Source organism: Mytilus edulis, chromosome 10, assembly GCF_963676685.1.
Source record: "Mytilus edulis chromosome 10, xbMytEdul2.2, whole genome shotgun sequence".
NCBI classification, from domain to species: Eukaryota; Metazoa; Mollusca; class Bivalvia; order Mytilida; family Mytilidae; genus Mytilus; species Mytilus edulis.
The window spans coordinates 69,352,208-69,424,296 of NC_092353.1; the positions used below are offsets into that span (position 1 = coordinate 69,352,208).

Genomic DNA, 72,089 nt, shown 5'->3' on the forward strand with positions numbered 1-72,089 from the left:
TTTTAAGTCAACCTTGGTAGTAGGTTACTGGTATTCAACCATTGGTAGCATGGCTTATAAAGGCACTGGTTTGTAAATATATAATAAAACACTTTCAAATAATAACAGAGTCAAAATCAAGTCCTACTCAATTTAATACACATATAATAGAAATATTTCATACAAATATAATAATACCCAGAGAATAAAAACGATTCAGAGACCCCCCGTGGAACGTCGAGCGTCAAGCATAATGTTTCGGTTGTAAATTCCGTAGTAATAGTAGTAAAAATCTAGGTCAGAGGCCAGTCTATTATAAAACGGGGAAACCTACTCAATATTATCTGGTTATGATGTTTATCAGTTGTTGGCGGTAATTTCGTAGGTATAATTTATGGTATATAACAATCAAAGGTCCCTGGTATCGGGTTACAACGTTCTAACCAGAGCCCACAGAAGATGCCCTTTTTATACTAGCGCCCACAACCCACATCCCCATGGTAGCCGTGGGCAATTCTACGGCACTTCATTGGTTGGTTGCCCACGGGGTTATAGGTCGTGTGTCGTCTTCTTTTCCCACGGCAAGCACATGCGCAATCCAAGTAAATAAATGGCGGCCTCCAGTAAACGTAGGAGAAATACAGATCAATATAGGAAAAGGGGACGATGGAAGCTTAGCATTAACAAATGATATGCCCAGTTACAATATATAACCCTTATATAAATACACGATAAAGGTGAGAAAGCGTGACAATGATAACCCGGGGAGAAATAAGGATGGGAACATGTCGGGACCCCCCTTTGGACAAACAGTGAGACGAACTCTATATCCTATCATTCCCAATAAATATAACAATAAATACATACAATAATAATATAATAAGGACACGATCCCTGAAATAGAATAGTGTTCGTACATATAATCTCAGTCACACAATTATCCAGACTTAAACGGCAGCGACCGCGAACGAAGTAAAACAGAGAAAGTGCAGTCTGGATAATAAGAAAAGAATAATAATAGCTTTACATAAAGCTTTACATAAATATACTTGTCACCCTTAACCCTTACCCCTATTTTGTAACACTATGTTGTGATGTTACACTATTGTTTCAGTAAGGGTGAAGGTTGGTTCTATTAAAACGTTTATACCCGCTGCATTTGTTTGCACCTGTCCTAAATCAGGAATCTGATGTTCAGTGGTTGTCGTTTGTTGATGTGGTTCATAAGTGTTTCTCGTTTCTCGTTTTTTATATAGATGAGACCGTTGGTTTTCCCATTTTAATGGTTTAACACTAGTCAATTTTGGGGTCCTTTTAGCTTGCCGTTCGGTGTGAGTCAAGGCTCCGTGTTAAATACTGTACTTTGACCTATATAGGTTTACTTTTACAAATTGTGACTTGGATGGAGAGTTGTCTTATTGACACTCATACCACATCTTCTTATATCAGTATAGAAATTCAAGGAACATATAAACGGTATTTTATGAAATAGACATGATAGATTGTAAACTTATTGAACGAAATGATGAATAAGTTGAAGGCATCAAGAGTTAGTTCTATAATTTATCTTATTTTACTTCAAGATATCAGTCTACTGTTTTGGAAGAAGCTTAGTGTCCATTCTAGTATCTTTCATCATCTGAAAAAGAAGCGAATCTGAATAAAAAGTACGAATCATTTATTGTATACTAAATTTTCTCTCTCAATTCATTTTTTTTTTAGTTTTTTCAGTTCAAACACTCTGTTCCTATGTTATATTAAAAGTCAAGTCGAGTTCTATAATCTCAAAGTAATAAACCATTCATAGTATTTTTATGAGCTTCATGCATGTCAACGAATGTCCTTAGTTTTTGACTGACAAAGTTCGAAATGTATTATTGCATATATTCAAGTATAAGATAACTAGCCATTATACTCAGTGTGTTGTTCGCACATTTTTGTTCAATAATGAGGGTAAACTATTTTATATTTCTAATTTCAACATACATGTTGACTTAACTTGATTTACAAATGCACGAATGCAATTGTCTTTTGATAAGTAGGAAATAGTAACATATGCGATTTAAATTGAGTATACCAAGACTAATGTTCAAAATAAAAATAAATGCTTACAAGGTTGACAGCAATGTTGTCCATAAGTACAATCTCTTTTACTAGTTACAGGGTGTACTTGATATCCCATGCTGCATCTTCGAATAGAGGAATATCCTCCAACTTTGTTACAGGGGTGCGGATATGAGTTACCTTAAAGATTAGATTTGATATCTTATTTTAAAACAAAAAATGTTGTACACAATAAGTGCACGATGCACGTAATAGTTTTACTTTTGATAAAGTGTGTCCAATACAGGTAAGAGTACAAATGTGCAGAACTACAAATGTGTAACTGTACCAAATGTTACTACTGTAATTAGCTCATTGATATGACTTTATTTGATATCTTAAAATATATGATTATATGCCGAGTACATACTGAACTATATCTTGTATCTGTGGTATATGTAAGGAAATTATTATTTCGATTGGATATATATTGAAACCTGGCTAAATTGAAACCTGGCTAAATTGAATCCTGTATTAACCAAAAACCTGTATAAACAAAACATTTTCTTAAGCACCGTCATACCAAATTATGTGCGTTGTGAACCTGATAAAACCGAACATCGGCCAAAACCGTACCAAATCCTAAGTCCCGAAGAAGTTTGGTTTAAACAGGTTGCACTGTATACATGAATATGTGGAATAATGAACGATTGTGAAGATCTCAAAAATTCTTGTTAAAATTTATGATTCTTTTAACAGTAATAAAGTAAAAGAGGAACGAAAGATAGAAGAGGGACAGTCAAAATCATTGATCGAAAATAAACTGACAACGTCATGGCTAAAAATGAAAAAGATAAGCAGACAAATAATAGTACACATGACACAACATATATAATTAAGGACTTAGCAACACGAATCCCACCAAAAACTGAGGTGATCTCAGGTGCTAAGGACGAATAAGCAGATCCTGCTCCACATGTGGCACCCGTCGTGTTGCTCATGTTTTTACAAAAAAAGTCTAATTCGGTAGTCACATTCATGGAAAGGGAAGGGGATTATAGTTACGACGTAAGGAACATATGCGATATCATCTGTGAACCGGTTATTCAATAACGGTCAACCAACTCGTGATGGCGTCCGTAAAATTGACGAAGGGATGATTTTAAATTGGCCTTTCGGAACTCTTTGTTCCTTGTGAGCAGCAACAGGTAAATTTATATATATATATACGTTTGATAACAATCGGTCATAAAAACCAAAAACGATGTTTCTTAAAAGATAAAAAAGTAATTAATGTTGAGAGAAAAAAACGTTGAAGAAAGAAAACCATCAACAAACTCTTCTTTTACAATGAAATGCATATTTACATATACTGTAATGTATATTATTTAACATGCCTGTTGCAAGTATTGCTGCAAAAAGAAACAACGTTAAAATAATACAGTGTGCCTTCATTGTGATATATTTAAAAGATGACAAGCAAAATATTGTTTATATATATTTTGAAAAAAAAAATCAATATTCAGTATGAAAAGGTAGACTTGTTTTCTGCTTATTTTGCACTACAATGATTATTATTCATAAAATTGTAATATCGTCCAGACATGTTTAAGTACTTACGTTTTGAAAAGAAAAATAAAGGCAACAGTAGTATACCGCTGTTCAAAACATATTAAGGTTGCATTCCATAAACATGATTAATGAAGGATATACAAATTCTTAATGAAGCTTTAATAGTAAATTACGACACCAGACGTTGAAGGTGAAATCAAAACCTGTTAATGTAAATATTTGTTTAATTAAATGAAACCCTATTTACAGTTTATCTTAAATACTCATCCAGGTATTATAAAAAAAATCAATGCTAGAGTTATTTCCCTTATTTCGATTGACTTCCTGCAGCTAAATGTCATGTATACAATAGGTCAACTAAATAGATTCATTTCAATTGAACACACAATCCAAAAAAAGCAAGCAAGGATATGGTGGTTTAGAAATTTTAATCAACAAAAAAGTAAGAATGGGTGTAAAAATCCTTAAAAACATATGGTGAGGGTATCAATAACTTATATTGGATAAAACATTTTTTTGGGTTTTGAAAATAATATACTTTTATGTTTTTGTTAGTTCCTCTTTTTAGAAAGATAAGGATTTTGATGTTTTAGCTTAAAAAAAAAGCAACCAGTTAAGATAAATGTTAAGTTAAGCTGGGGTCACACATTCACGATTTTCACTGCCGTCCTTGACAAGACCATTCCCGATTAAATTTGTCAAAAGTCTGATCAAGATTAAACTTTAATTGAAATTTGTAAAAAAAAAAATTTAATCACGACAACAATCAGATATTGTTCAGGAAGCGTCGATATTCAACCGTTTCCAAGCGAATTTATCCCGATAATCCCGTTCTCAATCCGCTTTTAATCTGATTTATATCTTTCGCCTGATAAAATTCGACCGAGTCTGTCACGACTGCGTCTCGATTGTCCCGAATGTAATCCGACAGAGATCAGACAGTGACCAGACAGTGAACCGACGCTGACGGAAGTTATCCGTTCGAAAACAGTCGGCATACTCCGGATGATCAGGTACTGTAGGAAAGTAATCCTATCACGGTCCGCTCTATAGCATTGCAAACGGCTTTGTCTGGTCTCAGTCGCATTGTAATCTGTAATTGTCGGGACTCTGATACGGGTATCATTGACGAATTTCCTATTAATAACGGGACTGTTCCGGAACGGTTTCGGCAAAAACTGGATGCAATCTGGACTCAATCGACAGAAAAACAGCAATGAAAAATTTCTACAGATCATTCCCGTTCCACAGGACACCGTCAAAAATACACAGAACATTGTTAGGATTTTGATCCGATACAGCAGAATCTGTCATGACATAGGCACGATTGTAACCCGACTAGACAAAATCGGCTGAGTTTCCCCGAATGTTACGGGACCCACCTAACTGTCGGGGTGCTTCGCTGAACTATTCGGACCCCTCCCGATCCGTAGGGATTTGTTACGAACTTAAACGACTGCGTTCAGACAATGATAGGATATTCCAGATAATTGAGGATAGTAATCCGACCTTTTTCAAACGGGAGCAATAATCGGCAATGTGTGAACCCCGCATTATGATTTTAGGAGATTTTAATTCAAAGTCAGCCAATTTTGAAGAATTCATAAGTAATTATGATGACGATTATATTATTTATGTCCCTTTACGCAAGGAATTTGAACTTGATAAAATATAGCAGTACCAATATAAAGTGCTGTTCCGGAGGTAAATAAGTGCTAAATATATGTATTTCAAGTCAAATTCGAATATTGAATGATAGAACATTTGGAGATAACCAACTAGGTAAATTTATATTTTACCAATATAATAGTAAAATTGTTCTTGACTTCTCTGTTTGGTGTCCGAGGATTTATAGAAAATGTTTTGCATTTTCATATTGATGACCAATACTTAGATTGTCAGATTTTCAGTAAGACATTTGGCTTCAGTTCATGGTAATTGTTTAAAACAGAATTTGGATTATGTCCCTTTGAAATACAAATGGGAAATAATATCTTCTAAATCATTTTTAAATGCTATTAACATGATAAAGTTTGATAAGATAAAGGTTAAAATTAAAGATTTTAAAAATATCAGTCCCAAAGTGAAGTCGGAGCTGCATTACATTCGTTTCATCATATTTTTAAAATGTCAGCTAACAAATCATTGAGAGAGAAAACAAGTTCCAGACATAAAGGCAATACGTATAAGCCATGATAAGGGTCAGGTAGTCGCATAACGAATCAGACAATAAAAGTAAAATGCTAGCAATCATTAGGCAAATCAATTTTGTACTTTAGAACAAAGAAAGACTTTTTCTGAACTTGATTATAAAATTACAAAGAAAAACGAGACAAAAGCAGTGCATGCATAAAAAATGGTAAATCTTTTGGATTAGATTGCATTTCAAACAAAATGCACAAATGTAGTGAATCAAATTTGCTTTCATGTTATGTAAAACGGTTTAGAAGTATATTATGGGCTTGTTTTAGTCCAAAGCATTGGAAAACAGAGTATATACTATCACTATTTAAATCAGGTTAAAATTATGATCTTTCGAATAATAGAGGTACTACAACAGGGTATATACTATCATTATTTAAATCAGGTTAAAATTATGATCCTTCGGATTATAGAGGTTTTACAAATATAATTTATAATGGGTAATTGTTTTATTCCATTCTTACAGAAACGGTTTTCAAAAATAATCTAGATCGGTAGATCATGTGTTTATTTTGAGGACTCTAATTAGAAAGTGTATAGCAGATAATTACTTATTCACATGTTTTATAGATTTGGGAAAGCTTTTAGGTCTGTAGTGCATGAAGCCTTGTTGTTAAAAATTAAAAAAATGTTGCGATAGGGGTTATTTTTGTAATATCATTAACAACATGTATTATAATAATAATTTAAAAGTTAGATTACAAGATAAATTAACAGCTTCACTCTAAAGTTTATTTTTGAATTAGACAATCCCAATCTTTTCAAGATATTTGTCAATAATTTGCAGTGTATTTTTGATACTTACTGTACTAGCTGAAATAGGAAGTACTAAAACACTTGAGTTTTAAATGTATACCGATGATGTTATGCTTCTTTCTACTACTCAATCGGGATTGAGTAAATGTTTATATAAATTAGAAGAATATTGCGAAAGCTGTAACTTTTAACAAAGGTGGTAAGATGATTAAATGTTGGTTTCATTTTTATAGTGAACCAATTGAAAATAAAAAGAAATGAAATTATCTAAGTGTTATTGTTTCTGCTTCTAGGGGTTTTCTACAGCTTATATGATTTGTATCAAAAGAGGTAAATGCCTTCTTCAATTGCAAAAGTTCTCTCGTTGAAAACATATGACTCAGGAATATGCAAAAGTGTAATTTTCGAAACATCAAACAGACAGCCTCTTTGAAACATAGAAAACATTTAGTAAGTTTGATTGTGAGGACTTAAAGTTCTACAAATACATTATTGGGGTAAATAAAACTTCATGTAGTTACACTGCTATGGGAGAGCTAGATTGTACTCTTTTGCTGCCACCAGACGCGCGTTTCGTATACATAATTAATTTTAATAGCGGATTTTATATATTTTCTTTTCAAAAGTAACATGTACAAATATCAACTACTAAAACTAATATAAAACTAATGCCATAATTAAAATTTGGTTCCATGCCGGAGCACATTATCGCGGCTTTTTTGTGCATCAAAAAGTTAATTATTAGTAAATTAATATACAGATAAAGTATGCAGTTTATAATGGGTAAAACTCCAATCATCTTTGATTTGAAATAATGTACAATCGAACTGAATTGTAAGTCTAATTTCAAAACAAGAAATTATAATTTCAATAGGAACAAATCAATGCATTACGCTCAGTGTTGTATCCAAAAAACGATGACAATCTGCGTAAATAGTTATCTAAGGTACCAGGATTATAATTTAGTACGCAAGACGCATGTTTCATCTACATAAGACTCATCTGTGACGCTCATGTCAAAATATTAATAAAGCCAAACAAGTACAAAGTTGAAGAGCATTTAGGATCCAAAATTTCAAAACGTCTCAAATACGGCTAAGGTAATCTATGCCTGGGATAAGAAAATCCTTAGTTTTTTTCAAAAATTCAATGTTTTGTAAACAGGAAATTTATAAAAATGACCACATTTTTGATATTCATGTCAACACCGAAGTGTTGACTACTGGGCTGGTGATAGCCTCGGGGACGAAACGTCCACGAGTAGTGGCATCTTAGGTCACAATAACTGAATGTAGCTGGACATAGTTACAGAACAGATATTTCAAAAGATTCACAAGAAATTGGAACAATAAATGAATTCATCATAAACTTAAAGAAAATAATGGTATAATTGTACCCAATGAAAAAACTAATTTGAATATGTATATTTATTCATTAAATTTGAAGAATTGGCCGTGTGATATGACTTTTGTTATGAACTGCTTCGGGTTTATATCAACTACTTCCGCTTTACATCAACTGTTTCCGGTTATTATCGCATGCCATTTCTACGTCATTCTGCAAATTCCGAAAAATCACACCCAATGGTTCGTTTTAAGTGTAAAACATACCTAAGTTGGATAAAATAAAAAATAGGAATCAGGAAAATATATAATAAGAAAATGCCAAACAATTGATAAAACAAAATCATTTTTCAAGGTTTAAAAAAAAGTTCCTGTCTGTTTGTCTTCTGCTGAAGTATATGATAAAAAGAACTTTTAAACATGTCATTTTTCATATCAGACCACTTATCAGCCCATGGTCAAAATCAAAAGCTATTAAAACTAGACTGAAATTTATGCAAAAAAGTAATTTTAAGATGCTAAACGAAATACTTCACATATGATAAATAAAGTATTTGATATATGGTGCAGAAACATGACAAGGACACAGCATTATAAATAGACAGTATTAGTGCATTGATATGTCAAGTCACTATTATTGTCTTTATACTGCAGTCTTAAAAAAAACCATTTTCAATTGTTGTTTAATGTGTTAATTTTACCATTTGATTTAATTATTGGGAAACTTCCCTCTTTTATAAAAAGGCCTCATATCATGCAGGCGGAGAAACAATCAACACAATGAAATATTCATAAACTGTTGAAATTCGCAATCGATGGTGAACGAATTTGTTTGAAAATCAACTAAATTATCAACAATAAGCATAAAACATAATGATATAGTTTGCAGACCAAGTGAAATATGTTTTTTTTATATATAAATTGCAAAAGAAATAACGTTTAAGTCGTTGTATACATTGAAAACAAGAACAGGCTGAATAGGTCGTATGAATAATTAATTATAATGTCGGCAATTTCTATTTAAATATTCATGAGGAAAAGTGATATCATGTCAGTGACTGTATATGACATAGAAATATACGGTCAAACAAATAGAACGAGTGCAGTATAAATCGAACAAAAGCTTATAAACACATTAAATCATATTTCAAAGCTGATTTTCGAAATATGTATTATGTTTTTCCACAGCTTGCAAAGGGATAATACGTTACATTACATCGGTATATTACTCTTAAATGAATGTTATTCATATACATATATATTTAATATCTTAAACATACAATTGCGAAAAATTTAAAGAGATTAATCATTAATAGTTTATACATGCAAAAATAAATCAAAGCAAGTACTTTCCATGCTTTATAGTACTAATATGAATAATAAATAAATATATATAATGTTCATTTGAGTGTAATATACCGATGTTATGTAACATATAATTCCTTTGCAGACTGATGAAATACTTAATACATATTTCGACGATCAGCTTTGATATTTATTTAATATGTTTATCAATTGATGCAGTAAAAAACATATTTATTTAATATGTTTATCAATTGATGCAGTAACAACTAATTTACATTTGTTAACTGACATATTATTCCGTCCGCCGACTTATACAACCGTCTAGACTACACAAAGACTAATACCTGGACGAAAGAAGATGTGGTATGATTGACAATTAGACAACTTTCACAAGAGACCAAATGGCACAAACCACTATAGGTCATCGTAGGGCTTTCAACAGTAAGCAAAGCACATGCCGTATAGTCAGCTATAAAAGACTCCGAAAAGACAAATGTAAAACAATTCAAACGAAAAAAACTACCGACATAATTTATATACAAAATAATGAACGAAAATACGTAACACAGCAAAAGTAATACCTTTAAATTCTATCACTCTTTTAAAATTGGTGGGCTAATTTACAGAATAAAGGAAAGACATGTTAACAAAAGTGGTAAATTTTTTAATTAAATATATTTAATTTGTATGTGCATTTCGGTAAGTTATGTTTTTCCAGCTTTCAAGGTCACAATATTTGAACGTCAAAACCTGACAAAAGCATGAAAGCATGGGGTTTTAATTTCTTAATTTGAAATCGTTTTTCATTTTTGAAACACCAAATTTAAAATAGAGAGCATATTAAGTATCGGTATATCACTCATTTAATTACCAATTTTTGCTTAAGTTATGGTGAGAACAAAAAGTTAACCAGCAAATGTAAAGACCCAGAGGTAGTAATAATATTTACGGTACCAAAATACGCATTGTGAAAATCATTCGTCTCCCGAGTGAGGTTCGAGGCTGATGGCAGAAAGTCAAAATCTTACACAAACCTTAAAGAGCTAATACATTAAAACAGAACAACGGAAAATAAAAATCCGGACACGTTTTTTTGCATGATGAAAATACTTTCCTAGATTTGAGTAATATTAAAACAGTATTACAGCAAATTAAAAAACAATTATATTCATACATCAACCTTAAATAACTATCTTGCAAAATAATATTTCGTCTTCACATGTTTAGTGTCCGTTCTTCAAATCTAAAATGCTTTATCAGGAAGAAGTGAGAATAATTTTGCTTTTATTTGATTCTATTCATTCAATATTAAAGGATTGCTATTTATTTTGATTAAATCCAAGGTTTATAAATCAATATTGCAAGGTTCTGAGAATGATGAAGCCATTATCACGGTGGGTATGGTTGTCCTGCGAGAGAACGTACTGTGCTGGTGATTTGGTCCTGTCAGGTGCTGGTGGGTCCTGATTCTGTGCTGGTGGGTTTGTTTACATTGTATCAGAACGGCAATAAAACGACTGTTTTGTTGCTTAATTTTTCTCTGATGCGTCATAAGTACTATGCAAAGTATATTACAACAATATTATATTGCAAAAGTCGTACAAGTTCGTTAAACGGAATTGTCCTGACGCTGTGCTGGTGATCAGAAAAACGGTCCTGGTACTGTGCTCCAATGTCCTGGTTCTGTGCCTTTATATTTTAGTTAAAACAAGCATATATTCAAGATCATTGATGCTGCATTGTTATTGACTAATTAACTGTTGTCTGCTTTCTTGAAATTGACATTGTTGTGAATCTGTTTACTGTTATTATGAGAGAAAAAATACACCTATTTTTTTTAATTTTTTTTTTAAATTAACTGTAATTTTATTTATTGGCCTGTTGATGGAACCCTTCTTGCCCCTTTTAGGATAAAAAAATATGTTAACGATTTTCGGGATTACGATCATTTTGCAAGATTACCAAAATACGTTGTAATTTATACAATACTTATATAATGCAGATGATGTGGTATGTTTGTTGTCAATGGAAAAATTTCCATAAGAAACCAAAGAAAGTCTGTGTTAACAACCATACGTCATCGTACGACCTTCAACAATAACCGATAAAATAAAAATGTAAAAGGTTTTGCATCAAAATGGAGAGCAAAAATATCGAACAAAGGACTTACTGAGCGTTTGAATCATATGTCTTTAGCAGCTTTAAACACATTAGTTTGTGAACAATTGAGTGCTGACTATAAGAATGACAATAGTATTGCGGGTTTGCTGGTTTGGGTTTTTTTTTCGGGGGGGGGGGGGGGGGATGGGGGATAAGTTAATGCGAGGTTACAGTGAAAGTTTTAAGCTTGGAATAGTTTCCCGTAAGATTTAAAAGTTGTATTTTAAAAGAAAAATGTATCTTATAGCTATTAAGAATCACTTGCTGTATCTGTAAGATATTTTCAACATTTTTTTTTGTCTGAAGGGTTATCAGGTATTTTTTTTCGAAAACCTAGTATACAATAACAAAACTAAGATTTCTTAGCTTTTTCATTTCAAAATTCCAAAATAGCTTGTTAGCTAAACCGTGAGGTCATTGTTAGGTTAGGTAAAGTACCCTCCTTTTGAAGCAGCCTGGTCCTACAGACAGAAAGATGTGTCATTTGTCGAACTAGTCTACTCTTAAAGTAGGGTAGTTTACATAACTTACAATGACTTTTCTGTTCAGCAAGCAAGATAACCAAAGTAATCCCTTTGTCTACACACTCATTGAAATTGGCTGTAATATTGCAAAAGTTCAAGCGATTGGGGCAAACTTACCGAGTAAAAAAAATCAAAATGTCTATCTTCCTTGCACATTTTAGAAAATTCAGATCAGATAACGAAACTGGGTCCAGCAACATTTATAAGCAATTTAAGATTTTGACCCTCACAGTTTCCATTCACCACAAATATTCTCGTTACAACGAATCATTTAAATACAAAAATACGAGTTGCAGCCTTTGGTTATCTATTTTAAAATAATTGTATACGGATAAAGTTATGAAAGGCAGCAGGGTCACCTGGGTGAGGAGTCCATGTCATCTGAAATAAATGCTAAGCATATATCTAGATAGCGACAGATAACCATGACATTAAAAAACTCTCTTCTTTTCGATTTTTTTCGAACAAATTGACACATAAAATGAATTAAATAGTATTGTGGAATTTTTAACTTGTGTTCAATTCATTGGTTACACCTTTTACTAGAATAACAATCCTGTCAAGTATGAGCTGGGTAAAATATTTCAGAAAAGAAGATGGAAATGTGAAAGTTTCAGTGCGTCAGGTGCAACAGCATACGAACAGCTAACATGCCTCGTCAGGGTGGAAGCTAAAAAGTCCACGGAAAGGAGTAGGTCCGGTAAGGCCCCTTTTTGGCCCAAAAATATAACAGTTTTACAAACTTGTTAAAATGTAAACTTTTAGTTATTTATTGGACAGTTGAATGCTTCTGCTACATAAATATGGGCTGTTTTTGTCAATACAATGCACATATATCGGGTATTAGCACCATTAAGTCATGCTAAATTACTGGAATCTTCAAAATTCTATCATTTTAGTTAAATTTTAGACGGTTTCCGTGTAAAACGAAAGTGGCCGCATTCGTGTTCATCCTTAATATTGCAATGTAAGTTGTATTTTATGATAATACAAAACATATATAAAAGTTGTGGATGAACACGGATGCGGCCACTTTCATTTTTGACAAAAACCATCTGAAAAGTGACGTTTTTTGGCACATTTGAGAGATTTTTCATATTTGAGCTTCAATGGGATCGCTTTTAATGACTTAATCAGTTAAAATCTTTCACATAAACTAATTGAATCAAGTGAAATAGACACTTAAGTGTTTAAAAAGTGGTCAAAATCTTTCGTCAGATGAAACTGAAATTTGAGGCCAAAATGAGTCCTTACCGGACCTACTCCTTTGATTTAAAACCTTTATTCGTTCCAACAAAGTTAATGATATTTTGTTGAGGATTTAACCATCTACGACAACAAGATTTTTTTTTAGAATTTACAGCTCTTCTATAAATACATGCAAAGCAAACCTTGATTAAATTGCTTGCTATGATTGTTTGGATGGTTGTAAACGACAGGTAAGTAGTATGTTTACTATATACTAGAATTTGTTTGGACAATAAACATTAACTTCAATTCCTGTCAGTTTGTATTTGTCCTATCAAATCCCAGTATGTATTGAAACTCCGCCTACCTATTGTTTGAAAATATCCTTGTAGCAAACATAGCAAGCAAGTCAATCAAAGTTATTTTTGCATGCTTTTAAAGAAGAGTTTTACTATATAATGCAAAGAAGCGTTTAAGTCTTTCGCCAAAAAATACTATCAATTTTTTTTTGTCCTATGTAAACTTCCGTACCATTTCCTTCCATTCATGATCATTAAATTGAACTGTAAAATATTTCTTGGTACCTTCTTAATTCCTTTATAAGTCTTATGTAAACATAATTATGACAATAACTATTGTGAGCACAAGATTCACTGCACACTTTTAATTATAGTTCTGCTTAATCAAACATTAAAATGTGAACTTAAGTTTTGAGACTTTTTTAATCGACACGATTGGGATTTTTGCATATGAGAACATGGTTTATCTATTAGTTGAAAATGCGGCTTTGAACTAGCTTTCAGTACCTGTGAGCATTTGTTGTTCAATAATGTGTGTCTTTGTGTTATTATTTTTGTGATAAATTGTTGTGTTGCTACACCACTGTAACAATGAAGGAGGAAATGGGGGGGGGGGGGGGGGGGGGGTTGAGTAAGTGGGGAGGGGTATGCGGAGCGCTAACAAACATGTCTATGCAGCATGGGCTTTGATCATTGTTGAAGCATCAATGTAAGGGGCATTTAATATCTTAATAAAACTATTTTTATTTCAGATAGTATATATTGTTATCTGATATTGGACGAAAGAGGTTTCCCTGTTATGTAATTGTGTAATACAAGAAAACACATATTAAACAGCCAAATGGATGCACAAGAGCTAAAATAGGAGTCATAGATCCTATTGACAATAATTATCTGCCCAATTTTATTGATTTTGTAACATTTGTTTCAAATATGAGCAACTTCTTATCCAAAATCACCAGCACCGTATCAGGACCCACCAGCACAATGACAGGACCCACCAGCACAGTATCAGGACATGAATAAATTGAAAAAATGCTAAATTTTAATAAATTGCAATGTTTTTTCACAAAATAGTTTTGTCGTGTGGATTGCGGTATAGAAAGCGGACTCTATGAGCATTTTTGTTTTATTTTTTCAGTTCGAGATTTTCTGAAAATGAGCATTTTTGTGTTACGCTTACTGAAACAGTTTAGAGGGTCAACTTTTTAATGGTTTACATATGAACCCATAAGAAGCAAAATTGAAAAATCTCAACTGTTTTCTTCTATTTTTTATGAGTGAAAACGTCAAAAATCATCATTTTCGTCTTTGTTTACATTTTTTCATTGATCACCAGCACCCGTCAGGACCGAATCACCAGCACAGAACATTCTCTCGCAGGACAACCATACCCACCGTGATTATGGTTTTTGTGTCATACGGCTATAATCAAAAATTATATTTTTGAGAATAAAGTAGTTATTAATATATTTGGTCTATTTGATAGAAGTTGTCGAACATTGAAAAAACAACTAATTCCTGTTAGTAATTAAAATACATTTTTCGCTACATTGAAGATCTGTTGGTGACCCTCTGCTGTTGTTTTTTATTTGGTCGGGTTGGTGTCTCTTTGACACATTCCCCTTTTCCATTCTCAATTTTATTTATTGTCTGGTCTTGAAGAAGAATCTAAATTATAGATTGCAAAAACGACAAAAATCACAGCAACTTCTCTTGCAGAACGTTCATTATGATTCATTAGTTCATATTAGTCTGAGTACTGTTATCTACCCTATACGTTGAATTCGATTTTGGTTCGTCAAGTCTTTAATAGTTATCCCATAAGGACGCGGTGTGTCAGTGTAAGATCATCCCGATGGCCGGAGGCCAGAGGGTGATCTTACACTGACACACCAAGTCCGAATGGGATAACTATTTTACATCCCAGCTGTTTTAGATTAGACGCAAAACCATTTACAATTCATAAAATCTAGTTTAGAACGCCACACAACCATTATAATATATTTTATATATAACTATATGATGTATACCCTTTATGACCCCCTAACACGATGAGTAGATATCAAACAATGTCAACTCGCCCCACTGGCCAATCGGCCCACACTATATCGCCACTTTATGAAAAAATCGCCCCACTCTTGTAACAGACTTGCCCAACTTTGAAAAAGTGTAAAATCAAATCGAACAATCAGTCTGACAACTCATTTATTTAACGAAAAGGGTTTAAACCCCACTGAGTAAAGGTCTGCCAACTCGCCCCAGTTATAAAAATATCTTGTTTCCTTTAAGTATGTTAAATGTCTGATAGTTCGTATCCAGTCGACCTGGTGAAGTGGTATATGTCGTGGCTTGATATGCTAAAGGTCTTGAGTTCAAATCCCAGCATATACACTGGATTTTTTCTACGTGAATTTTGATAGATAGTCTTCTCTGTATAATTAATTATAAGTTTTATACTGGATTTGACATTCCCGCCAAAATGTTACAGAACAAAAGAAAGCATGCATAACAAAGAAACTTAAACTGGGGTGATCTGGTTGGGGTGATCCGGCTCAGATAACCCCTGTTAGAACAAAGGAGCTGGGATGTAATGGTAAATATGGCTTATGGAAGTCCTTATTAGTCTTATTGCTAATTTTTGACGGCTTGTCTAATAAAATAATAGTTTGTTGATAAACTGTAACAATTTGCAGAACTTCACAGGTTTTCATGACTATAGTAACTTAGGTTTTCTATATTCAAAATGATATATATGAAGGAAGTTAATCTATAAGGAGAAACTCTTTTTTCAATGACGCTATTCTAGCTGTATTTTTTTGGTTATAAAACCAGGATGTCTGAGACTGTAGGAATAATTGTAAATTGTATTCTATTTTCATTATATGATTCACGATAAACGAATGCTCACTTATATGAAGAATTACCTATTGAAGCTTAAGTAATGATTGTGCTATCCTTCATTAATCAAGTTTATAAAATGCAACGTGCATATGTTCTTAAAAATAAGTATGACTACATGACGTTTTAATCTTTTAAAGAACACGGTTATTGTTGTACTGCACTTGAACCAGAAGACTTATATAATAAATGTCGATTCTGTTTTCTTATAAAAAGAAGTTTTCTGCATTTCATCTATTAAATATATCACGATGAAGGCACACTGTATATTTTTAGCATTGTTTCTTTTTGCAGCAATACTTGCAACAGGTATGTTAAAGAATTATTTATAGTAACACTGTATACATTTTTCATCTCTATGTAGAAGAAGTAGTTAATGTTTTCCTTTCCTCGTAGTTTGAAATTTTTATCCTTTTATTTCTTTCTTTTTTTTTTTTATCTAGGAAGAAATATTTAAACATGACATGATTCCATGATAGTAATTATGTCGACTTTGTTTTTTTTTAAATTGAAACATTATTTGACGTTTTTATATATTTTTTGGAGCACTTTATATTATCGATTGGTGTTTTGAAAGTTTTGGCTAAACCGACCGTCATTGTTAATTTCTAGATGTAAGTCAAGATATGAGGTAGACTTAACTGAATCTGTTTTATTCTTTATATCTAGTTCGATGGGATAGATGCGTTTAACATCGTCAAATTTTTTTGAAATATTTAGTGAGAGAACATCATGTTTAGCGGAAAGAAAAGTTAAAGGATATTGCTAACTCCTGATATTTCTTCCTAGGAAGTTCCTATATGAAGTCTGCCTTATAAAAATAAAGAAAAAGTCGGTAGGAAGAGGGACACAATTGTTTTCCATAGGAATGCCGACAGTCTGTTAAAAAACACGCCCCCAAACGTAACAAATATGAAGTCAATCAAGAAATAGATAAAGTAAGACAATATTATTAACTCTTCTTTTCTATTGGTTCTGTACCTTAATTCCTCCCATTGGTGTCCTTGCAGAAAATGTACATAATTGGAAATATTAAAAGGAAGTGAACTTGAACACGTTCTTCTATGTGCTATTTTGCTTGACATTTTTGTTTTTAAAGCTTTTAGTTCTGCCAACTTATACGGGACTTTCCGTTTGAAATTTTCGTAGGAGTTTGGAATTGTTATTATTTTACATTTTGAACAAGGACACGTTTAATTGAAATGGAGACGTTTGAGGAATAGAAAGTTTTACATATTTACTAGTTAATGACCGATTGTTCGTATAAAGTGACAAACATTCTTTAAACGATTCAAACCTTATCTGTCCTGATATTGCAGTAGACTCCATTAAAGACTCATAAAGGAGACAATATGCAACAACGCATTCAAGAAATCAAGGCTTATACTAAGCAATATTTACTGTGAGCGTCGCTAATGAAGGTAAATCCGGAAAAGAGCTTCAGACGCAAGAAATGTATAACGTGTTGTTTTTATTTTCATATAAAAACCTATGCTAAGAAGTTAGATATCTTGATATTCTTTTTGTTAATGAAATATTGTGAATAAGACAAACTTAAAATTGATTTGTAAAGATCATTAAACTAGAATCAACTTGAGGTTAAGGTTAAATGTTAGGTGTATTTAAAAAGACCATACAAATAAGGCAGTCACATGGGGAAGGACGTTGTATTTCATTGGTGCTGTGGATGCATTAAAGTTAAAGACAGAATGTATGTTTAAATTCCTATATGAAAAATGCCAAAAAGATATAATTCAGTAAATATATGGCATTCAATCGTATTAAGTAGAAATAGAACATTTTACACATTTAAAAATGTGTAGTTCTGTACAGTTGAACTCTTGATTTTGTGTGACACACCTTTATTATTCTTAGTATTTTTAGGTGCATTGTGTTCTTATTGTGTACACTATTAACATTTTAAAACTAAGACATGAAATTTTTTAAGGTAGCTCATATCCCTGCCACACTATTAGAGGATATTGTACCAAGCGTAGATGTAGAATAGGATACTTTTACAATCCAGCGGATGATGTAAACAGTCATCCAGATTGTTCGTATACACAACATTGCTGTCAACCTTGTAAGTATTTCTAATTCTGAACGTCAGTCCTGGTGTTTATACTACATTTGATTTAGACCAGAATACTTCGTGCATTAGTTAATCAATTTTGGTCAACAAATATGTGTAACGAAAATATAAAGTAACAATTATTTAACTAACATGGGCATTCAGTTAGAATTGCTAGTTATATTATACTTAAAAATATGAAATTATATAATCAGAACTGGGCTGGTTAAAAGCGGAAATCTCTTCGTTCGAATGTATGATGCATATACAAATATTATAATAGGTTCATTAATTTGAAATTTAACAACTCGACTCGATCAACAGTATAACTCAGGAATCGAGTAGTTGAAAAGGAAAAACAACTGATATTTTTCAATATATCTTCCGATCATTGATTTACAAATATGTACAATATTCAGCGTGCAACTCTAATGCGCAGTTTTTTTATGCGTAAATGTAAGGGGAAGATCCTTCTTCTTCCGGGAAAATTGTGTTCACCTTCAGTTTTTTCCCCTTCCGTTTGTGATTATCACTGTTGTTCCACAAGAACTATAATAATAATGATTACAGGCAAATTATGCTATGCATATTCCCTTATGCTACGCATACTTCCCTTATGCTACACATACTTCCCTTATGCTACGCATACTTCCCTTATGCTACGCATACTTTCTTTATGCTACGCATACTTCTCTTATGCTACAAATACTTCCCTTATGCTACGCATACTTCCCTTATGCTACGCATACTTCCCTTATGCTACGCATACTTCCCTTATGCTACGCATACTCCCTTATGCTACACATACTTCCCTTATGCTACACATACTTCCCTTATGCCACACATACTTCCCTTATGCTACACATACTTCCCTTATGCTACACATACTTCCCTTCTTAAATGAGAATACCCTACGTGCTTGTTTCATCGAATAATATTCAGGTAAAAGGTTCATGTACATAGAAATACGTGTCTATAAGAAGAAAGGCCGAACATAAAAAAGCGAAATTTAGTATTTTTGTGATTTTACTTTTTACAGAACAAAACACCGCAAATTGATTGTAAATGTAAATGCGTGAGAGAGAACATTAATTATACAATGTATGATCATACGTTATATTCAAATCTGTTTCTTTTTCAGATGATGTCGGCTACTATCGTGGGCGCTAAGCCAAATCAGTTAACTGATATCGAGAATTAAATGAGAATAAAAAGAAAAATCGGAACGATTTCTTAATGTCTTCAAATAACTTTGAATCTGTTTCCAATCTATTAACAATATGTTTTTTTTTAAAGATATCACCCATATTTCCCTTAATCATAAATCTACCCTACTGGCTAAAAACATTGTTGTGACGTCAGTATATTGTTTTATCCGTTCTTTATTTCGGTGACAAGACTATCTTGACCTGTAAGAAACCATTATGTTACCTTTAGCTGTCTAATATTTTTCGCACTTGATGAGTTACATTTGCTTTCTTTGAACACCTTTTGTTTGACATGTTAAACAATTTGTTAAGTAAGATATAAGCCTCTACCAGTCCATTCTGTAAAAATTTGGTACAATATTTCACAAAATGGAATAATATCGGCTTATTTCCTTTATATGCAAAGTTTTTCACAGCGTTGATTTACTTTTCCTAATTCTGACTTAATCGACACAAGCGTATACAATATACTGTATGTTGTATCAACAACACATACATTTTGTTGGCATCGTTGTCAATAAACTTTCAATTACAAATTCTTTCGTTGTTGTATTTGTTTTCAAGTTTACTATCAACTAGAACAACCTTTATGATGGCGTCGTTGTTCGATGTACGTTAGCTTGTCTGGATTTTTTTTAGTAGGTTTCAATATTTTTGATATACTTATTATTAGCAAACATCCTGAAACTGTCTATATGTCATTTAACGTGACGTATACAACTGACGTCAAGCACACGGTTCTAGGTTATTTAAATGTTTATCTGGTTGGGTTTGGCATGCATCAATAAAAATAAAAGAATAGGGAAGCAATGAATGAGGTTGTTTAATTTGATATATGCTTTTTGTGCTTCTTTGTTAATTGTTTTTTTTTTGTGATTAAGATACTTGTAGTTCTTGTACATCATGTCATTATTATTTATGATATTCTCGTATTGTTCTGTTTCGTTTTTCCAATATGCTTAGTCTTTATGCCTTTTGGTGTTATTTTGATACATATAGCGTGGCTCTGTACTTATACATCCCGTTATTGTGATATTGTATTATGGTAAATTTGTGCCTTCATCTTGATAAAAAAAATAACATGCAGAATATATTTTTTATATATGAGAAAAAAATCGATATTTATTATGGGAATTCATGTTTGTCTTCTGCTTCAAATGCAATATGAAAAAAAAAGTGTTTTTAGAAGATTAAAATATTGTGCAGTCATACGAACACTTACATTTAAGACCATATTAATGGTGAATTTCGCAAACACGATAAATTAAGGATACGCAGGCCGGTTATAACCGTTTCTGTATATTTTTTTCTGCTCGAGTAGTCAGATCAAGACCGTGGCGATAGCAGAGGACATTGGCCTGAATACAAATGCAGAAAAAACTATACATTGTACGGCTGGTTGTTACCACCCGTTTATCCTTAATTAACCGTGTTTATTTGGTTATTTTGAATTGTGTCTGACCTTTACGACGTTTTAAATAAGAAAGACATGCATTTTGCATATACCACGATTACATCTATAATACTAAAATAACGAGCCGTCATGGTGTAAAAACGACAAATCAAAGAATTCAACTTTATATATAGCTTATATAGGACAATGGTGTTGATTAAAAATTACACAACTCCAGACCCTTTTGTTGTCCACATAATTAATATTGCCAATAATTAACAAGGTCCAGGTCGAATCCAATGCCGATACCAAAAGTATATTCACCTGTTACCTACGACCTTATTTTTACGTTCCGCATCTGTATAACGAGGTCCAATTTATCAGCCGTTATGGAGAAAAACAACAAATCAAAGAATTCAACTTTATATAAAGCTAATATAGGACAATGGTGTCGATTTAAAATTACACAACTCCAGACCCTTTTGTTGTCCACATAATTAATATTGCCAATAATTAACAAGTTCCGAGTCCGATACCGATAACAATAGTATATTCACCTGTTACATATTACCTTACCTGTACGTAATGGTTTACTTTTATAAATTGTTATTTGGATGGAGAGTTGTCTCATTGGCACTTACACCACATGTTCCTATATCTATTAAATTAAGGCGTATAGGTACAGTTTCTAATTTGTTAGCCGGCATGACGTAAAACAGCGAATCAAAGAATTCAACTTTATTTATAACTAATATAGGACAATGCTGTTGATTAAAAAATACTCCATTTCAGGCCCTTTTGTTTTCAACAAAAATAATAATACCAATAATTGATAAGTTCCAGGTCGACGTGTTCAAACAGAAAGATTCTGAAAGCAGAAAAAACTGTGCATCTTATAATCGGCATGACTTTATCAGATGACAATACCAATACTATAATAAGGCTTACGCATAGTTATATACTTTAATTCAGTCACAGAACCGCGATATCACGGGTGTGTTCTAGTAATAAAAAAAATTGAATACAGCAAATTGCATACCGGTTTATGCATCACGATGTTCGGAGATATTCAAAAATATATACCCAATAGGAAGTTTTTAGAAGACATTATTTCAGTTCTGAATTTCGCGTCTGGAATATTTTTTGAAATTAAAATTTGAATAATATTTTATAGATTAAGGCTAAAAATATGAAACGTATTGCACGGGACAACTAGTTTAAATATTTTGAGAATTCACTACTTTAAATATCCGTCTAAAAAAAGTAAATGTCAGATATCTTTTTGTTCATTCTTATCTTTATTGAGCATTGTACATCATATTTTTTGTATCGCTTTATATGACGTATTGAGGGGAATTGATTTGTTAACCTGTTCGTCAATTCGGCACGCCCTTCGAGCTCACTAACCTGATATTTTACATTGCTGAAATCAGTATCATAAGCAAAAATCCTTTTTCTATACGTAAAGTCAGTGCATATGAAATTTGTGTTCAAATGATTTATGAATTCATAAAAGTATGTACTGATTACATTTGCACTAAGGGGACGACCATTTGATATTCTGGGGGGGGGGGGGGGGGGGGGGCAGGAGGATTTGTTTTGAATCGGTTATTTATTTTTGTAAACTAGGAGGACAGATTATATATTATCTGCACTATCGAAGCAAGATTTTTCATTTTCGATAAAACAAGGGACTGATTATTTATTGAAGGGTTTTGGAGCCACAAGAAGCTATAGAACAAATGATGCAAAATCATGCTTTCTTGGTGTTTTCAAGACCATTTCTTTATCTGAAAAATGCAAGTTCTGTTTAATAATTTTTTGACAATATTTTGGTCTCAAAGCAAAATGTATAGACTCAGTGTAAGACTTTTAAGTTTCTAGGGACAACATGAAAAGACCAATCAATATGCATGATAAAGCAAAAATGTAATTCACATAGTTAAGTCTTTTTTTTTAAAACTCATGATGAAGTAAACAACAAAATTACTAAATTTGAAAAGAAATGCAACAGTAACAGAATACAGATGGGCAACCAATGAACAAAAGACAAATAAATAAGAAACATTGATCCCCAAAAATCAGGGGCTTCTTTTGAGGAAGAACAGAACTTGCTTCTTGTTAGGCACTCGCCGTGATGAGGCATTTGCCTCAATGTAGTTACGGTCCTCAGACCTGTAATAAACAAGAGGAGCCTGTGTCGGGTTGTCCGATTCATCTGAAAATTTCTGGGCAGATAGATCTTGACCTGATAAACAATTTTGCCTCTTTGTCAGATTTGCTCAAAATGCTTTGGTTTTTGAGTTATAAGCCAAAAACTGCATTTTACCCCTATGTTCTATTTTTTGCCATGGCGGCCATCTTGGTTAGTTGGCCGGGTCACGCCACACATTTTTTAAACTAGATACCCCAATGATGATTGTGGCCAAGTTTGGTTAAATTTGGCCAATTAGTTTCAGAGGAGAAGATTTTTGTAAAAGTTAACGACGATGGACGACGACGACGACGGACGACGACGGACGCCGGACGCCAAGTGATGGGAAAAGCTCACTTGGCCCTTCGGGCCAGATGAGCTAAAAATGAGGTAAGTGCTCCTGAGAAAATATACCCCAAGTTAAATGAAACCAATTTTCAGACAATCCAAGTATACTCAAATAATACTTATACTTTTATTATTAAAAGATTTGGGAAATGTTTTCCGATTTTTTTTTGGAAAAAAGATAAATTTATGAAGAATCTGAGCCATTTCTTACTTTCGATTAGACCGGCTGAGCTATTTATTTTCAATACATTGCAAGTCAGGTAATTTATTTTCAAACTACCACAGAACAAACCATTTTTTTTTGTCATTTATTTTCAAAATCCTCCAGCCCCCCCTCCCCCAGAATATCAAATGGTCGTCCCCTAAACACATTTTAGACTAGAAACACCTTTAAGCCGGTACTTCTGGCGGATTATTATTACATACTTATTACTTACGAAAATTTGTGAGTTGTATGACATGATATGCATTATTTCTTTCTTTAAATATAATTACATCATATATATCTTAAATAGGACCGGAATTTACACTCAATTCGACGCTGTAAAAAATAAATATGTTAAATCGGTTAATACTAGATTATGAGTCTGGATGCTTTATATCATTATATATACAATTTTAGTTTAAGGCTGTTGGCTTAAAATAGAGAACCAATTATAAACGGCAATAGGTTAGAAAATTTTGTATAATTTACTTCTTTAAATTTTAGACTTACTAGTAAAAGCAAAAACACAAAAAGGCATTTATATGCATGAAAAGTTATCACATGATGCTTAACCGACAACTACTCATATGATAAGAATAGTATTTGCATATATAGAAAAAATACTATAAAAGTTTTTTGTTAAGTCACCACATCCTAGAATGATTGCAAAGCTCGTAAAGAGATAAATAGTCGTGTAAGACAAGTTTTATTACCAAAAATGAATTACAACATTATTTCGAAATATGCACACACATTATAAGAGAAGATAAGCGTACATTTTAAGAGGACCAGTTAGTCTATTAATAAATAAGCTATTTTTGTTCTGGTTCAGATAATATAGTTCATTGGACGTGGAGATTTGTGATGTATAATTAGTAGTCTTAATCTGTGAAGTATCTATAACTGAAATTCTTCCCACCGCAAGGGTGACTGGGACATAGAATAAAGTCACTTTTGTCCTTTTCTAACTTGCAGTTAAAATAAACTCATCATAGAAACCAGAACTAGATTTTGTATATACGCCAGACGCGCGTTTCGTCTACAAAAGACTCATCAGTGACGCTCGAATCCAAAAAAGTAAAAAAAAAGCCAAATAAAGTACAAAGTTGAAGAGCATTGAGATCCAAAATTCCTAAAAGTGTTGCCAAATACAGCTAAGGTAACACTTATCAAAATTGATCGTCCGTTTGGCCTTGCAGGATATACAGGTACGCAGCCAGGTTCGTTGAGAATCGAACGGTTAAATCTGGTTAAATCTGGTGCCTCTTGTAAGATCTTGTAAAGTGCCCTCTACACATTAAGAACCCTTGAAACAACTCTTCGAAGGGTCCACAGATGGTATGTTAACATTGTAATGCGAAATTTCTGTCTTAATCCAATTTATCCTCATGTCCATAAATCTGATCTTGTACCCGGATTGCCTATTTATTTTCAAATTTTTCTCGTCCTAAAAATGCAAGAACTATTTGTGATGAAGATTAAACAGGTTTTTGTAGTTGGAATTTGACTAATTATTTTGCATGCGAGTCAATAATTGTTTAAAAAGCTTTCAATATTGCTGAAGTGTTTTTGTAACTGCCAAAATAGATATTTTCAATGGGTTTGAAATTAAAAGATCTCTAATTTAATGACACTACTGCTATGATCGAATCATAGAACTGTCAATATTGAAATATTACAAAATATGGCATGCATAAATGATATACATGTAAGCTTATCTTACTGTAAACTATGCATACAAATGTTACGCTTTACATAAATGCAAATTATTAGTGATAGAAATATTTATTTTCAAATGATTAAGGCAAATCAGAAAGAAAATAAACAAACAACCTATTATGATAATGTACAATCCTGCACTGAGATTATTATTATATCTATTCCATTATACATTTTAATTGATGTAATACCTATTCCATTCAAAGTTTAAATCAGAAACAAATTCTAAAAAAAGCCATGAAATTGATGAAAAAAGTAGCTTTATTTATTTAATTTTTGTTTTCAAATAAGCTGTGGACTTAATTCTGTCGTAACTAAAATCACTCCGCATGTTGATTTACAGAAAAAAACAATTAAAAAATTAGTTAAAAATCTGTTGAATTAACATGACACAGTTTTTTCCTTTCGTATAAACTGAATATATTCGCAAAAAGCTCATCTAGTGACTAGACACTTTCATTAACCTGGAAATCTAACGGCTATAAAAACTATGTTTGAACTTATTGATTTAAAGGTATGTTTACGCTGAATGGCTTGATACATGTATGCATAAGATATTTCGGTTTCTTTGGTATAAGGAAAACTTCCCTTTTGGCCTTTGCTATCATTCACTCTCTGTTGAGATTTCTCAACATTTCTACTGGCCAAGACATGAAGATGATGTAACATAATACAGAAAATCATGCCATTTGTGTCAAGTGTTTGGTAAATATAACCAGAAAATACCACCAGAGCCACTGGTGTCAATATATACTTTTGGAGAACCTTTCAACCGAGGAACTTATATTCATTGCTGCATTGAATCTTAAACAAAAAAAAGGCAAAGAAATGGACTAAAAATGCTTATCTATTGACGATTATGTGAACATCCACTCGCTTTTTCTGAGACTATTTCGTTAACGAATAATATTGAACCAGCTATATATTGTCAATGGTAAAGCTCTTATCATTTCTTTTTTGTAGTGGGACATTCTTATTCTATACAATCCAACCAGGGTTTAAATATTTATTTAAGGATATCTTTTACAAGACAGGACAATATTTTATTTTAGTCTCACCACTTATAAAACATTTACATAATATTACAATTCCCAATAAAACAAAGAGCCACTCTAAAAAGAGTTATGAGAAACTATAAAAAAAGTTTAAAAAAACGATACATATATTTACATATATTATATATACACACATAAAATATAAAACATATTAACACAAATTAAAAGTATACAAATTTTAAGAATATAATAAACATTTTCTTTTCAGTCAAATATCAGCAGATTTTGGCAATATAAAATTGAGCATTTTCATCACTAAATAAAAATACAAATTTATCGTCATCTGACATACTATTAAATTCATGACAAAAATAATTAGCATGACTAAACAACACAGCACGAAAATCTGCATATAGTGGACATTTCAAAATTACATGTTTCTCATCTTCAATGGTATCATTACAATTAAAACAGATTCTTTCATTAATAGATAAGTTCTGATACCGACCCGTTTCAATTTTTAGGGGCGCAACACCACAGCGAAATTTTGCAAAAGCACTTCTATATTTCCTGCAATAGTTTTACAAATGTAATTTTCTACTTTAAATTTTGTTTTAAATAATTTCCGTAGTCCGTAGTTTGACATATTCATTCGAAACCAACTCATTATGCCATTCAGTTAAATATAAATCAATATCTAAGCATTCTATATCCTTGATTACATATTTAGTTAACAATATATCCCAGATACAATATTGTTCAAGATAAACTCTTTAAACTTAGTCATTACTCTGAAGCACCAGTTTTTAATTGGCTTATTTCCGTACTTATATGACCACATAAATACTCTTTTGTTCAATCTATCATAAGTAAGGGATTTCTCTGTTTAGATCAGGGGTGTATCATCCAGATTCTCAAGTGCCTTAGAGCGTTTTTCAACATAATTAAAGAGCATGCTTAAATATGTGTGTCTTCAATTAGACAGGGACTTGGAATTATTGTGTTCACTTTCTACTTTATTCGGAGGCTGTTCAAAAATATATTATGTTTAGCTCCTCTTGTTGGTGTTTAGTCATACTGTAAATTTAAAATTGGTAAAGATAAATAGTTATCAAAGATACCAGGGTTATAATTTAGTACGCCATACGCGCTTTCGTCTGCATAAGATTCATCAGTAACGCTCATATCAAAATATTTATAAATCCAAACAAGTACAAAGTTAAAGAGTATTGAGGATCCAAAATTCCAAAAAGTTGTGCCAAATACAGCTAATGTAATCTAAGCCTGGGATAAGAAAATCCTTATGTTTTTTCGACAGGAAATATAAAAATCAAAAAAAGAGACTACATAAACACTGTCTTGGATCTTTTCGACTATGTATCTTGTTAAAAAGTGAAATGGTATACTTCTAGTATATGTACATGTAGCAGTTATTTTTAGTATTGAAAAAGACAAATAACATATTTTCTTTATATTTTAGTTGATAGTAGTACATGTATATGGTTGTCGTATTGTAATGAAGTTTGTATCATACAGTAACTTAGAATGAATTCTTGTATTTTTTTTTCGACTGTCAAAGACTATGATACGCCAATAAACGCATTGAGAATAATCCATGACATGGAATGTAAGAAAAGATATTCATTTGAAAGTTCAAAATATTTCAAAATAATACAAATGCGCTTTGAACTGTTTGATTTGATTGCCTGTTTGCTACGAAGAAAACAGTTAGTGTGAGAATATGGATTGTGTGTTGATTAAGTATACAAAATATAAATAATCTTATATACACATAAAAATACATTTACAAGGAGAAATACAATAAACTGACTGTTTATGAATATACATTGAATTTTATGATTAACTTTAATTCCTCTCAACAAAACGAACTTTAAACGGATTTGGAACATATGCAATTCCTAACTGTCCCTTTGATGATGGGAATATACCATCTATTTCTGGTAGAATATGAAACTTCTTTACCATTGAAGTGATAAAGAGAAACAATTCCATTCTGGCGAGGGATTCTCCCGGACACGTTCGTTTTCCTACAAGAAAACAATCATTAACTATAGACGACACAAGAAAGCGATTTACTGACTTATTATTATAACAGTTTTTACATTGGCTAGAGGTATAGGGGAAGAATTGAGATATCAAAAAACATGTTTAACCCCTTCGTATTTTTTTGCCTGTCCCGACGTCACTCCCAAGTCAGGAGCCTGTGGTCTTTGTTAGTCTGGTATGGTTTTTAATTTTAGTTTCTTGTGTATTTCTTAGTTAAGCGTGACCACTATCACGTGACTAGAATACCTTTTTGTTAGGGACGACATAAAAAAATCAATGAAGGATAAAAAACTTAATTCAATTAGTTTTGGGGAAAAAAAGGGGTGGTCAAAAGTTTTGTTTAATTAACATCAATTTTATATATATCCTTATTGGTCAATCAATTTTACACAAATTAAGTTTAGAAAGGAGGGGGGGGGGTAGGGGTCAGTGAAAAAACTATATGAATTAATTTTTTTTATCCAACATTGAATTGTTGGTGTTGTCCCTTCAGGGGCCAACTTTACAACGCCTCTGGGTGCGGGAGTTTCACGCTGCATTGAAGACCCATTGGTGGACTTCGGCTGTTGTCTGCTCTTTAGTCGGGTTGTTGTCTTATTGACACCATTTCCATTGTTAATTATATTCAAAATTCTGTTCATTGACAAATGCGATTTATAAAATATAGTTTAACAATTGGAACCATGTGCGTCTGTAGAAACATTTGTTTTTCGATAAATGTAGTCGATACTGACTTGAAATTGATCAGCTGAAAATGATAATTTGTTGAAATGGCACAAACACTTGTTTTATTTTTATTAAATATTTTATTCATTGATTACAAACGCGCTGTTTTACGTGTTTACTTTTGTCATTTAAATTTTTACGTTTAAGGTGGTACCTAACACTTTAACTTAAATTAATTTGGCTCGTTTAATTTTCTTAAAATTTTGACCAAATATTTACTTTCAATTGACCCTTTGACAAAAATATAAAAATTTCAAAAAATTTGAACAAACCGTTTAATCAGAAAAATTACACTGGTTATATAGCAGTTTGACAAACACTGATTTTGATCACTGAGAAGCTTAATATTCCCTTATGAACACAACGTCATTAAAACGTTCTGATTATTTTTTTTCTTCTGCCGTGTGAGATGCTTTTTTGTCGTACAACATATCGAATGGATTTTTGGCCAATGATGTTGTACAGTAATGGGGGTTTTAAAACTCACCCTGTGTGACCGAACACTTATTCTTATAGGAGTTATCTCCCCACGTCCCCGTTTTGTTGTTATCGCTATATCTCTAAAACCGTAAAGTATTTTAGCAAACTGTTTTCACCAAATTGTTTGTCTACTCTTAAGAATGATTTGGTTAATTTTGACTTGAGTGATCGGAAGACATCTTATGGGAGTTATTTCCCTTTGAAAATTTAAGATGGGCGATTTGTTGGATAAATTCATACGTTATGCGTCGTAGAGGCCTATAGTCTTTTGATATGAAGTCCTTGGTCCATTTGAAGGAAATTGAGGTCAAGGTCAAAGGTAAAGGTCATGTTATAAATTTAGAATTTTGCTTGTTATCGTTATTCCAAAGAAACTGGGACAGTAAATGATATGATGTGTTTGCCAAATAACTGTTTACAAAAAGGCGCAACTTCAACCTATTAAGTCGAAGAGTTTTGGTTAACCCTTATAGGAGTTTTCTCCCCTTTTGTATTTGAAATCAGTATTTCTCCACAACCATACAAGTGATTGACCTGGGGTCTTTTGATTTGAGATCACTGACCTTTGACCTCAAAATTGAGGTCAAGGTAAATTTGACGTTCTAGATTTTGACCTTTGCTAAAAATTCTTTCTGGTTCATTATAAAACAATTAAGTTTTCTGCATAAACCTACCAATCTTATTTTTTTTTATATCAGTTTGGTTTACCACATTACATCAACACGGAGTGACATTTTTTAACATCGCTTTTTAAATTTCATTCTTATTATCGAGGTGGAAAGACCTTCAATTGTTCTCTGAAGAATTGGTTTTTAATTTCGTTTGTTTACAAAAGTATCATCAATCATTCCCTGAGAATAATGCGTTTCGATCTAGACATTTTTAAGTAGTGTTTCACTTTACGTCACACATAATTTATAAAGTATACATACAGATTTTTGGACACATTTGTTCGCCATGAAAAACTTGTTTGCGAATTAGTTGTGTTTTTCGATTTAAGTTAACAAAAAGTCTGATTATTTTCTTCTTTAGTAATTGGTTACTCAAGACCTGAGAAGGCAACAACTACAATATAATACAATTATTATTATCTTAAATCTGTATAATTACCTAGTGAAAATGGAACAATTCTTTCCTGACCATAAAACTTTCCTTGTTTGTCTATAAATCGCAAAGGGTCAAACTTAAGGTGGTCTGGAAACAGCTCTTCATCATGTGCTACTGAGGACAAATTTGGTATGACGAAAGATCCTTTCAAAATTTTAAATTTGCCAATCATCACGTCTTCGGTAGCTGCGTGTGGAAGTGCAAAAGGCAAAATATTTGCAAGTCTCTGTGTTTCAGCAATTACAGCTTCACAGAACGGTAGATTTAATTTATCCGCCATTGTTGGTGGTCTATCGGTAGGAATAGTACAAAGCAACTCATCTATCATTCGATCTTGAATATCCGGGTTTTTCAGAAGATATAATACTGACCATGTTAACGTATTTGATATAGTATCTGTGCCGGCACCAAACAACTCAAACACAGCTATAGGGAAATCGTCATCTACAAAAAATATAGGAAAATTGTCATCTACAAAAGATATTGGGAAATCGTCATCTACAAAAGATATAGGGGAATTGTCATCTACAAAAGATATAGGGGAATTGTCATCTACAAAAGATATAGGGAAATCGTCATCTACAAAAGACATAGGGGAATTGTCATCTACAAAAGACATAGGGGAATTGTCATCTACAAAAGATATAGGGAAATTGTAGTATGCTTTCTGTAGACGTTTCGGGTTTCTATATTGTTTTGATAATTATTTATGCATCTCCGATACCTTATAACTCTTATTTTCAAATCTATAATAAAACAATTGAAAATTTCAAAATGACTTATGAAGTTTATTAAAGAAAGTTGCTTCACATGGACTTAGTTTATATGAGAAACATGAGCAGCACGACGGGTGCCACATGTTGAGAAGGGTCTGTTTATTCACTTGCTTTTATTTTTCTATGTTGTGTTTTGTGTACTATTATTGTGTCTATTTGTCGTTTTCTTTCTTAGTCATGTCGTTGTCAGTTTATTTTCCATTTATGAGTTTGAATGTTCCTTTGGAATCCTTCGCCCCTGTTTTAGAATGTATCCCTTTCATTCTCTTACATGTAACGTGTAACGTCTTACAGGGAATATATTAAGACCATTAGGCCCGAGAACACAGTTATTTTGTAGTGAATTTCTTTTAGACAATGAATTCAAATTAAAAAAATCGCGCCTGCTCTATCTCAAAAAGATTTAGTGTGTAGTGTACTACTATGGGGACGAATAATATAAACATTCTATAGAACTTCTACCAGCTCTAACTCAAAATATTGACAATTCTGTGTTGAGGGAGATCAAATCACTACTTAACATAAGATTCAGCACCCAAATTTTTTTAACATGTAATTTCACCCCCTTACTTAATATTTCATGCATTAGATATAAAAAAAAAAATATTGGGAAAGTGTAACACCAAAAAAAAAATGCAAGTTATTATACACTGTTCACACTAGGGACTATCAACGAAAATCGAAGGACGATAACTGTGTCCTTGGACCATTACAGTGATAATAACTTCTAAAAGTTTCATGTTGTTAAAAGAAAGACACAGTTTGTATAACTCGAACAATTCTGCGCCCTCTCGCGGTCTATAGCCTATCGAGGTTAATGCAGCAATCAGAGATTAGACGGAGATCGGCGGAATATAACGATTGACATCATTCGGGTAACAGTTTGTATAGATTATAGATTATAAGTAATGTTACAGAATGTAAAATTAATGATGAAATATTGAAATATATTAGTAGCTCTCATAGCATATTTTGTTAGGTTGTCAAAAGAAAAAATGGGGCTCACTTACTTTTTTCAAGCTATAACAGAAAGCAAAAAAAATATCAATATATCATATTTGAATATTCTAATTTGATAATTTTACCAATCGTTAATCCACGTGTGAATCCGGTATTCTCCTTCTATTAGAACGTATGTGAAAGTAGGCCTACTCGGACAAACAATCATAGTGCATTTGATGTCATTGTTTACTCACTAACCAACAATTGTGAAAGGAAATGTTTGGTGAAAGAAAAATATATTAAGACCATTTTGAGCCAAAATTTACTTGTCTGAGTTTGCATTCAAAATTGAGGAGTAATGCACTCCACAGTATATTAATTTAAGATTTCCAGAAAACCAGAGGTTATTTTAGAACCTCTATTCGGGAGACCTCTTATCATGCTTATATAATTTTAATCTTATGTTTAAAATTGGTATGTAGAAAGCTGATACATGTACAATTCAGGATATACCTCACTGTTCTAGTTTCTATAAAGTTAATTAACTTAAAGTAGAATATTAAGAAAGCTGGGAAAATTGCAAAGTTTGGATGAACAGAACAGGACTCTTAGTTGGTGATCTGACACCTATAAAGGTACGGAATCGGTCGAGTTGTGATGAATGGACGTTGTACCTGTCAAGCCTGGTTTCCTTTTCTGTTCTATGATATATTCATCTATAAAGTCCCTACTGTTTCCAGGATCAATAGTATTTTTGTGCTCAGCAATATATCGCTTAAACTCTTTTTTTAACAAATGAGTTTGTTGTATAATACGCTTTGCCCCAAATATATCGCCCGGAAGATACTGGAGAACAGGGAGTAGATTGATAGCAGGAATGTTCTGATTGGATAATAACTCATTAATTACGTTTATCAACTTTTTGAATTCCACGTCATTGTAATCAAATCTTTCCCCTAAAGCAATGGAACAAATAATGTTTGAGACTGCTACGTAAATCGGATCAGAAACGTTGATTGGATCTCCATTTGAATCACTAAGCACTCTGAGAAAATGTTGAGTTTCTTCTAAAACTTTTGATTCCATACTTTTCTTCCCAAATCCTAAGTTGCGTAAAGCTGTAACCATGAATGTTCTGTGAGTCTTCCATTCAAGACCATTTTGTGCCGTTACAGCTGAAAAATGGATCAAAAACACTTCTTAAACTATAAGTTAACTTACATACATAATTTAAGGAAGCTAGCTCATGTTTCTGGGTAGGCTGAGGCATAATATAAACAAACCGTTTATTCATCAACATTTATATTCTTTCTTTTTTTGGTAAGCGGAAGAATTAAGGAATCCCGTAGACCGCCCTACGTCACGATTCATGAATTATGCATGTTCTATTTATAGGCTATTTATAAACTTTTCTGAATATACTAGTGCTAAAAATATAACATTCTAAACATGTAAAACTATTAAAAAAACGATGCAGAATCATTAATTTTCATGTAACACTCAGGTGAATTTGCTTTATTTTATTTTTTTATCACATGCAAAATAGGAAAATGTACCGCATTACAGTAGCATATATCATTGTGCCCTCTTCGAAATTAAAGGGATCAAAATTGTCCTGACCAGTTTATCGAGAGAAATTATCGTGAAAGAATATATAACCGTGGTCAAGCTATGGTACCGGATCATAAATGTAATTAAAAGTTAATTCTACTTCAGAATCTGTAAAAAAATCTCTGAATTTTCAAAACGCTGAACAAATCCGAACAAAAAATATATCTGTCAAAATTATTCAACTTCCTAAACATTACTGTGCAATTAGATAAAAGAAAATATGCAGCACTTTGTAAAAAACCCCACAAAAGACGCAATGCATGTCTATGAAATTAATTTAAAAGACCACGCGTTTTGTACCTATAATGGTCATATTTCAGTATATCATGATATATTTGAAATTAATCTTTGGTGTGTCCGATAGTATAGTAAAATACAAGTATTCTCTTCCCTTAAAATCATACATTTGTTTATGAAAAACTTGAACTTTCATTGTTTTTTTTCCATCAAAGTTGATCGTGAACGATCAGACATAGCATTTTTTTTTATCGTGAAAGATAATGCGTGTCCAGACTTGATGAACAGAAATCAATATTGCTTTTACCAGTTGATATACCTGCAAATGGTTGAAGCCTGTAACTACTTTGATAAGAACGAAAATTACAGCTGCTATCTTTTTTTTCGATTCAACACTTTACCTTGATAGTTAAAAAAATAATAACTAAAGCATAGTTATATGTAAATCAGTGTGAAAAATTCAGCTATGAGAATCGGTCTGTACAATTCAGACAGAACGCCACTATTTATCCAATAATATTGTTATGCAACGTTTTAACCATAAAAAAACAGCATCTTTCATGAACAATTTGAGATTGAACACCAACATTTTGTGCAACCGTACTTCCTGAAGTTAGATCTATCTTTATATACAACGTAGCAGATGTGGATTGATCTCTAATTATAATGAGGTAACTATATATTATAAACTAAACAATACCAGAACGCAAATGCTGAAATGTCTAGTCTGCTTTTCTTATGATACCATATTTGTTGAACGTCTTTAAGGGTTTTACTGGAAGTGTCACACACACTTAAGATTATCAATGATTTATAAAAAAGGCCAAGGTCAAATGAACCATTCCAACAAATCTCTACAAACATCGCGTACACCAAATATAGGTGTTCCGATGCTTACAGTACCTTAGAAATTGACAAATGCAAAAGTTATTTTGGGCCGATAAATTCGGAACATTAGGTCGAAAGTATATGAATCCTATCCGACAGCCAGATATAGACATCTTTCTATCATTCAATATATCAAATACAACTGACGTCATATATGAAACATGCAGACATACATTGTACATGTGCACCATACAACAAATACTGTGTCCATTTAGCATATAATTTATTATGTCTTTTCTTATTGCCGTAGTGTTTATTTCTTTTACTTTCATTTCCTGAAAATATCAATACTTTGAAATGCTTACATTTATTGAGGATCTTTACTTTATAATATAATAGGCATAAAAAGGAGAATTCAAAATTATACATATAAAATTTGTATAAGAAAACAAAACTTATGAGGGACAAGTCTGTTTGGTATTATAAGATAATTAATTTAGATCCAATGGCATTGCACATTTATAGCCCTATTCACCAACAAAAGAAACCCAGGTCGGTCATGCCAATCTAGATTTTGTTCAATACCAATAACAAATATTAATTATATTCATATAATTGAAAAATAGTTTGAACGTCTTCATATCATCAGATCTTTCGCGACCCTTTTCACGGTCTTTAAAAAGCGGTACGTGATCTTTCACGATCCGAAATATCAATTTTGTGTAAATACTTCTTTTTTATCAATAATTTTTTGACAGATTATGTTCATTCAAAATAACTATGATAACCATTTCAGTCTATGGAAGAAGCGTATCGATAAAAACTTTTCTTATATCACATAGCGATATTGTCTAATATTATTAATTCATATATTTTAACAAATTTGATTCGTTTAGAGATAGTCACATGTTAAACTATATTTTCGAAGGTAGAGAGAAAACGGCGGATAGCAAAACGCATATTGACCTGCAAAAAGCATATTGCACGGTTATTTTTAGAATATCTAAAAACCAGTATACTTTGTGACGTCATGTAATGAATTTCAGGATATTGTTTATCGTTTTGAAACACATGATATCTGTGATCGATTATTTGACGAAAAAAATCTTTAAATACATAAGATGTCAAAAAAAAGAGTAAACGTAATAACAACTAATATGTTGTTATTGTCAAGGAGACAATGTAATATCTATAAAATTCCAACAAACCTAAATGACGATTTTGATACAAATATGGTCAGAAATTAATAATATAACAAATATAACCTTTGTATGAGGTCAATACAGAATATATCGACCCAAAGAAGTATATCGACCTTTGACTTCGTCCTCAGTCAATATACTTCTTTCAGGTCAATATATCCTTGTATCGACCTCATACAAAGGCTATATTTGTATAATATCAATTGTAAATATGCAGACATTCCATGCGGAAAATGTTGTTTTCGGCAACGAAAACTTAAGCAAATACTAATTTTAAAACTTATTGTTCAAATATAAACAACAATTGAGTCTAAATATACATGCAGAAGTTAGTTAGAAGCTTAAGTTTATGTCAGTGTAAAATTTGAAGTGCTGTGTTTTTCTTATAAACATAAATAAATAATGCGATACTTTTAAAATATCAATGCGATACTTTTAAAATATCATAGCGGTGTTTTTGTTATATCAATATTAGTACCGATTAGTATTAATATTAGACTGTTGTACCCATATTTTGACAATTTTACCTATTATGTCTGTTTTGTTCACGCATCGTTGTAAATATGACAGAATTTGATGAGACTGTCATACACGTGAGAGGTGAAGTGCTATAAAACCAGGTTCAATCCACCATTTTCAAAATTTGAAAATGACAGTACCGAGTCAGAAATATGACAGTTGTTATCCATTCGTTTGGTGTGTTTTATCATTTGATTATACCATTTGATAAGGGACTTTCTGATTTGAATTTTCCTCGGAGTTCAGTATTTTTTTTTAAATTTTACTTCTTAGTAGTATTGTATGCCAATGAGCAGTTTTAAGACCATTGCTTAAATTTAAATTGTTTTTGGTAACATCTTACAAATTTCTCAATTGGTTTTTGAAGCAAATCTAATCAAATAAGAGTTTAATAAACAATGCCGTAATCAAATAATCAAATAGCTAACTATCAAAATGATTGACCTGTACTTTTGAATCTCCTTTTTTTTTTTAAATTAGACCGTTGGTTTTCCTGTTTGAATGGTTTAACACTAGCAATTTTTATAGTCTGAGGCTTCTCAGTTGGTATCTTCAAAGAGCGGGACATCAGCATTTGTACATTCTAATTTGTTTGGATTATTGATTTTACCATTTGAATATTCATTCTAATTTGGAGCTGTATTGTATTGGAATGTTTGAATGAATGTTTCTTTTAAGTAATGATATTTTTTGTCTATTTCGATATTAACAAGGTGGGTAGACTATAGCCGTGTGACCAGTAAATTAGAATCTAAGAGGTCGGTAGACGTATTTGCAACCGCTTTTAAATTCCGCCATTGCATCATCACTTCAAATAGAATTATAAAAAAGAAGATGTGGTAAGATTGCCAATGAGACAACTGTCCACAAGAGACCAAAATAACGCAGACATTAACAATTATAGGTCGCCGTACGGCCTTCAACAATGAGCAAAGCCCATACCGCATAGTCAGCTATAAGAGGTCCCGATAAGACAATGTAAAACAATTCAAACGAGAAAATAACGGCCTTATTATATAAAAGAAAAATGAACGAAAAACAAATATGTAACACATAACCAAACGACAACCACTGAATTACAGGCTCCTGACTTGGGAAAGGCACATTCATAAATAATGTAGCGGGGTTAAACATGTTAGTTGGTTGGTTAAACCATGTGATTGAAAACAATAGACTGAACAGGTTGTTAACACTTTCAACTATCAATAGGGTCAAGCAACATTTTCGGAATGATAAGTTCATGTAAGCGTTAATTGTGTTGCAGTTACGAAATTTTAGTGATGTTGATCCTAAAACATTGAACTGGTCATGATCTAAGTTTGTGAATTATGTTTGCAGTTTTCTTGACATGCATTGTGACGTGTCATCGTATCAATTCTATATTAGAAAACTATAGCAGTTATATTAGAAAAGTATCGCATTCAAAAATTCAAAAAAAATCGCTATGATATAAGACAAATATCGCATTGATATTTTAAAATATAGCAGTATCGTTGACTTATAGGTGATTTTGGCGTAGCAAACAATTGAATTCATCTCAATTGCATTCCACTGAATTTGCTACATGATATTTATAGAATGTGTACATCTGCAAATGACAAATCGTGCATTTATGTTTCATTTATTCAATAATTCAATTTTCTCGTTTAAATACACCTTGCTTGTTACTACATAAAATAACTCATGAAAATTATACACCAGACGTAAGTCATGTTAAATGTCACCCTGTTTTAAGAAAAGAGACACTACTTTATACCGAGAAATCTGCCTTTCTTCGTACAAATGCTAACATTCGTCTGAAATTTCCCACAATGCAACTCGTTGATATAAGACAATATCGCTCGTTGATATAAGAAAAGCTTTTATCGAATCGCTTCTTCCATAGACTGCATTCGATACGTTCAAATAGAAAGGCCTTTTTCGGAGAATAGTAGTTTATTTTATTCGAATTTTTGTAATCAAAATCATTTTATTTACGTTTTTGGTGTCATTGAAATGTCGAGGAGCAATCTGCACCTGCCTTTTGTTGTACCATAAAACTGGATTTTCTCACATACTGATCATAATGTTGAACCATTTCGACAGACAGTTTTATTTTGTTGTAAGTTTGTCCGTGTAATTTATTAAATTAGATTATTAATTGACCTTTCATATGTCTTCTCGATTAGATTTCTTTCACGATCCGGTACTAGATCTTCCACAATCGCCAGGCAATACTTGACCACGGTTAGATATTCTTTCACGATAATTTCTCTCGATAAACCGAATAACACCGGTGATGTTACATTTTTATATAGTTATGTATGTTAAAAACTTTGTAGTATATAAACTGTGTGTTTATTCAGCAAGACACAATAGTGTTCAAATATTTTTCATTTGATAAAGTTTTGATTTTTTACAGACAACGTTTTGCAGCGCCCATGTTTTGTAATAATGACAATGTGCTTCATATTTTTGCTATAAATAATAAAATTCAACAATTTTCGTAAACCGCAAAAATGTAAATTCAAAACGAATATGAACTTTTTACCAGGGCACAGGTCTCAATCCTCAAAATAAGTATTATTATTTAATACATCAATTTTCAATGTAAATATATTATGTTTCTAATCAGTACCTTATGAATTAACAATTTAAGGTTCTCTGTAAAAAATTTCATTATTTTACATTTCAATACAATATTAAAAGGAGTATATGCATACCTTTGCTCTCTAAAATCTTGTCAATGAAGAAAACTTTCGGTCTGTCAGAAAAGAATTCAGCATTTTTAACAAACACTTCACGTAGACATTCATTTCCATTTATAAATACAACCCATTTTCCTCCAAGTGATAAGCTGAATATACTTCCATATGTAGCCTTTAGCTTCTCGCTGATTTCAATTAAATTTCCTTGTAACAGAATTGGTAAATTACCCAAAAGTGGCAACATGATCGGCCCTGGTGGTGAGCCATGTGGGCGGCGAGATTGTAACAGAAACAATGTGATAATAACTCCTAAAAACGCAATTAAAAAACCAGAATTCCAAAAGAAATTGAGAATAAAATGCATCTTTGATCACGATTTTAATAGATATAAGAAGATTTGGTATGATTGCCAATGAGACAACTCACAACTTAAGTCACAATTTGTAAAAGTACGGTCTTCAACACCGAGCCTTGGTTAAAAAGCCTTTGTTAAAAATTATAACAAGTTTATGAAGGATATTCAATTTACTACACATAGCGTCAATTATAAACATAAAAGGTCACCGAAAAAAAGAGAAAAATAGATTATAATTTTATAACCACTATCAACCACTGTTAAAAATGTCTATGTTTATGAAACTATAATACTATTTTAATGAAGGATTAAAACTGTATTGAATGGAAAATATACAATATCCTTTTAAACGGACAATTTGAAGAATTAAGAATAGAAATTGTTTACTTTTGATATCTTAAATCTAGGACAGTGTGCCCAATAAAGAGTCCCTTTTCTAACACATTACCCATTTCGATATACAAATGTTCAACAAAACGATATCTGTTAACATATAAATGAAAGGTTTTGAAAATTAATGAAAACACAATACTATCTTCAACGGAAATAATAAAGATTTGTTTTACTTTATGATTCAAATATTAAATCGTAAAATGTTTTTGATAAATTGAAAATATTGATGTTAGTCTGTTTTTGCAAATGGTGAATACATGTATGACATATACACCATGCTAAAAGTTTAATTGTAATCATAATTATCTTAACAATCGAAGCAAACACCAGTTTAGACACGATTGTCTTCTGCTTATAATTCATTTGATCTTTCTCAGTTCTATGCAATTGTAATTAGGGAAAAGGCATCTTCGTTTATTATTTTTGACCTTTGATATGAAATTCTAAATTTTAATATTTGAACTTTAATTATCTGTGTTTTATAATTCCCTGTTTACAAAACTTTTGATTTTTTCGAAAAAAAACTAAGGATTTTCTTATCCCAGGCATAGATTACCTTAGCCATATTTGGCACAACCTTTTGGAATTGTTGTTTTTGGCAACGAAAACTTAAGCAAATACTAATTTTAAAACTTATTGTTCAAATATAAACAACAATTGAGTCTAAATATACATGCAGAAGTTAGTTAGAAGCTTAAGTTTATGTCAGTGTAAAATTTGAAGTGCTGTGTTTTTCTTATAAACATAAATAAATAATGCGATACTTTTAAAATATCAATGCGATACTTTTAAAATATCAATGCGATACTTTTAAAATATCATAGCGGTGTTTTTGTTATATCAATATTAGTACCGATTAGTATTAATATTAGACTGTTGTACCCATATTTTGACAATTTTACCTATTATGTCTGTTTTGTTCACGCATCGTTGTAAATATGACAGAATTTGATGAGACTGTCATACACGTGAGAGGTGAAGTGCTATAAAACCAGGTTCAATCCACCATTTTCAAAATTTGAAAATGCCAGTACCGAGTCAGAAATATGACAGTTGTTATCCATTCGTTTGGTGTGTTTTATCATTTGATTATACCATTTGATAAGGGACTTTCTGATTTGAATTTTCCTCGGAGTTCAGTATTTTTTTTTAAATTTTACTTCTTAGTAGTATTGTATGCCAATAAGCAGTTTTAAGACCATTGCTTAAATTTAAATTGTTTTTGGTAACATCTTACACATTTCTCAATTGGTTTTTGAAGCAAATCTAATCAAATAAGAGTTTAATAAACAATGCCGTAATCAAATAATCAAAAAGCTAACTATCAAAATGATTGACCTGTACTTTTGAATCTCCTTTTTTTTTTTAAATTAGACCGTTGGTTTTCCTGTTTGAATGGTTTAACACTAGCAATTTTTATAGTCTGAGGCTTCTCAGTTGGTATCTTCAAAGAGCGGGACATCAGCATTTGTACATTCTAATTTGTTTGGATTATTGATTTTACCATTTGAATATTCATTCTAATTTGGAGCTGTATTGTATTGGATTGTTTGAATGAATGTTTCTTTTAAGTAATGCTATTTTTTGTCTATTTCGATATTAACAAGGTGGGTAGACTATAGCCGTGTGACCAGTAAATTAGAATCTAAGAGGTCGGTAGACGTATTTGCAACCGCTTTTAAATTCCGCCATTGCATCATCACTTCAAATAGAATTATAAAAAAGAAGATGTGGTAAGATTGCCAATGAGACAACTGTCCACAAGAGACCAAAATAACGCAGACATTAACAATTATAGGTCGCCGTACGGCCTTCAACAATGAGCAAAGCCCATACCGCATAGTCAGCTATAAGAGGTCCCGATAAGACAATGTAAAACAATTCAAACGAGAAAATAACGGCCTTATTATATAAAAGAAAAATGAACGAAAAACAAATATGTAACACATAACCAAACGACAACCACTGAATTACAGGCTCCTGACTTGGGAAAGGCACATTCATAAATAATGTAGCGGGGTTAAACATGTTAGTTGGTTGGTTAAACCATGTGATTGAAAACAATAGACTGAACAGGTTGTTAACACTTTCAACTATCAATAGGGTCAAGCAACATTTTCGGAATGATAAGTTCATGTAAGCGTTAATTGTGTTGCATTACGAAATTTTAGTGATGTTGATCCTAAAACATTGAACTGGTCATGATCTAAGTTTGTGAATTATGTTTGCAGTTTTCTTGACATGCATTGTGACGTGTCATCGTATCAATTCTATATTAGAAAACTATAGCAGTTATATTAGAAAAGTATCGCATTCAAAAATTCAAAAAAAATCGCTATGATATAAGACAAATATCGCATTGATATTTTAAAATATAGCAGTATCGTTGACTTATAGGTGATTTTGGCGTAGCAAACAATTGAATTCATCTCAATTGCATTCCACTGAATTTGCTACATGATATTTATAGAATGTGTACATCTGCAAATGACAAATCGTGCATTTATGTTTCATTTATTCAATAATTCAATTTTCTCGTTTAAATACACCTTGCTTGTTACTACATAAAATAACTCATGAAAATTATACACCAGACGTAAGTCATGTTAAATGTCACCCTGTTTTAAGAAAAGAGACACTACTTTATACCGAGAAATCTGCCTTTCTTCGTACAAATGCTAACATTCGTCTGAAATTTCCCACAATGCAACTCGTTGATATAAGACAATATCGCTCGTTGATATAAGAAAAGCTTTTATCGAATCGCTTCTTCCATAGACTGCATTCGATACGTTCAAATAGAAAGGCCCTTTTCGGAGAATAGTAGTTTATTTTATTTGAATTTTTGTAATAAAAATCATTTTATTTACGTTTTTGGTGTCATTGAAATGTCGAGGAGCAATAAGTTTGTTCGTGTAATTTATTAAATTAGATTATTAATTGACCTTTCATATGTCTTCTCGATTAGATTTCTTTCACGATCCGGTACTAGATCTTCCACAATCGCCAGGCAATACTTGACCACGGTTAGATATTCTTTCACGATAATTTCTCTCGATAAACCGAATAACACCGGTGATGTTACATTTTTATATAGTTATGTATGTTAAAAACTTTGTAGTATATAAACTGTGTGTTTATTCAGCAAGACACAATAGTGTTCAAATATTTTTCATTTGATAAAGTTTTGATTTTTTACAGACAACGTTTTGCAGCGCCCATGTTTTGTAATAATGACAATGTGCTTCACATTTTTGCTATAAATAATAAAATTCAACAATTTTCGTAAACCGCAAAAATGTAAATTCAAAACGAATATGAACTTTTTACCAGGGCACAGGTCTCAATCCTCAAAATAAGTATTATTATTTAATACATCAATTTTCAATGTAAATATATTATGTTTCTAATCAGTACCTTATGAATTAACAATTTAAGGTTCTCTGTAAAAAATTTCATTATTTTACATTTCAATACAATATTAAAAGGAGTATATGCATACCTTTGCTCTCTAAAATCTTGTCAATGAAGAAAACTTTCGGTCTGTCAGAAAAGAATTCAGCATTTTTAACAAACACTTCACGTAGACATTCATTTCCATTTATAAATACAACCCATTTTCCTCCAAGTGATAAGCTGAATATACTTCCATATGTAGCCTTTAGCTTCTCGCTGATTTCAATTAAATTTCCTTGTAACAGAATTGGTAAATTACCCAAAAGTGGCAACATGATCGGCCCTGGTGGTTAGCCATGTGGGCGGCGAGATTGTAACAGAAACAATGTGATAATAACTACTAAAAACGCAATTAAAAAACCAGAATTCCAAAAGAAATTGAGAATAAAATGCATCTTTGATCACGATTTTAATAGATATAAGAAGATTTGGTATGATTGCCAATGAGACAACTCACAACTTAAGTCACAATTTGTAAAAGTACGGTCTTCAACACCGAGCCTTGGTTAAAAAGCCTTTGTTAAAAATTATAACAAGTTTATGAAGGATATTCAATTTACTACACATAGCGTCAATTATAAACATAAAAGGTCACCGAAAAAAAGAGAAAAATAGATTATAATTTTATAACCACTATCAACCACTGTTAAAAATGTCTATGTTTATGAAACTATAATACTATTTTAATGAAGGATTAAAACTGTATTGAATGGAAAATATACAATATCCTTTTAAACGGACAATTTGAAGAATTAAGAATAGAAATTGTTTACTTTTGATATCTTAAATCTAGGACAGTGTGCCCAATAAAGAGTCCCTTTTCTAACACATTACCCATTTCGATATACAAATGTTCAACAAAACGATATCTGTTAACATATAAATGAAAGGTTTTGAAAATTAATGAAAACACAATACTATCTTCAACGGAAATAATATAGATTTGTTTTACTTTATGATTCAAATATTAAATCGTAAAATGTTTTTGATAAATTGAAAATATTGATGTTAGTCTGTTTTTGCAAATGGTGAATACATGTATGACATATACACCATGCTAAAAGTTTAATTGTAATCATAATTATCTTAACAATCGAAGCAAACACCAGTTTAGACACGATTGTCTTCTGCTTATAATTCATTTGATCTTTCTCAGTTCTATGCAATTGTAATTAGGGAAAAGGCATCTTCGTTTATTATTTTTGACCTTTGATATGAAATTCTAAATTTTAATATTTGAACTTTAATTATCTGTGTTTTATAATTCCCTGTTTACAAAACTTTTGATTTTTTCGAAAAAAAACTAAGGATTTTCTTATCCCAGGCATAGATTACCTTAGCCATATTTGGCACAACCTTTTGGAATTGTTGTTTTTGGCAACGAAAACTTAAGCAAATACTAATTTTAAAACTTATTGTTCAAATATAAACAACAATTGAGTCTAAATATACATGCAGAAGTTAGTTAGAAGCTTAAGTTTATGTCAGTGTAAAATTTGAAGTGCTGTGTTTTTCTTATAAACATAAATAAATAATGCGATACTTTTAAAATATCAATGCGATACTTTTAAAATATCAATGCGATACTTTTAAAATATCAATGCGATACTTTTAAAATATCATAGCGGTGTTTTTGTTATATCAATATTAGTACCGATTAGTATTAATATTAGACTGTTGTACCCATATTTTGACAATTTTACCTATTATGTCTGTTTTGTTCACGCATCGTTGTAAATATGACAGAATTTGATGAGACTGTCATACACGTGAGAGGTGAAGTGCTATAAAACCAGGTTCAATCCACCATTTTCAAAATTTGAAAATGCCAGTACCGAGTCAGAAATATGACAGTTGTTATCCATTCGTTTGGTGTGTTTTATCATTTGATTATACCATTTGATAAGGGACTTTCTGATTTGAATTTTCCTCGGAGTTCAGTATTTTTTTTTTAATTTTACTTCTTAGTAGTATTGTATGCCAATAAGCAGTTTTAAGACCATTGCTTAAATTTAAATTGTTTTTGGTAACATCTTACAAATTTCTCAATTGGTTTTTGAAGCAAATCTAATCAAATAAGAGTTTAATAAACAATGCCGTAATCAAATAATCAAATAGCTAACTATCAAAATGATTGACCTGTACTTTTGAATCTCCTTTTTTTTTTTTTAAATTAGACCGTTGGTTTTCCTGTTTGAATGGTTTAACACTAGCAATTTTTATAGTCTGAGGCTTCTCAGTTGGTATCTTCAAAGAGCGGGACATCAGCATTTGTACATTCTAATTTGTTTGGATTATTGATTTTACCATTTGAATATTCATTCTAATTTGGAGCTGTATTGTATTGGATTGTTTGAATGAATGTTTCTTTTAAGTAATGCTATTTTTTGTCTATTTCGATATTAACAAGGTGGGTAGACTATAGCCGTGTGACCAGTAAATTAGAATCTAAGAGGTCGGTAGACGTATTTGCAACCGCTTTTAAATTCCGCCATTGCATCATCACTTCAAATAGAATTATAAAAAAGAAGATGTGGTAAGATTGCCAATGAGACAACTGTCCACAAGAGACCAAAATAACGCAGACATTAACAATTATAGGTCGCCGTACGGCCTTCAACAATGAGCAAAGCCCATACCGCATAGTCAGCTATAAGAGGTCCCGATAAGACAATGTAAAACAATTCAAACGAGAAAATAACGGCCTTATTATATAAAAGAAAAATGAACGAAAAACAAATATGTAACACATAACCAAACGACAACCACTGAATTACAGGCTCCTGACTTGGGAAAGGCACATTCATAAATAATGTAGCGGGGTTAAACATGTTAGTTGGTTGGTTAAACCATGTGATTGAAAACAATAGACTGAACAGGTTGTTAACACTTTCAACTATCAATAGGGTCAAGCAACATTTTCGGAATGATAAGTTCATGTAAGCGTTAATTGTGTTGCAGTTACGAAATTTTGAGATGTTGATCCTAAAACATTGAACTGGTCATGATCTAAGTTTGTGAATTATGTTTGCAGTTTTCTTGACATGCATTGTGACGTGTCATCGTATCAATTCTATATTAGAAAACTATAGCAGTTATATTAGAAAAGTATCGCATTCAAAAATTAAAAAAAAATCGCTATGATATAAGACAAATATCGCATTGCTATTTAAAATATAGCAGTATCGTTGACCTATAGGTGATTTTGGCGTAGCAAACAATTGAATTCATCTCAATTGCATTCCACTGAATTTGCTACATGATATTTATAGAATGTGTACATCTGCAAATGACAAATCGTGCATTTATGTTTCATTTATTCAATAATTCAATTTTCTCGTTTAAATACACCTTGCTTGTTACTACATAAAATAACTCATGAAAATTATACACCAGACGTAAGTCATGTTAAATGTCACCCTGTTTTAAGAAAAGAGACACTACTTTATACCGAGAAATCTGCCTTTCTTCGTACAAATGCTATCATTCGTCTGAAATTTCCCACAATGCAACTCGTTGATATAAGACAATATCGCTCGTTGATATAAGAAAAGCTTTTATCGAATCGCTTCTTCCATAGACTGCATTCGATACATTCAAATAGAAAGGCCTTTTTCGGAGAATAGTAGTTTATTTTATTCGAATTTTTGTAATCAAAATCATTTTATTTACGTTTTTGGTGTCATTGAAATGTCGAGGAGCAATCTGCACCTGCCTTTTGTTGTACCATAAAACTGTATTTTCTCACATACTGATCATAATGTTGAACCATTTCGACAGACAGTTTTATTTTGTTGTAAGTTTGTCCGTGTAATTTATTAAATTAGATTATTAATTGACCTTTCATATGTCTTCTCGATTAGATTGCTTTCACGATCCGGTACTAGATCTTCCACAATCGCCAGGCAATACTTGACCACGGTTAAATATTCTTTCACGATAATTTCTCTCGATAAACCGAATAACACCGGTGATGTTACATTTTTATATAGTTATGTATGTTAAAAACTTTGTAGTATATAAACTGTGTGTTTATTCAGCAAGACACAATAGTGTTCAAATATTTTTCATTTGATAAAGTTTTGATTTTTTACAGACAACGTTTTGCAGCGCCCATGTTTTGTAATAATGACAATGTGCTTCATATTTTTGCTATAAATAATAAAATTCAACAATTTTCGTAAACCGCAAAAATGTAAATTCAAAACGAATATGAACTTTTTACTAGGGCACAGGTCTCAATCCTCAAAATAAGTATTAATATTTAATACATCAATTTTCAATGTAAATATATTATGTTTCTAATCAGTACCTTATGAATTAACAATTTAAGGTTCTCTGTAAAAAATTTCATTATTTTACATTTCAATACAATATTAAAAGGAGTATATGCATACCTTTGCTCTCTAAAATCTTGTCAATGAAGAAAACTTTCGGTCTGTCAGAAAAGAATTCAGCATTTTTAACAAACACTTCACGTAGACATTCATTTCCATTTATAAATACAACCCATTTTCCTCCAAGTGATAAGCTGAATATACTTCCATATGTAGCCTTTAGCTTCTCGCTGATTTCAATTAAATTTCCTTGTAACAGAATTGGTAAATTACCCAAAAGTGGCAACATGATCGGCCCTGGTGGTGAGCCATGTGGGCGGCGAGATTGTAACAGAAACAATGTGATAATAACTACTAAAAACGCAATTAAAAAACCAGAATTCCAAAAGAAATTGAGAATAAAATGCATCTTTGATCACGATTTTAATAGATATAAGAAGATTTGGTATGATTGCCAATGAGACAACTCACAACCTAAGTCACAATTTTTAAAAGTACGGTCTTCAACACCGAGCCTTGGTTAAAAAGCCTTTGTTAAAAATTATAACAAGTTTATGAAGGATATTCAATTTACTACACATAGCGTCAATTATAAACATAAAAGGTCACCGAAAAAAAGAGAAAAATAGATTATAATTTTATAACCACTATCAACCACTGTTAAAAATGTCTATGTTTATGAAACTTTAATACTATTTTAATGAAGGATTAAAACTGTATTGAAAGGAAAATATACAATATCCTTTTAAACGGACAATTTGAAGAATTAAGAATAGAAATTGTTTACTTTTGATATCTTAAATCTAGGACAGTGTGCCCAATAAAGAGTCCCTTTTCTAACACATTACCCATTTCGATATACAAATGTTCAACAAAACGATATCTGTTAACATATAAATGAAAGGTTTTGAAAATTAATGAAAACACAATACTATCTTCAACGGAAATAATAAAGATTTGTTTTACTTTATGATTCAAATATTAAATCGTAAAATGTTTTTGATAAATTGAAAATATTGATGTTAGTCTGTTTTTGCAAATGATGAATACATGTATGACATATACACCATGCTAAGAGTTTAATTGTAATCATAATTATCTTAACAATCGAAGCAAACACCAGTTTAGACACGATTTTCTTCTGCTTATAATTCATTTGATCTTTCTCAGTTCTATGCAATTGTAATTAGGGAAAAGGCATCTTCGTTTATTATTTTTGACCTTTGATATGAAATTCTAAATTTTAATATTTGAACTTTAATTATCTGTGTTTTATAATTCCCTGTTTACAAAACTTTTGATTTTTTCGAAAAAAAACCTAAGGATTTTCTTATCCCAGGCATAGATTACCTTAGCCATATTTGGCACAACCTTTTGGAATTTTGGATCCTCAATGCTCTTCAACTTTGTACATGTTTGGCTTTATAAATATTTTGATATGAGCGTCACTGATGAGTCTTATGTAGACGAAACGTGCGTCTGGCGTACTGAATTATAATCCTTGTACCTTTGATAACTATTTGATATGCAATTTAATTCTCAGTTTGGACATTGAGTGCCATGTTTTAGTCAGTAATCTAATTAGTGACATTTTACCTTTTTCATAATTATATGTTTTTAAATATCATAATCAGATTAGTAGATTAACTTCCTTCTTCAAGTTCTTAAACATTGTTAAAATAGTTTAACTTTGTCACTAAACATTATTAAGCAAATGTTTATTCTTGTCATTTCAATTGTGTATAAATTATTCATCTTTGGTCATACATGTACTGAGGTCATAGTACAGTTCTAAAAGAGATTGTCTTTTTTTCCCAATTTTAATATTATTGATTAGTCTCTTAGTTCTATTCAAATGAATACAAATGCTCGTCTTAAATGATACTTTTTTTCTGAATGTTTTTTCTTATTTAGTACTCTGTTCTGGCTCAAAAGTTCATTTAGATTTTTTTGCAAAGAATATAATTTATCATTTGTTATACTCCAAATGATCCGAATTGGATGATTTACACTTTTTATCCATTATATCATTAATATAGTACTTATTTATGCACTTGAATGATATATTAACTTTAAACTCACTGATGACACATATTCATTATATAAGATAACGTACATGTATTTAACCAGTTGGACATACTTAATATATACAAGGAACTTAATTCACTAGGTAAGGAACAAATTTCGCCAACCCTGTACTTATTTCACCAAGTAAGGAACAAATTTCACAAAACCGGTACCTATTTCACCAGGTGGGGTACAAATCTCAGAAACCAAGAACTTATTTCACCAGGTTACTTACAGGATAAAATCTCATGAACCCGGAACTTATTTCACGAGGAAAAGAACAAATTTCACCAACCCGGTACTTATTTCACCAGTTAATGTGTGGAATTTATTACATAGAGATGAAATAAACCATCAAGTCAGGAGCCTGTAATTCAGTGGATGGTGTTTGTTTACGTGTTACATATGTGTTTTCGTTCATTTTTTGTATGTAGATAAAACCGTTACTTTTCTCGTATAAATTGTTTAACATTGTCATTTCAAAGCCTTTTATAGCTGACTATGCGGTATGGACTTTGTTCATTGTTGAAGGTCGTACAGTGACCTATATTTCTTAATTTCTAGGCCATTTTGATATCTTGTGGAGAGTTGTCTCATTTACAATCATACCACATCTTGTTTTTATATAGATATAGATAGTCTGTGAAAAAAGTTCTCCCAGAACATATTTCCTGTGATATTAGTTTCATTAGAACTTTTTTCTCACAGGAACGAATTTTGGCTCGCATGGTATCACCGCATGTGTAGTCACCACGAGCAGCGTGACGATTGCCACAACATGACTATTGAAATAGGATCTTCTTATTGTTCTAAAACATGGTATATAACCCGAGTTATAGATTGGGTTCATGTTGACCAGTCTTTCGTTTCTTATGTATAATGTTTCATTTTTGTTTCGGAATGGACCCAAAGTGAAATGCAAAATGGTACATAATCCTGATATTGAAACAAGTTAAAAAAACATTGAGCACTGAATCCAAGGTAAATCACTATTACAGTCAGTGTCCTGGTAAAGGTTCGTTGGTATCAAGAACAGTCTTCGCCGTTTATACTGATGGTCATTTGAATCGTCAGCTGTAAACAAAATCAACATTCCATTCTCTAAAAATAAAATTGCAGAGTTCAGTATGGAGTTGAATTGTTTGTGGGTCCGTCGAGTCTTTCTGTCATTCAAGTTCTAAGGATTTTCAATTGGAACATGATGAAATGAACCACTTGGTTATAGCAATGAGTTGATACTGATTGCTTGTATGCGTCTCTGCATTGTCCTGATAACAATCAAAACCGTTGTTTATAAAGAGGATCATGAATGGTCGTTTTACTCCCCTTACAATAACGTCGCGTAGTGAGTTAACAATCAGTCCATAACGACGATGAAAGTGTTTAACGATCTTGACTGGCTTTTCATCCCTCGCACAGTAGGCGCGGTGCCCGAAGGCGTTTGGTGAGTTTTTAAATATTTTCTGCGGTAGGTCAGGAGCAGGTGAGGACGCAATTTTTGGTAGGCCGTCATCTTGGAAGTCCGTTAACCACGATTATTTAGTTCTGGTAGATGAGTCTCGGACGTAGCATTAAAGATGAAAGGAAGCATTATCAGATACAAATTCGTGACACAGTCAGGATAGGATACAGCCCTTGCAGGTCAGTCGGCATAACACTCCCCATCCACAATGGAGTTTGGAGTGCACGTTGACACGGGAATTTACGTGTTTATGAGATCTTATTTATTATTCACCGGCAATTAATCTTTTGAATTTCTTGATTTCTACACGGGTTATCACCCATGAAAATGACGTCACAGACACAAGTTAACATAATGGCAACGTTCATGTTGTACAGAAAGCTCATTGAGTAACAAGGAAACAAGGCTTTGGACATGGATTTAGTTCTGATGATGTATCTTATAAACTGTCCTTTTACGGGCTATCAATATTTGTCAAAAATATTCTACCTGTGTTGAACATACGAGGAATTCAAAGACACACATTTACTTTCAAAAGTTTAAAAAACTTGTGTTTTTGTTTTTAGCTTAGGCAGTGCTTTTTCAATGGTTCATAATCCCTTCCACTGTAAGTTTTGTATAATAAAACAATTGTGGTCCCTTAGAAGCAATGAATATCCAACCCTAAAAAATCATTTAATTTCGGTTTCGCCCTCAGTGAAATAACCTTTTCGTGTTGACTATTTTGAATCTTTTCCTTTTCAACGGGCCATAATTGTATAATATATAGCTGTTTTTCTACGTTGATATGTGTTGCATAGTCGTTATATAAATGTGTTGGTAAATAACCATAGGGTATTTAGGGAATGACTGCAATATTTTGTCTGTCTATGAAGAAATAACATAAAGAAATGTAGTGCATACTAAATAACGGGCGTAGTATGTTTTTTTAAAGTGTGCACCGCATTTTTAATGTTATTTCGAATAGACAGAAAAATATTACAGTCCATCATTATCATATAACTTAATTTTCCTATTCTAATCCAAAGTAAATAATGAAAAAGTGTTGATTACGTCGCGGTTGCATGAAAAAATTATGTCTTTGAGCTGATAAAACAACACTGCCAGCCAATCAGAAGACACGTTACATCCAAAATCTAATTATTTGAAAATAAAACACACTTATTCTGAAACCATTTGTTGACGTTCTTCGTATATCTTTTGATGGTACGATACTAAACCCTAACAGGTGTAATTGTGCCTGCGTTTCATATGCTGAAGACATACATTTTTATGCCCCATTTATGGGCGTTATTTTTTTCTGGTCTGAGCGTCCGTTTGTTCGTTCGTTCGTCCGTTCGTTCTTCCGTCCGTTCGTCCGTCCGTCTGTCCCGCTTAAGGCTAAATTGTTTGGTCGAGGTAGTTTTTGATGAAGTTGCAGTCTCATCAACTTGAAACTTAGTAAACATGTTCCCTATAATATGATCTTTCTAATTTTAATGCCAAATTAGAAATTGTATCCCATTATCACGGTCCACTGAACATAGAAAATGATAGTGCGGATGGGCCATCCGTGTACTTGGGACACATTCTTGTAAATTTAGGTATCGATCTGGCATGTCAGCAACTGCTGATAATCTATGTTAATCTATGTTAATCATTATTATTTGCTTAATTTTCTCTGTTACCGCTATTACAGACATTGACTTCAGAGTTATTTTAAACGGCGTGTTATTGTGTGTTTGTTTATTCTACATTGTCAAGATCTATGTGAAAGAGTTGCGAACTTACATCGCATGTTTAATCCCGCCGCTTGTTTGCACCTGAACCAATTCATGAACTTCTGTAATATTATTTTTCTAACTTACGTAAATTTTATGTTTGAGGTTGAGTGTGACGTCCATTAACATTGAACTAGTATTTATGTTGTATGGGGCCAGTTGAAGCCCGTCTGCAGTTACAGGATTTTATCGCTGTGTTGAAGAACCGTTGGTGGCCTTGAGCTGTTATCTGTTCTATAATCGGTTTGATGCCGCTTTGATAATTCTCCTTTTCCATTCTTAATTTCACCAACATCCATTGTAATAAATTGAAATCAATGAATGCTTATTTTTTATCAAAAATATTGCACAGTTTTACCATTACTTTGTCAATTAACATGATTAGTGATTTTCTCCTAATTTAGAGTATTTTTTCGAAATTTGATTGGATGATATTGTCCTAATAAATTTCAGTACAACATTTTATTACGTCAATTGGAATTATATCCCTTATTCCATTGACCGTGTAAAAAATTATAATTTAGAGTTGCTTTATAGTCCTATGATATTTAATTTTTCCCAGTTTTAGATTAAATATTTAAAATATGTTTGGTTGATATTGTTCAAATATTGAATTTCAATATAATAATATGTAATATAACAAAATCAGGATAAATTTCGTACTACAGTGTTCAATTGTCCTAACACGTACTTTATCAGTTTATCGGGTCAATAAAATTCATATCGTGTTTGGCTTCGCCTCACCCGATAGGAATTTTATTGACCCGATAAATTTCCGTATTAGGAAAATTGCAGACTGTATAACTTATCCTATCACGATTATATGTTTATAATGTTTAAATTTACATTTGAAAATGCCTGTACTAAGTCAGGAATATGACAGTTCATGTCCATTCGTTTTTGATGTGTTTTTGCATTTGACTTTGCCATGTGATTAGGGACTTTCGGAATTGATTTTCCTCTGATTTCAGTATTTTTGTGATTTTACTTTCTACAATTTGTACATAAATGAAGATTTTGAAATTTATAGAATGATTCGTGTTAATATTTCGTTCATTCCTCAATTAGTTGTTGCAAGTCAGAGAATCATGACTATAAAAAATAATTAAGACTGCAATTAAGGAAACAAGGTATATTTGGAAAAAAAGATATATATTTGCCATATATCACAGGACGCAATAATGAAGATCTATATGTATATATGTCTGACAGTATGCCGTTTCATTACGACTTGTAAATCGTTATACATACAACTAGGAAGGTTAATGAGCCTAATTTTATAAATAGAACGAATATTACAATCTAGCAAATTACAGAGATTTTATCATATATTTAGGTTGTTCTTATTTAACGTTCTTAAAGTTTTTTCTCTGAATAAAAACATCATTTCTTTGACAATATTTAATTGATTGTCTTCTAGGTTGAGTTTTCAGCAGATGATAGGGAAGTCTGACTTGGTGATCATCAGTTTAATAGCGAGTTTTAAACAATGGTATTAATGTGCGAAAGGTGTAAAAGTAAAGATTTCCTTTAATAGGAATACTATTATGATGTTATATTTGTTATTCTCGTCGGATTTTGTCTAATGCTTAGTTCGTTTCTGTGTGTGTTACATTGGAATGTTGTGTCGTAATTCTCCTCTTATATTTAATGCGTTTCCCTCGATTTTGGTTTGTAACCCAGATTTGTTTTTTTCTATCTATTTATGAGTTTTGAACATCGGTATAGTATACTACTGTTGCTTTTATTTGACAAACGATTTCTTAAAACGAACCAAACTCTCTTGTTGAGTACTTCAACTTACATACATCATGTAAATGCACAGACTTTTTTTTTATCATAGCGAAAATACCGGTATATGATAATAAAAATATGTTCCAGTTCACAACTACGATATTTTTACTTTGAAAATACTTGTATACAAATTGTTTCATAATTTTTTGAAATAGGTTATCCATTTGGTAAAGAATTATTTTTTAAATAAACAAAACACACCTTAAAAGACTTTTTGACTCCGAAAAGCTACGATCTCATTCATGAAGCGTGCGCATATACTTATCAAAACGCATTGTTTGCTTCACCCTAAAGACATGATTATTACCTAAAGTTCTGATTTGATTGGTTTGAATTTTTGTGTTTTAACCCAACTTTTTAGCACCGCTTTTGGGCTTTTTATTGGTGGATGAACCCGAGGTGCTTTGACAAAAGCACTGCCCTTCAATAGAAAAAAAAACTGACAATCCTAGTCCATTTAGATTGGAGTCGAGTGCAACCATTGGAGCAGGGTTTGAACTTACAAACCTCAGTTTCAACTGGCTAGTGATTACTTAAAGTTCTATGCGTCAGATATAGACTCTCTTTGATATATGATTTTCATTTTTGTCCAAGTCAACAATGTGATTTGACTAACTTGAACAAAACACGAAGGCCACCAATAGGTCTTCAACACAGCCATAAATCCCGCACCCGGAAGTGGGCTTCAGCTTCAGCTGGCCCCTAAACAAATGTTAATGAATAATAGAGTTAAATTTATCAATGCATATGTATATTAGAGCCATGTTGACAATATATCAAAGGCTTGTACAATATGTACAGGATAAATGTACCATTTATATCACAATTATCTTAACATGTATGAGAGGAGCTTATTTTTCTTGATAGATAAATAGTTACTTTTATCAAAGATATTCATTTTTATGCAAAAATATGAGGAGTAAGAGTTTACAATAAAAAAGGTTACAGTTGTGTATCTTACAGTCAGGTGTTAGACATAAAAGAACATCAATGTGTTATACGGTCACGTGTACAACATCAATACATCTTCAAAACAGTGTTCAACATCAACAGTCATCTGTTCAACATACACGTATGAGACATGTGTTTCCTACAGTCACATGTACAACAATTTAACTGTATCAGGTGTATATTGTCTATGTAAATGTATTCTGCAGTCACATGTAAATTAACCACCCGTTGAGTCAGTAAATATTGTTGTATATCTTACACCAATTGGAGGTTCTTCAATCGATATCCATAGACCTTCTACTGAATACCCGCCAAATTGAATTATATGTATAAGTACATACAGTGATAATTTGAGAGCAAGACGTCTGGCGTTGATAGCTGACTGTTGTCCCAAAGACGTAATAATCGCATTTGTCTGTCTTTTAATATAGCACCACATTATCAGGTACAAGGTCGTTATGAAAACAAATGACAGAAATATACTGAGGAAAATTTGTAGGAAATGGAAGGTCAGGAATTCACACTTTTTTTTCAATGAACAACTTAAGAATGAAAATGAAATCATAAAAGACGATGCATGATTGAAAAAAAAATCGCATGAAAAATAAAATAATGCAGACACTTTAACTGTTAAAAATAATAATATGTATGAATGTCTAGCTAGTCTTTTTTCAAAAGCTTACAGCTGCTATCAAGACTTTAAAAAAAAAATCGCAAGTGTCTATCAAACATATTAAATGTTGAAGTCAATAAAATTTTAATCTTTATGAAGGAAAATAGTGACCCCAAACAGGTCATTAATATTTGCCTTGAAGCATATTTCATTGAGACATGGTATCGTCTGTGATGATTCTTCGAAAGAATGACCTATCGTTCTGTAGGACAACAACTTTATATAGGTCAATTTTCTTCTTATATGTTCTTTTTGTTGTATTGTCAATGTCTGATTACTAGAACTATAAGACATTGTAAATTAAACTTACTATACTTGGTTTGGTGCAATCTGGCCAAAACATGCAGCTGTTGTCAGCATAATCAAAGGGAATAAAAAAACAGGACACAATACAAATGAATCCCACTTTCCAAGCAACATATGACGATTTCTTATTACAAGGTTAAACGCATAAACAGCCATTGCCGTGCTAATGATTATTTGTGAAAGTGCAAACTCCAGTACCAATACTCCGTTAATTTAGCATGCTAATTCGTTAAATTTCATATTATTCCTAAAATATTGATGAATACCAAATACTGTTTGAGCTGCATACAACAAGAGATCCCATATAACCGTATATAGGCTGAATCTATCGATAATTTTTCATTTAAGAAAGATTTCCTGTTTTTGACCTTATTAGGAAAGTTAAGACAATTGAGGACACGACGATGCTGGTAAATGTTATAACAATAATCGTTACACCAACAACATTTGACATTGCGTTCCAATTACCTCGACTTGTAGAGGTGTTGTGTAAAGTGTTATTAATAAATTGTTTCATCATTTTCAAAGCAACTCAAAATTGATATGTTGAATTGCTTTTGTCTTGAGATATTTTCAGATAAGCTGTGGTCTTTTTTCAAAACACTATGTGCTATAAACTGCGCAGCAGCCAGTCATTTAAATGAGAGTTTGTTTGTACATGCTGCTTGGTAAATTACGTTTCGTATAAGTTGGTAAGCTTTGACATATGAACATAGCTTAAAACAACGACCACTGGGTGTTTATTAAAGATGTTGTATATTTTACCTGACAAAAAGGTGTAATATATGTCAATCAATCGTTTCGTGTTTGTTTCTAAATCGGCTTATATCTCATTAAAATGAAATATTTTAGAAGGATATTATATCATTATATATTCTATGTATAAATCGAATATCTGTTGGTTTCATGAAGTCAAAACCGCAACTTACTCATTAGAAGCCTTTTATTCAGTTTGTGAATTAATTGCACCAGTTTACACATCAATAACATCTACAAAAATGTCTTTCATTCTATGAAATAGTTTATAAAGGCATTTTAAAAATCTTATAAAAGCCTTGTTATTTTTTCAAATTTTTATAAAAAGAGAAATTTGTTATTAATGAAAGTCTGACAACCAAGAAAGAATCATTTCCCACCAAATTCTTAATTGTTTTCATCTAAACAACAAGAACAGGGACCTATCATATTTTTGTCACTTTATTTCAAATCTCTATCATGGTCTGGTATGTCGTCATCTAACTCAAACCTCCTTTCAATAAATTTATTTATTATTGTTTCGATATTTTTGTCAGTGTTTTTGTGATTTTACTTTTAAAAAACCAATAAAATTTATAATCTCTATGTTCATACCACCCTTTAATAAGGGTAAACAACAAGTGTTCAGAGCAACCTGATTTGTTTTTCCGTTCCATACAAATTCTAACATAATATCATGTGTTTCCTATAATATGTATTTTTTGGGGATCCTTTTCATTACAATAGCATATCCAATAACTGATTGCGTTTTATTTATATATTGTTTAATATCATTAGTACACACAAACTCATACCTTTTTTTACAACACAGTCACGTCTTTATAACCAATATTAGTTCTACGCATAACATCAATGCATAATACAGTTATTTATTTTATATAAATTTTCACTCTTACTGAAAATACAATATATATTTATTTGTTATTGTATGTACACTTAATTTCTTCAAATTTATTGTCAAAATAAAACATTTTCATTGATATTGACAATCACGTTTGTCCTTTTGTGTAGGTTATCGTCGCTGGGCTTCTAAAATGTTGTAAATTACAATTTTTTCAAGAAAAAAATATCTCACAAACAGGCTTTGAAAATTTTGGCAAAATGCATGCTTCCAAAATTTCGTATGTGAAATTGAACATTTTTGTAAATAGCAGTGAAATAAAAACTTTGACAAATCTTGATTATCCAAGAACTTAAATTATTTTCACAGAAATAAAGAAATGAACAATTATTTTCCCAAAGCCATTCTACAATGATTTTCAAGTTTTCATACAACATTTTGTAAGCAAACTTTACAAACAACTGACATTGTCAATTTTGTAATATGTCTTATTTCACACATTTTGATTGGTCTAACTGTTTGCTATTTTGTAATACCAAAGATTTCCTCCTGCCCAGACCATTGGTGTCAAAAAGTATTTTTAGCCAAAAAAGTCATATACGACATTTTAGAAGCCCAGCGACGTTATATTGAATTATTATGAACTAGTAAATGCTACATTATCATATGTATTTCCCTTGAATCCTCTCTTCAAACTAGATTGTTGGTTTTTACATATTTCACATCATGAGATCTATGCATATTAATGAGTTTATACTGGTGGCTTTTTTGTCTCGGTTCTAGCTAGAACTCATGCGTTCTAAAGTTCGACCCTTAAAACAGTAAATTTACAATTGTAATATTGAATATAACGCCATATAAATACATTTAATCAGGAAACCTCAAAAATGTATTCCAAAAATTGATGATGAAATCCCTATCGAATGTGCAAATACCAGTATATCATGATATATCCCAGTAAAAATGCTGGACTAAACTTGGTTTTATAGCTAGCTAAAACGCCCATCTGAGTGACAACAACCTTACGAAAGAGCAGAAAACAGCCCAAAGCCACCAATGAGTCTTCAACGTAGCGAGAATATCCCGAAAACAGAGGCGGGCTTCAGCTAATCCCTTAAACAAAATGTGTACTAGTCAGGGAAAATAAACTTCAAACAAATCAAATAATCAAGTTGAATAAAAGATTCAGTAGTGAACTTCTGTTCAAGAGTCATAAATCGTATAAGCGAAAAACAAATCCGGGGCACAACCTAAAACCGAGGGAAACACGTCAACTATAACATGTATAAGAGGAAAACAACGGAACAACTGAAACACTGAACTGTAACGAAACAAACCCCATCATACATGGAAACAGACTATTGGGAAATATTCGCCATATTCGTGACTTGGTATGGGACATCTTTAGAAAAATGGTGGATCGTTCATGGTTAAATTGCTAGCAAAACCTCCCGTTTATATGGCAATGTTAAAAATTCCCCCAAAATGACAACATTACACGAAAGAAATACAGTACAAATAAACGCAAGAACAAACAGGACGAAGAAATACATACATCAATAAATAATTATGCTAGTTATCAAGTTATTTCATGTTTTTTCTTCTTCGCTGAACTATAACATCGATGTCAAATTAAAGCCCTCCTTCTATTGCTAAAATACAGTAAATCTAATTTAGTCATCCATTATGGAAACAGGTTAAGCCTAACAGCATGAAAAGTAGTAAATACGAATTTCGAACAGCGGTATAATCTGTTTCCTTTATTAAACTCGAATAAAACCTTCATTTATTTTTGCATGGCATCTTGGAAAAATCAACATGAATGCAACATGTTTATTTTTACGTATTCATTTTTTTTTATTGGTTTTAGTCAAAGCCCTTTGTATTTTGCAGAGTGTTTACTGGTTTCTAAGTATCGCATTTATGACTTTGATAACTGGTGTTTATTTGTATTATAATTAAAACAGTATCCCCTTAAATATTTTTTTAAACAAGAATGATTGTGCCCGTATGCCAAAATGGCTATGAAATACCATAGTTTGTGAATTAATTATAGAATGCAAAAGGGCCATATATTAGTGGCTAGATATATGGTACATGGATAAACAAAATCTTACGACACCTGTAATATATCACTGAATTCAACAATCACAAGAACAAAATCACTTTACATAACAGTAATGTTCCTAACATTGGAATACAAAACCATGACAATAACATTATTTTATGATTCAACTTTGGTTCGTCGCCCTAAGTTTGATGTCTCTGTTCATGTTTATCATTTGCGCGCTGTTAGAAACACCAAACCATTCATTATACCTCCGGTTGCGCCAATGAATATTGTTGCATATCGGACATTCATTGGATAACAAAAGCTTACGACACCTGTAATGTATCACTGAATTCGACAATCACAAGAACAAAATCACTTTACATTACAATATGTATGTCTCTGTTGATGTTTTTCATTTGCGCGTTATTAGAAACACCAAACCGTTCATTATACCTCCGGTTGCGCTAATGAGTATTGTTGCATATCGGACATTCATTGGTGGTTCTTCAATCGAAATCCATAACCCCTCGACTGCATTTCTGCCGAACTGAATAACATGTACTAGCACAAACAGTGACAGCTTCAAAGCAAGACGTCTCGAGTTGACCGCTGATTGTTGCCCAAAGGATCTATTCATCATCTTGGTCTGTCTTTTAATAAAACACCAAATGATCAAGTACAGGACTATGATGATGACGAATGAAATAAGAATACCAAGACATATTTGTAGAAAGTGAAAGGTTAAGAATCCACGTTCTTCTTTTAATGAACAGCTGAAAAATAAAGCTGATACAATTATCTTTTGGGTTTTAGTAGACACAGTTTGTTCTATTTAATTTTACGAAAGGAAGCTAACAAAAGTCTAAAAAAATCCGGCGAAAAAACGAATAATTTTCGTTTCCGATTTACAAGTGTAGAAAAAAAGCCGCCAGATAAATTTATCATATAATAGTGACCGGTTCTCTTTTTAAAAGAAACAAGAAACTAACGATAGACATTACTTAGATTTATGTATGCTATAGGCCTGGTAGGAAAAATATATTGATGTTCCATTTTAAATCACTTCTTGTAAGGAAAGACGCTGTCGGTAGTAATTCATCCGCTTAGAAACTTTTTGTAAAGATTGTCTGTATGAGGCTTACATTTAATTATTCATTTACTATTATTTTATGTCAGTAGTTAAACATGTGAATCACACATATATGCATATGGTACACGGTTATTTTCAGTTCATTAATAACTTGTAATTTTGATTTTTAATTAATTTCTTCTATCACAGAAAAGTAGTTGGCAATGCAAACAATGGAAAAACTAAATAAAAACAGAAAGATGTAGATACAAAATATACAATGGAGCGTATAAATGTTAGGATATTTTCTCTTTTGTAAAAACAAAATAGAAGCAATAAACGTGTAGACATAATAAACCGTTTGATTCACATTTTTTATACTTGATTCTTTAAAAAGATAAAATGGCACAAACATTTGTTAAAAGAATGATACATACTTTTCTGATAACAAAACAATATTTTAAAATTGGTATAATCAGTTCACTCATTTACAAAGTAGAACAGATTTCCATAAAAACAAGTTCATATAAATAAAGGCAACAGTAGTATACCGATGTTCAAAACTCATAAATCGATAGACAAAAACAAATCCAGGTCATAAACCAAAACCGAGGGAAACGCATTAAATACAAGAAAATGACGACACAACATTAAAATGTAACACACACAGAAACGAACTAAGCATTAGACATATAGTACTTACTAGACTGGGTTTGGTGAAAACGTGTCAAAGAATGCTGCAACTGTCAACTCGATTAGTGTGGCTCCAATTGCGGGAAAGATGATAAAACTATCCCACTTTCCTAAATACAAATTTTGATTTCTCACCACAAGGTTGAAAGCATAAACTGCCATCGCGGTGCTAAGAGTAACTTGCGCAATTGCAAACTCAAGTATAAAAATTCCGTAAATCGAGCATGCCAAATCGTTCATGCGGGAAAACATGGAAAACTTTCTAACTCGTTCATGAATACCATATGATGTTTGAGTGATATAAAGAAGGAGATCAAGTACTACCGTGTATAAGCTGAATCTATCGATGACTTTCCATGTAAAGAAATTTCCCGTTTTTGACCTGATAAGGGAAATAAAAACAATTAAGGAAACACAGATGCTGCAAAATGTTATAACAATGATGGGTACACCAACTGATGGTGGTATTTCCTTAAAGTCATATGATGGTCTTGTAGTTGTGGTGTTTAATGTGATATTTACTGGTTGTTCCGTCATTCCGCAAGATATAAATTGATCTGTCGACTTTTTCTTAACATTAGATATCAGATGTTCTGTAATTATCCACATTTATATGTGAATGTGTGATTAACATATAAAGGCATTGGCAGCTACTGAGGTTAACCATTAGATCGTTAGACATGCGTATTACTGAAAGGTGTGGCAGCTTGATAACTACTGGTACTACTTAACATTTCAGTTTGCTTTAACGGTATGCATACTAAAAATAGGGTGGTTCTAATGTTTTTTTTCTCTGCATATAAATGTTTATCGTAGATTCAATGTGTTTCTTCTCAGATTTCTAAAAGTTAATCTAAATTTAAAAAGACATTGTTGTTGAATTCTGTTCAGCATTGTTATAATATTAGTTTAATCCAATTACTGAAAACGGAAATCGTGCACATATGTAGCTGCAAGTTACATGATCATCTTGTGAAGGAAGTCATATTGAAAAATGATGACTCAATTTGCATTAATATTTGTAACCATAAATTACTTTCAATATTCAGCGTATGCTTACATCCAAGTCAGGAATATGACAGTTGTTTTCCATTCGTTTAATGTGTTTGAGCTTTTGATTTTGCCATTTGATAAATGACTTTCTGTTTTGAATTTTCCTTGGAGTTGGTATTTTTCCTTGGTATTTTTGGTATTTTATTTTTTTCAATAACAAAAGGATGAATTCACATTCCGAATTATTATGATTTTCTACACGTTCGCGTTACGGATTATTCTTTTTTCTTTCAGGTACGCGATCTAAAGTATGACTATGAATGGAACAAACACGTTTTAATTTCAGATGATGCTTCTTCTTTTAAGGTGGTACCAAACAGCTTGACTAAAATTAATTTGGCTCGTTTAATTTCCATAAAATTTTGATTTCATTGGATATATAAGAGTTTGACAAACATTAATTTTGATCATCGAGAAGCTCAATATTTCCTTAACAATAGAACGTAATAAAAACATTAATCTGATTTCTTACAGAGTTATCTCCCTGTTGTGTTATGTACCACCTTAAAGCTAAGATATAGGCAAATTGCGAAATTCCACGGATGCGAAGCCTATGTCGTTCAATATAAAATACCGCGATATACATCGCCTTCTAATATTCATACCAGATACAATATTTCAAAAGATTAATAATTTTATTTGTTTTATTATTAGGTGATATGAGTTATAGCTTTTATTCTACTGCTGGCCTTTGAAATAAGAACGTATTCGTGGTCAAGCAGAAGTTTTAATTGAAGATTCCCTACAAATTTTGTATATATGGCATTGTGATAAATCAAATAAAAATCATCCAAAAATGCATACAAACACGAAGCTACATTAATATTGTACTGATTTTCGCTTTCTTTTAAAAAGATGTTGAAAGATGTTTTTATGCACTACTTTCAGATAAGTTCAACTTTTTGTGGGTACATTCATTGATGCTGAATATTGTCTTAAGAAGCACGTATATGTGTTCAGCTTGTTTGATAGCATTCATTTGCTATTATAACTTATCCTACATGTACCCCTCCTTAAAAGTAGAAATTATAAAATGAATATGTTTCTATAAATGAAGTGTCATACTTTCATACCAGATACAATATTTCAAAAGATGAGTCTCATAGCTTTATGCTATAAAGAAACATGTTTAGTTTAGCAAGGTTTGGTCAATGCATTTGTAAGCTGTAGATGTGGAACTTTGATATCCAAACCTATTCCGGTTAGCACCAAAGCGTTTTTGTTGTGCATTACTATTTTAAAGTTCATCCTTCTTTTGTGGTGGCAGGACTCTTCAATTAAGAATCGTATGGTTTTTGAGAGAAAACAAATATGATTCCAGAGGCAAGACCTAAATAATCCATTATTTATTTCATATAGGTTGCATTTCTGTAAATATTGACAATGCAATTTCCCATAGGAACTATGAAGTTTTGAAAAAAATCTGATCCTAGAATCGAGTTCATATGCACCACAATTTTTTTCAAAGGTCAAAATATAGAGCTGTGTGGCATATTTTCAACGTTTATATGCCCTGAACTTCTCAGAGTTTAAACTAACAGTAATTTTATTAACTACCCCTACCTCGAATGAAAGGTTACCATAGATTTCAATGTAAACAATATGCACATGTATATTTACTGGTAACATTTCCAAGTTATGTCTCTGTGAGATGGAACCCAGAGAGCATAACTGGGAACCAGTATGTAAACAAAATTAATTTTCTATGAATATTCAAGATCTCCCCAAAAGAGGCGTGTTTTGAGAAACAGATGTATTTACAAAGTGCAACCTATAGGAATACATATTGAAAACAAAATATTCTGTTTCTATTTGGTTAAAAAGAAATTTGTTTTGGTTTGATTGTAGTTGATTTTTTTCAAATATGTCCAGCAGAAATAACAAAAACAACCATAACCCCTTGAAGTTAAATGGCTACTTCTATTTCGTCATTATATATAGTTAACACGGCTGCCATATAAAAAAGAAGATGTGGCATGATTGCCCATGAGACAACTATCCACAAACGACCGAAATGACACAGACATTAACAACTATAGGTCACCATACGGCCTTCAACAATGAACAAAGCCCATACCGCATAGTCAGCTATAAAAGGCCCCGATAAGACAATGTAAAACATGAATATATTGCAAATACATATATAAACATTTAGGAAGTTAAAGTTTGTTATCATTCACAATATTTACATTTAAATGTCATGAATCCTTATGCCACTTATTTTGCTAACAGTATGATGATTATCAGAACTTTTTATGAGCTCACTTGACCGAAAAGGTCATATGAGTTTTTCTCATCACTTCGCTTCCTTTGTTGTTCGTTAAGGTTAACAGACATTTTATCTGCCTACGCTACTGGACCAATTCGAAGCGATCGAACTTAACAAGAATCATCGTTGGGATATCTTGATTAAAAAATGTGTCTGATGATCCAGCTTGTAAAGGCTAAAAGAGAACAAAAGTATTGTCCTTTATCTTTTTTACCGTTATAAAGATAGAGAAAATTTGATAGGGAAAGAAGTTTTCAGAATAACAATATCTGCCTTCCAGCAATTTGACCAAATTGTTGGACAACTTCAATCTCCTTGTAAAAGATATTGTCTTAAACAACGGTTTTACCAATTTATTGCAATATTGAATATCATCTTTAAAATTGTAATACAAACATTGAACTTATAAATGGGATAATTTTGAAAACAGTTTTTTTTTATGATATGCAGATAGAAAATGTGGTATACAAGTATGGTTGCAGCAAATACAACTATTCACCAGAGTTCAGACCAAAGAACCAGGATGTTATCAACCAACTGTACATGTCATCCTATGATCTTCAACAATTAGAAATACTCATACTTATACTGTGTAGTAATCTAAACAATGCTCATTTAGGACAAAATGTCAAGCAATTCAAAAGGGAAAACAAACAGCCTGGTTTAGGCTGAAACGAAATAACAATTACAGCTCACAGTAACCAATAACAGTTATCAAACATACTTAAAAAGTAGTTGTTTTTTGAATGAACAGAGGTTGATTCCCGTAGTAACCTAAAACTGACCAAAACAAGTTTTTATGGTTTTTGTCTATAACGAGAATTTAATGGTGTCAGATAATAAAGAGAAAAATATTCTGCTTCATTATGATATGCAGTGTTATCTCATTGGCAATATATTCTTTTATCGTGTTTACCAGCTTTACTTTGTAAAATTGTAGGAAAATCCATGCAACGGAAGTGCATTATCTTCTGCTAATGTTGTGCCAAAAGAGATATACAAATATATGTACATTGAAAAGAAAACCAAAACAAGTTGTTTTGTTCGTTCTATCAAGAGGACATTATCCAGTCAAATCAGGGACTGTGTATCAAAATTAGGAACAGTTTTTAGTTTGTCAATCTAGTATCCTATAATTGTGCTGTGAACTTTTTTGCAGCCTGCTTGATATGGATTCCCCCTGCCATGAAACTTATGTAGTAATCTTAGATGTCTGTTTTGCTGGTTTCATAGTGTGATTTTAGGGCTCTCTATGCATAATCGTTTTTTCGGTTGTTGCTTGTGCTTGAATTGAAAAGAATGATTATCTATTTTTTTGTAATGTTGATAAAGAAATATTCTAGGACCATACCCAGCTATCAAAGGGATGACAGATAGGTTGGATAAATGTTAGAGGAACTAATTTTCAATTTTCAACCCCGATCCAACCATCTATTCATGCAAGACTAACCTTATGCTTGTTTATGAGTACAAAAAAGAAACGTTTGAAGTGAACAAAATTAAGGAGGAACAAAAAAGTTAGGAGACTTATGTCAGTTTGTTAAAAAAAACCAACCTAAAATCAACTGTAGCATTTACAAAATGTACTTTATTACACTTTCAAATTTGATTGAAATCCAATGGAAACAGTAAAAGATATATTGATATTAAACTTCTCCGTTCGTGTAAAATAGTCTTTTTTAATTGTTTCTTTTAATCAGTTTTCATGGTAAATCCGTCATAAAAAGGAAGAGTTATTAACTTATTTTACCACTGATCACCAAATTATATTCAATTTTTAAAAATAGAGACTAGAAGCTTTTTTTCAGTCATAATAAATGGACAACTCCATCATTGTTTTGCTGAGAATATTTAATCGGGAGGATTCATGTATATGGCCATTTTTCTATATATTCATCGAAAAATAAGAATATCAGCAGACATTCTTCAAAGGGCGAAAAATATCCTGTATGGCCCGTGACCCCCAAATATTATTGCATTTTTAAAAAACTCATGCAAAAAGTTTATTTCCACAAAATATGGGCAAAAAATGTTATCTTTACATCGAATGTGACCTTGAAAGGTCATACCGGTGTTATGTTGCCGCAGAAACTTCCTTACGCTTTTGACTGATAACCGAACGTATTTCGTACAGTTATGCGGATATTATCGAGTGCAAAAACTTATCTTAATTTTCGCTTGTTATATAATAATTTCATCAATAAATATTCATGAAAATAATTTATAAGAACATAGATAAATGATATGAAAATGTTTTGTCGTGAGAAATATATATATGAATATATCATGAATACCGAAATTTTGTGTTAACGCATGCGGAAGAATATTTCGAGAACGTTTTGCAACCAAAGCGAGAAAATATGAATGCCTACTCAAATCCAATCTATTAGAAAAACGAATTATTACAGAAGAGTGTCCACCATGCACTTGCACTGCACTATCATTAGAATAGTAGAATAAAATAATATACAAATGGATGAAAAGTTGCCTGTAAAGTTATGAAGATGATATATATAACTGTTATACAAATATTAATATAATATATAACAACAACCATAGTATACTGATAACAAATGATTATATCACTACAATATAATAGTTACTACGGTGAGGTTGAATTCCCTGTCATTTATTCATCATCCACACAGGAACTTGTCTCAGAAAAAAATATATCTATGTACCTTAACCTTACTTTCAGGTATGAGAAATTATTTTTTTTTGAGACAAGTGCTTGTGACCATCCACCAGAACTTGCGGCCATTCGATGTTCAGTACTTCAGTACTTTGATTTTCCATACTGCCGAACTATGTTTTAAATATGAAATGTTTGTTTAATAAGATTATGTAGAAATGTATTGTAGAAAGTCGAAAAGTCAAAACGGTCAACCGAATTGAAAGGACAATCAAAAGCATGTAATTTGTCTAAAACACCCAAATATTTTTTTATAAACTCCAGAAATAATGAATACCATTATTCTTATAAGCTTTATTAAGAAGTAAATGATAAGTTCCTTGAAGGTACTAAGGGAAAAGGTTAAAAGCACTAAAAGAATAGTAGTAGAACACTTGAATGCGGTCGAGATGAAACTGTATTTGACGTTTTTTTGCATAGTTAAGGTAACCAATAAATAGAAGGGACCTTCAAATATTCAGATAAGGCTTTAAGCTGAGACATGGTAATAATATGATTGTTTACTATTTGACTCTACAGAGTACACAGACCTGAATGTAAAAGTATTTATAATGTTTTTTCTTTCGTGTCGTATTTACGTTACACTACCATGTCTTTGGATGCTTTGACAGCCGGTACAAACACAAACTGTACTGCGAGTACCAGGCCTATACTTTGCTTCGCTAGACATTTCTAAATGAGATTTATCAGTTCCGCTAAGATCGAAACAGGTGGAGACCAAATCACAATTGGTTAAGAAAACCTTGATTTTTCGAATGATTTAAAATTTTATTAACATTAAAAAGACAAAAAAAAAGTGAATTATCTATGATATTTCAAGTCAGTACAAAAGTGATGTCTACTGGGCTGGTGATAGCTTTGGTGCATCGACCCAGTGGTTGTAAAATCTGACCAAGGATACCAAGCTTATACTTTACTTCGTCAGACACACGTTTCGTCAGTGGCGTTATAAAAAAAAAACTCATTTGGAATACCAAAGGTGTACCCAAGTACAGCTCTTTGTAAGAACCAGGCAGGGTGCCATATACATGTGATTTATGAGGGTTTCAGATTTTATCTATAAATGGCCTAGAAGAAGCAGTAACTGAATACTGCTCAAAAAATAAATATGAGTGGGAAAATACGAGTGGTTGCCATGGTAACAGACACTCTATTTTTTGGTTGTGAAGCATAGTAAAATCTTCCAAAAATCAGCTAAATCACTACAATTTAGAGCCTGAATAGGAATAGAATCAAGCATTTTTCATTAATTTTCATATGAAACATTGATACAACTTAGTTTTGTCATTGTTTTAGTTCAGATTGCATGTAAACCAAATTTGTAAATTTTTTGAAAAATTTTGCCAAAAAATGCATATTTTCAACTTTTCTGAATTTGGGATTTTTGCGAAATTATCAAATTTTCTGTGGTGTTTTTCAGAAAAGAGCAACTGTGTATAGCATAGTTAGCACTTTTGTTATGAAGTTTGGATACTACTTTACCAAATTAAATAGAAAAAAGCTTGGGACTTTCTTTAGTTTTATCACCATAGCAACCGATTTTTTCCTTGGAAACGGAGTTATTATTTGCAGAATATTGCAGTTTTAGAGCTTTAATGTACTGAATTGTTCCATAACTGATAAAAAAATTACATTTAAGCATAAGCTTACTCTAAATTACCGTCGTTAATAGTTGCTGACTTCAATAGTTACCATGGAAATACATATTACCCATAGTAACATCTATTTTAAAATGTATCAATAGAAATTTATGTAAAAAAATACATATATTATATAACATAGACGGTGTTTATATTCAAATTGGAATATGACTGCATGCTTTGCTTCACCCACAGTCTTGTCTGTATATAATATATAATGAAACATTGATGTTAGAACCGAAGGTTAGGAAAAAAAGGGGGGTAGGTTTATTTAAAAAAAATCATACATGTAGATTCTTGAAAAGATAACGTTTGGTCGGAGAGCCTGATTATGAATAAAATAATGATAATGAATAGAATCAATTTTGATTTCAGAAATTTCATATACATGTATAACATCGATATAACTTGGTTTTAGCTTCAGAGCTTAGTTAGTATTGCAGTTTAACCCCGACTTTTATATTTTTTGTTAAAAATGACTAAAAAACATTCATTTTTTTCGAAATCATGAAGTATTGTGAAATTATCAAATTTTCTCGTGTGTTTTTCCGAAAATTGAAAATATGTAAATCATAGTTAGCATTGTAGTAACAAAGTTTGAATACTACCTGACCAAAATAAATAAAACATTGCGTGGGGCTCTCTTGCATTTTATCACCATGTTAACGTATTTTCCCCTTGGAAACAGAGTTATTATTTATTGAATTCTGCGGTATGGGGAATTCAATGTTCTCAATTGTTTCCAAACCTTTATGAAAAGACATGCATTGAAGCATATATAAGCTCTAAACTGCAATCGTTCAGTACTATTACAACAGTTGCCATGGTGACAAATATCACCCATAACAGTCAAATCAAATGATATATAATATAGTTTATGTAAAGAATTACATATAATGATGTTTATAATGTTCATTTTTCTAATGGGAATATAACTGCATGTTTTGCTTTGTTTCCCTCTCAGTACTGTCATGACTGTCCTTGCTCATAGAAAAGACTTAACAAATTTAAATATATACACTGTTGCATTTTGGGGGAGGAGTGGAGGTTGGGTAGTTTTTGTTTGAATCTTTCATAGATCAGGATCATGCACAGCTAAGGTGTGCATTAACTACCTCAGATATACTTCAAAGTTCAAATGTACTTTTAACTGATCATAGACTTTTAAAGGGGTGTAATTCCATAAGATAAAAATAAACAGCTGCGCCATGAGCGCATGTGACGCCCGTCGCTTTTTCAAAGAATAACAAAAGTTTAATAACTTCTCAATGTCATATCACAAATTCATGAAAAACTAATGGGAGGTCATGTTGAAAGATATAAACCTGGCGTCACCTAAGTTTCATAACTGCTCAAAGCATTGTCTGAAAACTGGAATATTCCCCCTTTTTATGATTAAAATCACATTTATCCGTGACCTAAAACGTATACAAATTTAAAGGGAACTCCCGTCAATAAATATAAACAATTTATTGAACGAAAAATGGAAAAAAATGGGGAGAGTTTAAGATTGGAAAGAGAAACTTTTTTTTCAGTTTATTTAACTTTCTAAATTGAGGTACATTTCTCATTGGTTCATCTTTCTCTAAGCATATTACCTAGGGGAAGAAAAGCAATACATCTATATTTAGTTATGATTTTGCATACACCTTTTTGAAAGTACACCAAAATGGAACTAAAACTGTAAGAGATGTAGGTTATACGTCAATAACACAGCAATCAAACGAAAAAAACCCAACTAATGACATTTAGCAGGCAACATAAAGATTTCAACAATACTAGTAGTTATAGGTGTCTACACAATATGTCAAATTCTTAATCATTACTAATTTATCTATATAAAGATTTTCTTGAGGATTAATTTATATATAGTTGGGATCCT

General features: G+C 31.8%; 1 protein-coding gene and 1 long non-coding RNA gene across 2 annotated transcripts; one reads left to right on the forward strand and one right to left on the reverse strand.

The window, feature by feature from the left end:
- The first annotated feature begins 16,449 nt into the window (after positions 1-16,449).
- Positions 16,450-19,569, forward strand: LOC139492531 (uncharacterized). The gene is made up of 3 exons (XR_011656882.1): positions 16,450-16,581; positions 18,221-18,355; positions 19,485-19,569. It is a non-coding gene; the product is annotated as an uncharacterized lncRNA (long non-coding RNA).
- Positions 19,570-25,653: 6,084 nt separating this feature from the next.
- On the reverse strand, positions 25,654-48,417 carry LOC139492936 (cytochrome P450 2C3-like). The gene is made up of 8 exons (XM_071281084.1): positions 48,189-48,417; positions 43,838-44,026; positions 39,603-39,896; positions 33,178-33,678; positions 30,789-31,418; positions 28,132-28,453; positions 27,253-27,957; positions 25,654-26,382 (listed from the first exon to the last, which is right to left on the reverse strand). Exons 1-6 carry the CDS (start codon positions 48,415-48,417, stop codon positions 28,272-28,274), a joined length of 2,025 nt encoding a protein of 674 aa, XP_071137185.1. The 3' UTR covers positions 25,654-26,382; positions 27,253-27,957; positions 28,132-28,271.
- Between the last annotated feature and the right edge of the window lie 23,672 nt (positions 48,418-72,089).

Coding starts and splice junctions, on each gene's coding strand:
- LOC139492936 (XM_071281084.1), bottom strand. CDS start 48,417: ATGTTGCCACTTTTGGGTAATTTACCAATTCTGTTACAAGGAAATTTA. Junction 44,027..48,188: donor CAAGATTTTAGAGAGCAAAG/GTATGCATATAC, acceptor TTCTGTTACAAG/GAAATTTAATTGAAATCAGC. Junction 28,454..30,788: donor AATTGTTCCATTTTCACTAG/GTAATTATACAG, acceptor GTTTTCTTGTAG/GAAAACGAACGTGTCCGGGA.